Source organism: Triticum aestivum, chromosome 5D, assembly GCF_018294505.1.
Source record: "Triticum aestivum cultivar Chinese Spring chromosome 5D, IWGSC CS RefSeq v2.1, whole genome shotgun sequence".
Lineage (NCBI taxonomy): Eukaryota > Viridiplantae > Streptophyta > Magnoliopsida > Poales > Poaceae > Triticum > Triticum aestivum.
The window spans coordinates 116,928,020-117,000,108 of NC_057808.1; the positions used below are offsets into that span (position 1 = coordinate 116,928,020).

At 44.6% G+C, this 72,089-nt stretch overlaps 1 protein-coding gene, 4 non-coding genes and 1 pseudogene across 5 annotated transcripts; 2 read left to right on the top strand and 4 right to left on the bottom strand.

Annotated features, from left to right (window-relative positions):
- The first annotated feature begins 9,396 nt into the window (after positions 1 to 9,396).
- LOC123119782 (trafficking protein particle complex II-specific subunit 130 homolog) lies at positions 9,397 to 18,979 on the top strand. Its single transcript, XM_044539706.1, has 21 exons — positions 9,397 to 9,645; positions 10,284 to 10,513; positions 10,639 to 10,820; positions 11,062 to 11,245; positions 11,364 to 11,454; positions 12,805 to 12,965; positions 13,360 to 13,449; positions 13,575 to 13,736; positions 13,965 to 14,026; positions 14,115 to 14,205; positions 14,755 to 14,906; positions 15,018 to 15,234; positions 15,466 to 16,011; positions 16,208 to 16,420; positions 16,619 to 17,003; positions 17,086 to 17,176; positions 17,255 to 17,339; positions 17,538 to 17,721; positions 17,950 to 18,230; positions 18,333 to 18,423; positions 18,527 to 18,979. The coding sequence occupies exons 1-21, from the start codon at positions 9,582 to 9,584 to the stop codon at positions 18,700 to 18,702; spliced, it is 3,738 nt and encodes a 1,245-aa protein (XP_044395641.1). The 5' UTR covers positions 9,397 to 9,581; the 3' UTR covers positions 18,703 to 18,979.
- Positions 18,980 to 20,870: 1,891 nt separating this feature from the next.
- On the bottom strand, positions 20,871 to 20,955 carry LOC123126955 (small nucleolar RNA Z159/U59). Its single transcript, XR_006462149.1, has one exon. It is a non-coding gene; the product is annotated as a small nucleolar RNA Z159/U59 (small nucleolar RNA).
- Positions 20,956 to 26,058: 5,103 nt separating this feature from the next.
- LOC123126954 (small nucleolar RNA Z159/U59) lies at positions 26,059 to 26,143 on the top strand. Its single transcript, XR_006462148.1, has one exon. It is a non-coding gene; the product is annotated as a small nucleolar RNA Z159/U59 (small nucleolar RNA).
- An 887-nt stretch (positions 26,144 to 27,030) lies between these two features.
- LOC123126470 (small nucleolar RNA snoR137) lies at positions 27,031 to 27,176 on the bottom strand. Its single transcript, XR_006461713.1, has one exon. It is a non-coding gene; the product is annotated as a small nucleolar RNA snoR137 (small nucleolar RNA).
- Positions 27,177 to 27,252: 76 nt separating this feature from the next.
- Positions 27,253 to 27,348, bottom strand: LOC123126947 (uncharacterized; annotated as a pseudogene).
- A 389-nt stretch (positions 27,349 to 27,737) lies between these two features.
- On the bottom strand, positions 27,738 to 27,819 carry LOC123126945 (small nucleolar RNA Z159/U59). Its single transcript, XR_006462146.1, has one exon. It is a non-coding gene; the product is annotated as a small nucleolar RNA Z159/U59 (small nucleolar RNA).
- Positions 27,820 to 72,089: the final 44,270 nt, after the last annotated feature.

The window sequence follows — 72,089 nt, forward strand, 5'->3', positions numbered from 1 at the left end:
TGGCTTCTTCTCTCTCTTTGATTCTCAATACCATGTTCTCCTCTTGGAGATCTATTCGATGTAATACTTTTTTGTGGTGTGTTTGCCGAGATCCGATGAATTGTGAATTTAGGATCAACTTATCTATGAATATTATTTGAATCTTCTCTGAATTCTTTTATGCATGATTTGATACCTTTGTAATTCTCTTCGAACTATCAGCTTTGTTTGGCCAACTAGATTGGTTTTTCTTGCAATGGGAGAAGTGCTTAGCTTTGGGTTCAATCTTGCGGTGTCCTTTCCCGGTGACAGTAGGGGCAGCAAGGCACGTATTGTATTGTTGCCATCGAGGATAAAAAGATGGGGTTTTCATCATATTGCTTGAGTTAATTCCTCTACATCATGTCATCTTACTTAATGCGTTACTCCGTTCTTTATGAACTCAATACTCTAGATGCATGCTTGATAGCGGTCGATGTGTGAAGTAATAGTAGTAGATGCAAAATCGTTTCGGTCTACTTGACACGGACGTGATGCCTATATTCATGATCATTGCCTTAGATATCGTCATAACTTTGCGCTTTTCTATCAATTGCTCGGCAGTAATTTGTTCACCCACTGTATTATTTGTTTTCTTGAGAGAAGCCTCTAGTGAAACCTATGGCCCCCGGGTGTATTTTCCATCATATAAGTTTCCGATCTACTATTTTGCAATCTTTTACTTTCAGATCTATAAACCAAAAACATTTACTTTATCGTTTGTTTACTTTCATCTATCCCTATCAGATCTCACTTTTGCAAGTAACCGTGAAGGGATTGACAACCCCTTTATCGCGTTGGGTGCAAGTTGTTTGATTGTTTGTGCAGGTATTCGGTGACATGTGCGTTATCTCCTACTGGATTGATACATTGGTTCTCAAACTGAGGGAAATACTTATCTTTACTTTGCTGCATCACCCTTTCCTCTTCAAGGGAAAAACCAACGCAAGCTCAAGAAGTAGCAATAAGCCATGGTGAAGTTAGAATGCAATAGGTATAATGCTAAAATAAAATATGAATGGGTTTGCAACGGTACTTAGAGTGGTGATTTGCTTTGTTATACTAACGGATCCCACGAAGGTTTTGTTGAGTTTTGTGTGATTGAAGTTTTCAAGTTTTGGGTGAGACCACGATGGATGAAGGAATAAGGAGTGAAAAGAGCCTAAGATTGGGGATGCCCCATGGCACCCCAAGTTATTATTCAAGGAGAACCAAGCAACTAAGCTTGGGGATGCCCCGGAAGGCATCCCCTCTTTCTTCTAACGACCATCGGTATTTTACTTGGAGCTATATTTTTATTCGTCGCATATCATGAGTTTTGCTTGGAGCGTCTTGTATTATATGAGTCTTTGCTTATTTTGGTTTTTAGTTTGTCACAAGTATCCTTGCTGAACACACCTATTTGAGAGAGCCAAAATTATGCTATGATTTAATAGAATTGCTCTTTATGCTTCACTTAATTTTTTTCGAGCTATGGAATTGCTCTAGTGCTTCACTTATATCTTTTTGAGCACGGTGTGCTTTAATATTTTTGAAAAAAATGCTCTCATGCTTCACTTAGATTTATTTGAGAGTTAGTAAAATTTTGAAGAAATTCTCACATGCTTCACTTATATTATTTTGAAAGAAGAAAAAAAATTATGCTCATGTTCTTCACTTAAATTTGTTTGAGCTTATCAAAAGCAACATATGAAATTAGTCCCAAAGTGATAGATATTCAAGAGGGATATAATAAAAAAATTATGAAGATCATTGTACTTGATTCTTTATAATAGTTTTGAGATATGATGATAGTGATATGTGAGTCATGTTGGTGAGTAATTATGCTTTAGTAAGAATATTGGTGTTAAGGTTTGTGATTCCCTATGCAAGCACGAAAGTCAATAGTTATGCAATGAAATTACGTCCTACTTGTGGTGCATTATTCGGTGTTAGTTATGCTTAATGCTCGTTTATGTGATTTTTTGTTTCCTGGTTGGTTGCTTCTCAATCTATTTGCTAGCCTCCACTTGTACTAAGTAAAAATACTACGTGTGCATCCAAAATCTTTTAACCCAGTTTTGCCATATGAGTCCACCATGCCTACCTATATGCGGTATTTTCGTGCCGTTCTAAGCAAATTTGTATGTGCCACCTCTAATTTTCAAAATAAATTTTCTTTTTTGTGTGCCTGTACCGCTCATGAAGCGGCAGGGGGTGGCCAATATTTTCCATGCTAGATGTGTTATTCTCAAGATGAGTGTTTATTAACTTGTCATTGCACGAGGGTACGGCGGTAATAGGGATGCTCAGTCCTGAAATGAAAAAAGAAATTTACTTTATATTGTCAAATAATAAATTCCTTGAAAAGTGTTGGTATGGAAGGCACCCATGGATACGGCTAGCCATGGATTATGAAAGAATGGTGAAAAAAGGAATAAACTTTATTTTCTGTTTGCGAACCGCCTATGATATATCTAGCATGGAAAGTGTTGGAAATTACTCGATCGTTTTCGTTGACGGGAAAAGTATGCCTCTCAAATAATTTTATCTCCCAATTTTTGCTTTGAGCTCTGGCACCTCTACAAATCCCTACTTCCCTCTGCGAAGGGCCTATCTATTTACTTAATGCAATTTTTATTTTTACTTGAGTCTCCATCTTCTCTTATAAAGCACCAACTAGGGAGCATTATGATCATACTTGAGCATTGGATGTAGCTAATATGCAAGTATGTTTCATGAATGGATCAATGATTGAGCATGATGGGCTAGGGATAACTTTCTTTAGTGTTGATATGCTTGAGTGTTGAAATCTTCATGTCAAAACTAGACTATTGCTTTGAACCATATAAAAGTCCAAATGTCCATGCTACAGAAGAAAAGAATATGTGATGAACATGTTAGGCAGCATTCCACATCAAAAATTCTGTTTTTATCATTTACCTACGTGAGGACAAGCGGGAATTAAGCTTGGGGATGCTGATACGTCTCCAACGTATCTATAATTTTTGCTTGTTCCATGCTGTTATATTACCATTCTTGCATGTTTTACAATCATTTTATAGCAACTTTATATCTTTTTCTGGGACTAACCTATTGACATAGTGCCCAGTGCCAGTCGCTGGTTTTTGCTTGTTTTTTACTTCGCAGAATATCAGTACCAAACGGAGTCCAAACGCGGTGAAGCTTTTTGGAGAATTTTTTTGGACCAGAAGACACAAGATGGGCCAAAGAAGTACCAAAGGGGAGGCCCGAGGTGGGAACAACCCACCAGGACGTGCCCAGGAGCCCAGGCGCGCCAAGGGGGTTGTGCCCCCTCGGTGACCTCCCGCACCGCCTCTTCGCCCTATAAATACCCAAATATTCTAGAAAGTCTAGGGGAGTCGACGAAACACAATTCCAGCCGCCGCAAGTTCCAAAACCACGAGATGCAATCTAGACACCATCACGGAGGGGTTCATCATCCGCATTGGTGCCTCTCCGATGATGCGTGAGTAGTTCATCACAGACCTACGGGTTTGTAAGCAGTAGTTAGATGGCTTCCTCTCTCTTTTTTGATTCTCAATACAATGGTCTCTTGGAGATCTATTTGATGTAACTCTTTTTGCGGTGTGTTTGTTGCGATCCGATGAACTTTGAGTTTATGACCAGATCTATATCCGTGAATATTATTTGAGTCTTCTTTGATCTCTTATATGCATGATTATTTATATCCTCATACTTTTTTCTTGAAATCTTTGGTTTAGTTAGGCCAACTAGATCGGTTTTTCTTGCTATAGGAAGATGTGCTTTGTGATGGTTCGATCGTGCGGTGTTCTTTCCCAGTGACAGAAGGAGCAGCAAGACACGCATGTATCGTTGCTATTAAGGATAACAAGATGGGGGGTTATTCCTACATGAATAGATCTCGTCTACATCATGTCATCGTTCTTATTGCATTACTTCGTTTCTTCATGAACTTAATACACTAGATGCATGCTGGATAGCGGTCGATGTGTGGAGTAATAGTAGTAGATGCAGGCAGGAGTTGGTATACCAATCTTGGACGTGATGCCTATATATTGATTATTGCCTTGGATATCGTCATAATTATTCGATCTTCTATCAATTTCCCAACAATAATTTGTTTACCCACCGTGTGCTATTTTCTTGAGAGAAGCCACTAATGAAATCTACGACCCCCGGGTCTATTCTTTATCATTTTTGCTTTGAGATCTATTTTTATTTGCTTTTATATTGCTGCACTTTTTTGCTATTTATTTTATTTCGCGTTTTATCGAGATCTATTTATCCAATCAATCATAATTTTATCTTGTCAACTTGACAAATTTCTGGCGCCGTTACCCATAGAGGGATTGACAACCCCTCATAAGCGTCGGGTTGCAAGTATTTGTTCTTTGTATGGAGGTACCATTTATATAGTGTTGCTTGGTTCTCCTACTGGATTGATAACCTTTGTTTCATAACTGAGGGAAATACCTACCGTAGCTGTGCTGCATCATCCCTTCCTTTTTGGAGAAATATTGACGTAGTTTAAGCGACATCACGCGCCTCGTCCGGATCTCCTCCTCAATCTGGAAGCGGCGCTCCGGCGTGAGCAGAGCATACGTCTTCTTCTTTTGCGGGCCATGGCGAAGCCGAACGGCGTGGGAAGTGCAACACCCCGGATGTAAGTTTCCATATTTGTAACTCCAACTCTTGCCATTTTCGGCTATGTGTTATGATATTCCCTCCGTGGTCGGGTTTTGTTTTTTGTTTTGCATTTTGTTCATGTCATGCATTTCATATCATGTCATCATGTGCATCTCATTTGCATACGTGTTCGTCTCATGCATCCGAGCATTTTCCCCGTTGTCTGTTTTGCAATCCGACACTCCCACATGCTCCGGCGCACCCTTCTTGTTTCTTTTCGTGAGCGGGTGTCAAACGTTCTCGGAATGGACCGAGACTTGCCAAGTGGCCTTGGTATACCACCGATAGACCACCTGTCAAGTTTCGTGCCATTTGGAGGTCGTTTGGTGCTCCAACGGTTAACCGGGTAACCGCAAAGTCCTTTTGAGTGTTGCAGCCCAACACCCTCCAAAACAGCCCAATAACTCATCTAAGTCGCTTCCATGCTCTCCGTCATTGGATCACGATCGTGTGGGCGAAAACCGCACTCCATTTAGAGTCTCCTAGCTCCCTCTACCTATAAATATGTGCACCCCTCCTCCAAATCCGGATCCCGAAACCCTAGCCCCGCTCCCTCCGCGCGCCGGACACGTCCGCCCAGCGCCGGACGAACCCGCCGCCGCGCCCGCACCAGTCAGAAGCCGCCACCTGTCGTCGCAGCGCCGTCCCCGCCGCCAGCCCGCCAGGCCCGCCGCGGCCCCCTGAAGCCCGTGCGCCTCCCCGCGCGCTCGCGCCGCCCAAGCGCCGGCGCGCCACCGCCGCCTCGCCCCGTCGCCCACCTCCCGCACCGCCCGTCGTCTCGTTCGCCGGCGAGCCGCCGCCGCCGGCCGCCGCCTCGCCGATCCGCCGTCCCCGAGCCCGCGATGCCCGGCCGCCTCCGCACCCCACGTCGCCGTCCTTCTCCGCCGCCAGTCGGCGCCGGATCCGCCGTCCCCGAGCCCGTCGGCGCCCTTCTCCTCCACTCCGGCCACCGCGCGCGCCGTCCCCGGCGAGATCCCGGCCGCCTCGGTTCGCGTGCCCCAGCAAACCCTAGATCCGGTTGACTTTCCTCCCCCCTCGTTTTTCTGCCGTCTCAAATGCTCACGTTACATGTCCATGTTCATCGCATCATAACTCTCTGCATATAGATCCGTTTCGCGCGTGTAAGATATCGAAATGTTTGCCTCGAGATGCTCTCCATTTTGCTCCATTGCACCATGTTCATTTGAGTCCATCTTGATGCCCAAATCTCCGGTGCAAGAGTGCTAGTTGCTGTTATCTGCTGTTACTTATCAGAATTTGAGGATTTGTTATTTTTGTTGCTATTGATCTGTGCATCTTATGAGCATGAGCTCTACATGTGTTTTGATGTATGCCATGCCATATTTACAGAGGTGTATGCCATGTATTTTTTTGATCTCTGTGGTGACTAGCACAAGCATGCAAACTAGGCTCCGTAATGTTTCTGATTTCAGAGAGTGATTTCTCCAAGTCTGTGACTGCTGTTATTTTGTTGCTATGTATCCATATGTCTACAGAGAGATCCATGCTCCTTTTGGAGATGTACACTAAGGGTGTTTTGTAAATATTGTTGTAGTTGATCCATTCATGTCCTTGTTTGCAATTATAGAGTGCCATAGCATGACTCAATCTTGCTCTACTTTTGCTATAAAATATTTCTGGCAGTTTGTTAACATGATATTCAATTTTGCCAAGCTTGTTGTAGTTGTTTCATACATGATATGTATTTGCTCTTGCCATGGATAGCTTCATAAACATGCCATCTTGCTGTAGATATGCTTGTTTTGTCATGCATTGCTTTGTGGTGAGTGCATCAAGCTCAGAAAGATGCCCTCATAATGTCTGTTTCTGTCATCCTCTGTTTTTCTGCCAAGTCTGAAACCTGTTAACGAAACTTGCTATGTTTACATGGTTGCCATCATATCTTCTGGTCCTTTTTGGATTATGGTCAGTAAGGGACTTTTTTCATATGAATTTAGTAGAATACTGTCATGCCTTGTTTTTCCATGTTAAGTTCCTGTAGCATGTTGATTTCTTGCTCTGAACTTTGCTACCTGATGTTGTTTCAGCCATGTCCAGTAATTTCACTAAGTCTGTGAACCTGATATCTTTTGCACTTTTGCCATGCTTGTTTGAGCCTGTTGTGGTGTGATCTAGCCATAGCTCAGTGTTCATCTTTTGTCAAGCATCTCCTGTAGATTACTGCCATATATTTTGTTGCTATGTTGGAGTGCTGTAGCATTGTTACTTGTTGCATTCTAAGTGTTATCATGCTGTTAATCGCAGATTCGTGTCATTCTTGTTTTGCTTGCCATTTGCAAACCGTGCATCCGTTTTCGGTGATCTTTATATCGATTTCGACCGAAATCATCTCATCTTTCCAGTGGCATGCTTGGTTTGCCAAGTTACTGCCTTGTTCATCATTTTTCTTCCGGAGCACGCATATGCATCGCATACCATATCTTGCATATTATTCATGTTTTGCATCATGTTGCTTGTGCATTTCCCGTGATTGATTGTGGTTCCGTTGCTTGTCTTCTTGTTGTGGGTAGAGCAGGGAGACGAGTTCGTGAACGAGGAACCTGTTGAGTACGCTTACGAGGATCAAGCTTTCGACAACTCTGAGAACCTTGCAGGCAAGATGACCATACCCTCGAAATTACTTCTACCTTTGCTTGCTAGTTGTTCGCTCTATTTGCTATGCTGCGCTACCTACCACTTGCTATATCATGCCTCCCAAATTGCCATGAAACCACCTCTAACCTTTGTCACCCTTCCTAGCAAACCATTGTTTGGCTATGTTACCGCTTTTGCTCAGCCCCTCTTATAGCGTTGCTAGTTGCAGGTGAAGATGAAGATTGCTCCATGTTGGATTATGTTTATGTTGGGATATCACAATATCTCTTATCTTAATTAATGCATCTATATACTTGGTAAAGGGTGGAAGGCTCGGCCTTATGCCTGGTGTTTTGTTCCACTCTTGCCGCCCTAGTTTCCGTCATACCGGTGTTATGTTCCTTGATTTTGCGTTCCTTACGCGGTTGGGTGATTTATGGGACCCCCCTTGACAGTTCGCTTTGAATAAAACTCCTCCAGCAAGGCCCAACCTTGTTTTACCATTTGCCTACCTAAGCCTTTTTCCCTTGGGTTCTGCAGACTCAACGGTCATCTTTATTTTAACCCCCGGGCCAGTTCTCCTTCGAGTGCTGGTCCAGACCGAGCGATGTCCGGCGCCCCCTGGGCAACCAGGGTCTATGCCAACCCGACGTCTGGCTCATCCGGTGTGCCCTGAGAACGAGATATGTGCAGCTCCTATCGGGATTTGTCGGCACATCGGGCGGCTTTGCTGGTTTTGTTTTACCATTGTCGAAATGTCTTTAAATCGGGATTCCGAGACTGATCGGGTCTTCCTGGGAGAAGGAATATCCTTCGTTGACCGTGAGAGCTTATAATGGGCTAAGTTGGGACACCCCTGCAGGGTATTATCTTTCGAAAGCCGTGCCCGCGGTTATGTGGCAGGTGGGAATTTGTTAATATCCGGTTGTAGAGAATTTGACACTTGACCCTAATTAAAACGCACCAACCGCGTGTGTAGCCGTGATAGTCTCTTTTCGGCGGAGTCCGGGAAGTGAACACAGTTCTTGTGTTATGTTGACGTAAGTAGGAGCTCAGGATCACTTCTTGATCATTACTAGTTGACGACCGTTCCGTTGCTTCTCTTCTCGCTCTCACTTGCGTATGTTAGCCACCATACATGCTAGTGCTTGTTGCAGCTCCACCTCATTACCCCATCTTTTCCTATAAGCTTAAATAGTCGTGATCTCGTGGGTGTGAGATTGCTGAGTCCTCGTGACTCACAGATACTTCCAAAACAGTTGCAGGTGCCGAGGATACCAGTGCAGGTGATGCAACCGAGCTCAAGTGGGAGCTCGATGAAGCTCTTGTTCGTTTATATATTTGTTTTCCCGTTGATCAGTAGTGGAGCCCAGTTGGGACGACCGGGGATCTAGCATTTGGGGTTGTCTTCTTTGTATTTGGTTTTGACCATAGTCGGTCTACGTGTGTATCTTGAATGATGTATGAATTTATTACGTATTATGTGAAGTGGCGATTGTAAGCCAACTCTTTATCACATTCTTGTTCATTACATGGGATTATGTGAATATGACCCTTCTTGCGACAAAACCACAATGCGGTTATGCCTCTAAGTCGTGCCTCGACACGTGGGAGATATAGTCGCATCGTGGGTGTTACAGGAAGAGCGGCGGAACGAGAGAGAGGTGGATGGGCTCGGGCTGGCGGTGCGGAGAGGGAAGAGATGAATGTGGCTAGGGTTGGGGGACGCCGACCAGCTTAAATTTGGCCTCATGTGGCGAGTCAAGGCGGTGCCATTCACACCCCGTCGAAGGAGACGTCCATCGGACCGCCATGTTTCCGGGCGATTTTGTGGGGAATAATCGTCAGTCCGACGTGACGGACATGTCCGGCGCGCCTAGGTCTTCTTATATTCACCCTATATTTGAACTGAATATGAAGGATGCTGATCAGAGGCTTTCGGGTCGGTTTTTACCGATCGGGTGGTCAGTCCAGGTGTCCAAAGCGGGTTTGAGATGACCGGGTGTAGATGCTCTGACCGACCAAGTTTGACGAAGTTCGGCCACCGCAACGGCCTCTCCGCCCCGTTAAGCCACTTGCCCGCTTCGCACCCGACCCGACCCAACCCGTTTGAGCGCCTGCCGCCTTGTCGTCTCCACCAAACTCAACTCCCCCACCACTCCCCCTCCCCTCCGCATCTCGCCACTCCCCCGCCTCGTCCCTCTCTCCGGCGACCTCTCCGGCGGCGGAACGGTCGCCGCATGGAGCTGTAGGCCTAGCGCTGAAGCTATCTCCTTGCCCCTGCGCCGGCTGCGGCCATGGCCAACTATCTGGCGCAGTTCCAGACCATCAAGTCCTCCTCGGACCGCATCGTCATCGCCGGTATGCCACCTCCTCTCTTAACCCTACTCCTAACCCCTCGGATCACATACCTACCATCAACCGCGGTCTCCCGCGCGCTGCTGTGACTCGCAGCATAGCGCGATCTGCGCAGCCGGCCCGCGTGATCTCGGGGCCACGCGGGAGGGTTGCGCCCGATCGGGCGGCAATTGGAGATGAAATGGTGATATTTCTAGATAATATAGCTGAAATGGTGGTCTCGGGCTTGCTGTGACATCTTGTTGAGTGATATTCATGGTGGTGTGAGGGCTGGAGGGTTGTGTTTTGCTTCCTGCTGGTCGCATCTCAATTAGTGCCAAGTAAGGTTCGCTGTGCTTAAGCTAATGGGGAATGAGTGTTGTCTCCAATTTCCAATGTGGCCAAACAATCTGCATGGAAACCACATAACTCACCAGCATATTGGCACAAACCTGCTTCATATGAAGTTTTTCTCAAATTGCACGCACCTGTGTAGTGTTGGACTGGCAGATGCCCATTGGTATAGTCCGGAGGTATACAATGAAAGTTGACTAACGCAACTACTTTAGCTCCTCGCCACACATGCTGACAAAATGCGAGATCAAATTTGTGTATTTGTTGTATAAATTCCTTCTCATACAGCAAATAATCTTTTGTAACAGTTGAGGATGTGAGTGACTTGTGGCTCAACGTCAAAGATAGTTTTGAGCAACGCTTGCCAGTCAAGAAAGCCTGTCTCAATAACAAGGCGAGGAACCCCGTTTTAGTGGAAAACCTACCAGCTGAGTTTATACAGACAACTGATTCAAGGCTGCGTAGTCGATTTCCGCAAGAACAATACTTGTTTTGGTTTCGCGAACCATATGCTACTGTTGTTCTTGTTACTTGCGAGGTACTTCTCTCCACATTTTTAAATATCATGTTGCATGCTGCTCTTCCTGATTCTAGTTTTAGATAACATCACTTTTCAAATGGACCATGACCTTTTGCCATTCTTCATATATATGAAATGTACAGGATCTTGATGAGTTCAAGACCATTCTTAAGCCTCGCCTCAAATTAATTGTGCAAAATGATGAGAGAGAATGGTTCATTGTATTTGTGTCGAAGGCCCATCCTAGCAATGATCAAGCAACTAAGATGGCAAAGAAAGTATACGCTAGGCTTGAGGCCGATTTCAACACTAAAAAGAGAGAAAGGTATTTCTTTTGCCACGTCTCCATAGCGGAGTTGGCAACACTCGTATCTGTGTGCTGAATATTTGTATGTATTTGTTGTTTGACTGCAACATGCCGTCACCTGTCATCTTGCATTGAATTTTGTATGAGGATGCCTCCATTTATGAATTCTCAAGGAACTCCTTTTGGGGTTCTCGGTTCAGATGTTACTGCAAATAATACTTAATTCCATGCAAATTTAAAATACCCATCTATGATATAGGTGCTGCAAATTTGATCTTCATGGACCTGATGATGAATTCTGGGACGATTTTGACTCGAAAATGGTGGACTGCATAAGAAACACATTGGATAAAAGGGTCCAGTTCTATGAAGAAGAAAACCGCAGGTTAAGTGAGCAGCGATTCACACCAATATGGAACTTCTGCAACTTTTTTATTCTGAAGGTTAGCAATGGAACCATTTCTAGTGCTTATCAATTGTTGTTACTTATTTCATTCTCAGTGGCACTGTGTTCCTTTACGTTCGTGTGGCTTTCTTGAGCTTACACTCTTATTTGTTCAGGAAAGCTTGGCATTTATGTTTGAGGTGACTAATCTTCATGAAGATTCACTCCGTGAATATGATGAGCTTGAACTATGCTATTCAGAATCAGGTTTTTCTTCAACTTTGATCTGGGGCAGTTATGTTGCATTGAGTTTTGAGCTTCATCTCTAATTAAACTTGCATCATCAAAGGATTTTCTTTCTAATATATCAGGGTTCAGTGTAAGGTGATCAAGACTCAAGAGTCATACGTTTTTTCATGAACTCAGAGTAACTCCATACATCTATTCATAAGGTGTATGCGATTGCTTCGTAGTTTGTAGGGGTAGGACAACGTTAGCCAAGGCTAATGGTGGTGGTTAGCCACTGCTGGTGGCAATACAGAAAAAAATAGCGCAAGGGAGTTATAGGGGTACCGAAGAGAATTTGGGGAAGATGGATTTTTATCATTGCTTGAGAATAAAATGTGCAATGCTAACTGACCTATGTAGCATTGCAGAAGTTCGAGAACTAGGCAGGCATCCTGGCAAGAAAAGTTAGGCCAGAGTCCAGGAGAGAGATTAGGAGCGAATCCAGTTTAGAAGAGTCCAAACAGTCCTTCTCAAACACGAGTTGTATTTTTCGAGTTGTAGTCTGTCATGGTAGAATCTGCCTGCAGTGCAGCAGTGCTCTCCCTTTGCAGGTCTGATTCCGGTTGTGTCCAGCCAGTTGGTTCTTATGCGCCAGTGTCATCTTGTTGCTTTCTCCGATAATGTTGACCCCAATATGAATCTGGAACAGTCCTCATTTCCATACACTAACAATAACTTGTGCTGACAGAAGTGCAACACAAGTTCCTCATTTATGGCACATGTAGTATGGACCGTAGATTAGAAGTAGTTTGCCTTGAGGTTTCTGAAGTATTACTATATAGAGACATTGAACTGAGCTTCTTATAGATGACCAGTGATGATCAGTTAGTTAGACATTGCTTATTAGGACACTGAGGAATAACGAGCCAATGTATGGATGAGCATATGACCAGTGGCTCCATGAGCCAATGCATGAAACCTAAACATCCCCTCTTAACTCCTCCTAGGTATGCGTAAATTACCTAATATGCAAAGTAAAATGAAACAGAGTAGCATGAAGACCAAATATGATTATAATGATTGACATTATTTCCAACCATAAACTTATAGATCTGTTTGTGGAAGCTTGCTTGTTCTTTCTGGAGGTGACTGTGAGTAACTATTTATTTGTCGACTCTTTGGCACGCTTTTCTTTGCTTCAAATACTATAATGGTGATGTCATCAACTAATTCCTTGTCTTCTATGTTAAGAAAAGAAAGAGTGCTACGTTTTGACATAAAGCTTACCCGTGCCGCCAGACTTTTTTGGAATATTAAGTTTCCTGTACATGTATTTTATAAGATAGTTTGCTCATTAGTGTCCATATCATTTTGTTTGCATGCATGCAGTTAATCTCCCAGGGAAACCTCGAGAATTTGGAGGACTGGATACTGGTGATGATCAGGCTGCGCTGCTAAATCCAGGGTTCAAAGCGTTGACCCAGATTGTTCAGGATGACGTGTTCAGGGAATTTGAGTTTAGGCAATACATATTTGCTTGCCAGGCTAAGGTATGTGCATAATGCATTATTCGTTTGTTGAAATAGTTTGTGCAATATTGTACAACTGCTTAGTATTTTATGTAAGTATGGAAGTACCTCGATTTATTGCTTTATTTTGTAGCAACTAGAGTTACACAATGTTTACTATTAGGAGAGGAGCATGAAACAATAATAATTACTTGTAATTTAGCACAAGCAGTCAAGCATGAAAGGACTGACACTTATTTAATTAATTAGGAGAGGAGCATGCTCTTGTTGTGCTCAAATGGATCTTGTCATATAGAACTACAACCCCTGGCGTTTTAATCTATGCTAATTTTTTTTATACAATTCATTATTAATGGTTCTACGACAACTTACAATTAAATATTGCATTATCATTTATTTCATTTCACCTTTTCAGTTATTATTTAAACTGTCTCGACCAGTTGAGGTTGCTGCAAGAGGATATGCTTTTGTTGTCAGCTTTTCCAAGACGCTAGCCTTGCATGAGGTATGTAACCATGGCTTCACTATTTTTCTCCTCGCCAAGAATTAAATATGTTCTAGGAAGACTATCACCCTTTGCGAAATACTACTTGTTTATTAATCCTGAATGTGTTTTCCCTTTTCCTTCAGAATGCACTACCCTTTTGTTTCCGCGAAGTATGGGTGATAACTGCTTGTTTGGGTTTAATTAAATCCACAAGTACACAATATGATGGTGGAGTTGTTGCTATTGATTCAGAGAAGGAGTTCTATCGTCTTCAGGGTGACCTTTATTCTCTCTGTCGTGCTAAGGCAAGTTTTAATAATCATCTGTCTGCAGTTTGTAATGGTTTGAAGTTCAAATGGACACTAGAGAATGCAGTTCCTGTTTTGTGTTTTGTTGGTTTATTAGCTTCTTGCTGCAATCAGATTAAGTGTGCCATCGACTCCTTTTTGCTTATCTTTTGGACTATATTTGCCTAATTCGCTGAAAACATGCAAAACTCTTTGCTTACACATTACTCTTGATGGATATGGCAGTTTATGAGGCTTGCTTATTTGATTGGTTATGGGGTTGAAATAGAAAAAAGTCCAGTCAACAGGTATAAGATCAATGTCACTATTTTATATTCTGAATTCACCCTTCCATCCAGTTTTGCGTTCGAACTAACATGTTTAATGTACCTGCAGTGCCTCATTAAGCATGCTATCTTGGCCAAAGCCAGCTACTTGGCCTTCGATTCCGCCTGATTCGTCGGCAGAAGTAATGGCAAAGGAGAAGGCAAGCATTTTTCAGCTTTGTATCATGCCTTCTTATTAGGTTTCATCTGCATTTTTTGGTTCTTTTGCATCAAAAGTCTATTTCGCTCTTATGTGGTCTAATTGGGCCATACCCATGCGAAGTGACGACATCAACATGTTAGAAATCAGTCACTAAATCTAGTTGCCCCTTCCTCTAATATTGTATGCTCAAAAGGCGAATCTTTCTGTACGAAATGGCATGAAATGAAGCATGGGATATGGAAATAGAAAATGCTATTCCATGCATCCATGTTAGGGATCAATATCATTTTCAGTTTTTTGTTCCTGTGAACATGCAATTTTTCATACACGAAAACTTCAGGTTCATCACTAGTATAATTATGCATTTGGGTGTAGAATAATAAAAAAAGAAACTGGAGATGCCAAATTCTGGAGTCGGAATATGGGAATTCTTTTAAGGCTTTCCCTCGGTCTTGGACAAAGGAAAATGCTTCTAGTGTTTAGCTGCTTATATTGCATATTTAATGCAAACTGTGGCTTAAAGTTGTGAAATATTCTCCTTATGCAGACAATTCTTCAAGCAAAAGCAAGAGAAAAGCTCTTTGACATTCAGAGGAAACCACTGCCATTGGAACCTTCTTCTCTTCTACGTGAAGCTAATAGGCGTAGAGCTTTTCTTTCAGTTGGAAATTTGTCTGAATTATATGATTCAGTTGATGGGTACGGGCAGCCATTTCTCCCATTTATGATGCATTTATATCTGGAGTGGGAATTTCAGCATAAACTGTTGGGTTGTCTTATTCATATATGTGTATATTTTTGTCTGGACAGTTCAGGTTTAGGTGCACATTCAAAACTTTCTCCCAACAAATCTTCTTCTAACTTGATGACAAGAACTATGTCTGGGCCAGCAACCTCTGAGACTTCTCTACCAGTTGATCGGCCTATGAGGTTGTCAGAAATTCATGTTGCTGCTGAGCATGCATTGAAACAGACGATATCTGATCCTGATTTTATGACGTCACTTTCATCACCAGAAGAGTTTGAGGTATTATATTTATTCAGCCACAGCTCGTCATGATAGATTCTTTTCTTACTATCCTGTTATATATATTTTGGAATACCTTAATTGTACTTTGCCATTCTGCTCATTTCCCCCCTTAATCTAATTTAAAATTAGTTTGTTGAACTAATTAATTTTGGAGACACTAATTGAATACCATGTTATTTATATAAATTTTCCCAAAAACTGCAACAGTGTTTGTTTCTGTGTTAACAGAGTAGATATATGGAGCTTACTAAAGGCGCAGCTGACAATTATCACCGCTCTTGGTGGAAAAGACATGGAGTTGTGCTTGATGGAGAGATTGCAGCTATATTTTTTAAGCATGGGAATTATGACCTGGCTGCAAAATCCTATGAGAAAGTGTGTGCTCTCTATTCTGCAGAAGGCTGGGAAGAACTGTTGGCAGATGTTCTTCCTGATCTTGCAGAATGCCAGAAGATTCTTAAAGACGAAGCTGGTTATCTGGCTTCCTGTGTGAAGTTACTGTCTCTTGAGAGTAGCTTGTTTTCATCTAAAGAGCGGCAGGCTTTCCAGTCAGAGGTTGTTCGGCTTGCTCACAGTGAAATGAGGCATCCTGTACCCCTTGATGTTTCATCATTAATTACATTCGCTGGAAATCCTGCTCCGCCACTAGAATTATGTGATGGCGATCCTGGTACACTATCTGTAGCAGTCTGGAGTGGCTTCCCAGATGACATAACACTTGAGTCTCTCAGTTTAAGATTGTCAGCTTTCTCTAGTGCAGATGAAGGTCTTAAGGTACAGTTAATTTGCTGTTACATTATCAATTACTTTCTGGTTTTTCCTTGTGGGATGTAGACTTCTTGTTTAGTCTGATACACTAGTATGTTTCCAATTCAAATCCAGTTTCATCATTGTAGGACAACTTTCAGAAGTAATTGCACATATGTTTTTTTGCAGTCACCTAATCAATGAATGATGCCATGTCGTGCAGGCAATAAGGAGTACAGATGCACGTGTTCTTGTACCAGGTAGAAATATTATCACCTTCGACATTCCTCCTCAAAAGCCAGGTTCCTATGTGTTGGGCGCTCTCACTGGACAGATTGGCAAGCTGTCATTCAGATCACATGGATTTTCTCAAGATGGTCCAGTGGACACTGATGAATTCATGAGCTTTGAGAAGCCAACAAGACCTGTTTTGAAGGTAATGCATTAAAATTAGCTGGAGTATTATGACAAATCAGCCCTGGTGAATCATGTCAACTTGCCATAAGTCAGCTAGCATTATTTTCAAAATTATAAATAGGCACACTTAAAATAACAGGATAAACCTTTCTTATATTTAGTGTGTGCGCGTTCTATCGGGTCTGTCTCACTTTTTGTGTGTGTGCGTTCACTCTAGGTGAGAAAACCGAGGGCTTTGGTTGATATTACTCCTGCTGTATCATCTGCGTTGCTTATGAATGAACTCCAGTGGATCGGGTTGATTGTCAAGCCTATAGACTATTCTTTGAAAGGTGGCATACTGCATATAGATGCCGGTGCTGAACTAAAAATTGAGGAGTCTCAGATGATTGAGATAGAAAGTTACAGAAGCGATGGGGAGCATTCTAGTCCTATTGATGCTTCCAAGGTATTATCAAGGCCCACTGATACTGGAAGGGTTGAGAAGGTTCCTATCGAAAATGGGAAGATAAAACTGCCAGATTGGGCTAGTGACGTGACAACGCTTGTTTGGTTCCCTGTTCGTGCTATCGACGATACAGTTCCAAAGGGAACATCCCCAGGTTCGTATGAAACAGATAACATCAGGTATAGTAGTGTGTTTCAGGCAGTCAGTTGACATTTTTGTTGTCTTTATTTGTTCAGCATCCCCTCAGAAACATAGCATAGTAGATGGGATGAGAATGATTGCTCTCAAGCTTGAATTTGGAGCTTTCCATAATCAAATATTTGAAAGGTACCCTCAAGTATTTGTGCTCTCACTTCGTTATTTAGATATGCCAAGTAAAGAAATACCATTGTGATTGCTTTCCAGGACCATTGCCGTACATTTCACTAATCCATTCCATGTGAGCACACGTGTTGTTGACAAGTGCAATGATGGAACTCTACTTCTGCAGGTACAGTTCTCATGTTTGCACAATTGTTAGCTGATACATTGTCAAAAAAAGGCACATAAAATATGCTCTTCATCTTGTATTAGGTGTCAGCAACAATGCTGGCAGCTCTAATAACATATTTGAACAAATGCATGCATCAATTGGTATTAATTTCTCTTGGATTATTGGATCCCAATTTATGTTTTATTTCGTGTCCAGGTAATATTGCATTCTGAAGTGAAGGCTACTCTGCATGTAAAGGATGTATCATTGGACCTACAAGCTGGATTTGAGCACCTAGGCAAGGGAGATGGACGTCCGACTTCGAGTTTGTTCCCTCTGGTTATTGCTCCTTCTTCCAAAGCTGGAATCTTGTTTGTGATACGTTTAAGTGGCACAAAAGGTATGTCTTCTCTAGGAAGTCCACTTCTCATCTTAAGCTGACTTGCAATGGATGATTGCTCACGTCCTGTTACTCCTTGCTACGACTATGAGTCGTATACTTCATTATGGCAAAGCTAACCACGAAAACTATAGTTTGGTGGCCACAATGAACATCTAAAAATGTCCAACGTAAACTCCATTTTCCAACTTAAACTTGAATCACCCATTTGAACTTTCACATTTTCAGACCTAGATGAGCTGGAACAGGCTGACAGCATGTTGCATATTAAATACGGGATATCCGGTGACCGAGCAACCGGAGCACACTCTCCAGTTCCTGTTAAACCTGATGATTCTGAAGAGCTTCTATTCAAGATTTCACTCAAACTGAAGCGCCCTGTTCTAGATCCATGCCTGGCAGTTGGATTCCTTCCGTTTTCTACCGATTGCCTGAGGGTTGGTCAATTAGTCAACATGAAATGGCGGGTTGAAAGGCTGAAGGACCTGGAGGAAGCATCTCTGTCTGACGTAAGTCTGCAGAACATTCCTTTCTTGCGTCCCAGTAGGCATCACTTTTATGCAGATGCCACTGGAAACTTTCTTCCTAACTGCTCGAATTCTATTTCGCAGGATGAAATACTTTATCAGGTGGACGCTAATCCACAGAACTGGATGGTTGCTGGGAGGAAAAGCGGTCACATTTCATTCTCAGAAGCACAAGGTCAGGATCTAGACACATCTGCGGTTCAGTCCATCTTTATTTAGCACCAATTCACAATTATCGTGTGCACCAATATAACGGTAGGCATCCATTTCACCCACAGGATCAAGGATCGAGATCGCCGTGACATGTGTCCCGCTGGTGTCGGGGTACGTGCACCCGCCCCAGCTAGGCCTGCCCGACGTAGGCGATGCGAATATCAGCTGCAATCCGGCAGGTCCCCACCTGGTGTGCGTGCTTCCTCCCACTCTCAGCACCTCCTACTGCATACCGGCTTGATTCATGAGCCATCCGTGCCATTACGTTAGCTACTTATAGAGGTCACCATTTGAGATACAAGGTGTTCTGTTTTTGCATGGAGGCGGCCACCATTTGAGATACAAGGTGTTCTGTTTTTGCCTGGAGGCTATTCTTTTTTTTTTCTATAGGTTACATGCACGGTGTATATTGATTGACTGGGTGCGAATCCGAATTCTCGTGATGAGCTGGGGGTTTAACCCTCAACATTTGCATTGCCCTGAGTAATGAGTTGGGGGTAAACCCTAACATTTGCGTTTGTGCTGTCTCTCTTTGAAAATGCTAGCGTTACAGCTGCTTGCTTTCTTCTTAGTCGCTGCTAGTACTCACTAGACGGTTTGTTTTCGAGGAAAGTCGAATGAAGCAAGTGGAAGGAGCTCTCGTTTCAGCAAGCAGAAGAAGCTCCTTCGTTAAGCTTTTGATGGCTGACAACACTATGCAATCAGAAAGTTTGCTCGCCAATCCCAAATTGGCCGCTTCCTCCAGTTCTTTTTTTCTGAATTGCGCTTCCTCTTGTTGTTGCAACAACAATCATTGTAAGGAATGGATGGTTAAGACATGCAATTTGTTTTGCGTGAAAGAACCGCTCAATCTATTAAATTTTTCAGCAGTACAAGAACCCATGTGAAAAATGGACATTACAGAAAGGTCTCCAGCTCAACGGAACCACCTGCACAACACCCCCAGGGGCTTCGCAACAACGAGCGTCGCTGCAATGAGGAACGAGTCAAGAGACAAAACTTCACTGCACGCCTTCACCGGCTTCCGGCATTCGTAACTACCGCATCCTCCACGCCATAACCTTATTCCTTAATAATAATTCCGGGGGATCACTCCCCGTGCTTCGGACCTGCGTGGGCACATTTTAAAACCTTGTTATTCTCCTTAACAACCTTTCAAAAAGAAAAATATTCCGTGACTTGGTTGCCCGCACCACGCTGCCGTTGGAGAAACCTAGCATAACTATATCTAGACAACCTATCTACAAAGCCAGAGCGCATATGAGTTCTGATGTTATGCTTAAGGCATGCACGTTTCCATCGTTCCAAGCCATTGAGGCTTGAGCTTTCTTCATTGACCTTGCGCTCGGGCTTAACCCAAATGACTCGTTTGAATGTTGAGGCCTAGCCAATTCTTCATCGTATCTACAAGCCACAAAGACAACTTATGCCTGCAAGTTACAATGTCAAAAATTATCAAGGCACAATTAGCCCTACTGCCAAGCATGGCCAGCTTAGTGCATCTCTCAAACCACCCACAACCGTTCATCAGGTCCACAAAGTGGTTTGGACGTTTGTTTTCGCATAACCCGGACACAAAATGGACGCATTCATCGGGTCCACGAAGCGGTTTGGACGTTTGACATAAAACGGACGCGTTGTGACTACAAGGTGCCACTAAAGGATCTCACTCTGATTTCAACAACGAAAAATGGCAAAGGCCAGCCACGCATACAAGGTCCCATCAACAAAAAATTGGAGATATCATTTCAATATTTCATCCATTTGTAAATTACGTTTGCATGAAATTCATTTATTTTGTTCAATTTTGCTTATTTCGAAATGTAACATGGTTGGATCATGGCCAGCTTCCTTACACATTTCCCTCGGCTGATGAGTAAGGGCTTCCTTGGATCGATTTGCAAAACGATTTGATTGCAATTCTATGGATCTTTTCCAAAGGTCAGGCCTCATGCATAAATTCCTCTGGAATCAGCTCCTTGCCGACCCAACCCTGAGGAATTTTAATGGCCCAATCCTGTGATCCAAATGCGTTCCATAGGAAACAATCCTAAGGATTGATATCCCGTGAGAACCCTGTGAAAATACTTCAGTCCAAAGAAGACCTTTCCCGTGCCACGCCACAAACTGTCAATAAGCATACGGTTGACTGTGAATAATTCTCACTCCCATTTCAACTCTTTAATTTGGTCACAAAATTGTAGTTGTCAAGATTTTAGAACATTTTGTTAGTCAAATTAATTGTTTTCAGAACCATAAGAGGGGTATATTTTGCCCGGGTTTATTGTGTATTGCTCAAAGAGCTGTTTAATGTTAGCCAGAGTTGATGTCACTCTACATACAGAGTAAACTGCTAACAAGCCCTTCATCCATATGAAGCAAATTTGATTAAAACTCAAATCATACAGCCCTTCCTCAGTTCAGGTCTCCAAATCACTTCCACACAGTGCTATGAGATAGAACAGAAGTATATAGTTTGATCATCGCCGGACGAAACTAACTTTGATTGCTCACACAAAGTAAAGTTACCAGTGAAGGAACCAAATTACAGATCAAGCATCAATTTGATAACACTGATTCGCATGAACTGTCAAGCAAGCTTAATTCCGCTATGAGTTGGATCCAGATCACACAGCTGGGAGACAAGAGGTTGTTGGCCGTGGGCTAAAATCGAGGAGGGAGGGATGATGGCGCAGAGGGAGATGTGAGTGGCAGCGGCGGACAGGACATAAGTCACAAAATTTAGGGACCCTAAATTCTGGATTTCTGTCGCATCCAGCACCGCCACCCACCCCTCCATCTGCACCGCCACCCCTCTCCCTCCCCGATTTCATTTCAGCCACCAGCCAATCGGAACGAGATCCTCTGACGTACTTCGATCTACTGCCGAGGGACGTCGTTCGCGTGTCACCGTTCACTAGCCATCCGACGGTAGCAGGTAAAATCAAGGGAAACAGAGCTCACGGTCGGCCCACGAGAATGATCCAGCCCAGTCCAATGGGACGGGAGAGGGAAAACTGCGCCAGACCAGGGAAAAGGGCGCGAGAACAAAGAAACGGCGCCAAACTGACGGGAAAAGGGCGCGTTCCACGAAGGAAACGATCGCCGAAGGGACGAGCTGCTCTGCTCTTCAATCCCGTGAATAGACTGACGGAAAAGGGCGTGTTCCACGAAGGAATCGATCGCTGAAGGGACGAGCTGCTCTGCTCTTCAATCATGTGAGTACGTCTTATTATTCTTTCTCTATCTATCTTGTTGATTAATTTCCCATATCAAATTGCTTTGAAATTGATCAAACTTCCATCATCAGATTGCTTTGAAATAGATCCATCTTCTTATCAGGTTGCTGTGAACGGGATCTAGCTTTCCGTTTTGTCATGAAAAAAATTACTTAGTTGAATTATTAGATTGAGATGGAAGGAGAGGCAAGCACAGTACGCCATGATTCCAATACGTAAGTGATACAACACCCAGTATGTATGTTATTTCTAAGGAGAGATCAGACAAATTTAAGTTGTCCAAATACTATTGCTCCCTTGCTTATTCTATTTGGCCTGAGTCTCAGAATTTTTAACAAGAGTTTACACGAACTGTTTCATGTCCCCAATGACAACTATTCATTCTATGTTCTCTTTTACATTGGTTCTAATATTTGCTCTGCACTTCACATGTCCCTTGCTCATGTTGTTTTTTTCATTGTAGAGCTATACTTCCTGGTTTGGTACCTCTTGTTGGCATGGAATTTAGAAACTCGGATGAGGCTTGGGCATTTTGGCTGACCTACAGTGGCCAGAAAGGTTTTGAGGTCAGAAAAAGGTACCTCATGCAGATTTGTTTGTGCAAACGAGGGACATCGATCGCAAGACAAAAGGGATCATTTAACAAAGTGCCCTAGAGCTGAAACTAGAACGGAATGTCAAGTCTTCATGAATCTAAAAAGGATAGAAAGAAGGGAAATTTAAAAGTGTCTGAGTTGTCTTTGGAACACAATCACACACTACATCTGCCAGAGACCTTGCACTTAATGGTGTCACAAAGGAAAATTTCAGAGGTACAATCTTTTGAAATCGACACAGCAGATGCCGCTGGAATTGGGGGAGTTGGCTAGTCGCCAAGTTGGCGGACCACTCAATCTTAGCTACACCCTTCGTGATCGCAAGAATTATTTGCGGACAAAGCGACAACGAGAGATGGCATATGGCGAAGTAGGTAGCATGCTTAAGTATTTTCAAGACAAAGTTGCAGAAAACCCATCATTCCAATATGCCTTGCAAATGGATTGTGAAGAGCAAATAGCAAATATATTTTGGGCTGATGCTAAAATGATCATGGACTACGCACATTTGGGTGATGTTGTTAGTTTTGACACCACTTTTGGAACAAACAAGGAGAGAAACTGTAGTTTTTGGTGCTGCTCTCATGTATGATGAAACGTTTGATTCCTTCGAGTGGTTGTTTAAAACCTTTCTCAAAGCCCATAATGGACAACATCCTAAAACATTCTATACGGATCAAGATACTGCAATGGGAAATGCAGCTGGGGAGGTGTTTCCAGAAACATGGCATGGATTATGCACTTTTCACATTATGCAAAATGCTATCAAACATCTGCATGAGGAGAAGAACGAAGAGAATAATGAAGAGAAGACTGCAGGGAAGAATGGAGAGCAGAATGAAGATAAGAATGAAGGGAAGAAACAAAAGAAGCATGAAGGGAAGAAAAAAAGAAGAATGAAGGAAAGAAAACAGAGAAGAATGAAGAGCCAAGTATTCTATCAGATTTTAGCGCATGCATGTTTGAGTACGAAGACATGATCGAGTTTGAACAAAAATTTGACCTCATGAGAGAAAAGGTGAGCAAACAAACTTGGTTGGATAGTATATACAAGGTGAAAGAAAAATGGGTTGAATGTTATATGAAGGATGTCTTCACATTAGGAATGAGAAGTACACAATTGAGTGAGAGTTTGAACAATGACTTGAAAATCCATTTCAAATCTGATTTTGATATCATTCGGTTCTTTAAGCATTTTGAAAGGGTGGTGCAAGGAAAAAGGAATAATGAGCTGGACTCAGAATTTGATTCTAGGAAGAAGTTGCCTAAACTATGTATGAGGAGACCACCACCAATGTTGGTGCAAGCTAGCAAGCTATATACACATGTTATATTTGAAGCTTTTCAAGGTGAATTTGAAAGATCCTTGGCAGCTTGCACAAAGGCTTTGGTTGGTAATGATGAATATCTAGTAGGAGTATAGAGTTACCGGTGATCCTTTGAAGGAAACAGCTGTGTGCAGCTGCGGCAATTTGATAGAATTGGGATATTGTGTGCCCATGCTCTTAAGGTTCTTGATTTGATGAATATCAAGTCACTACCACCACAATATGTGCTAAAGCGATGGACGAAGGAAGCAAGGAGTGGAACTATAAAAGATAACATGGGAAGAAACGTAATGGAAAATCCAAATATGGCTGCAATGCTTAGCTACAGATTTGTGTCTCACAAATTCCACAATTTAGCACATCGAGCGACTAACTTTCCAGAAGCAACCACGTTAGTAGACAACACACTTGACATCCTTGGTAAGCAAGTTGAAGAAATAATCAATGGATGCACAAGCACTTCTGGGGATGCACGTATAGTCTCTGCAGATGCTAGTGCACCAAATCCAAATGACTTGTTGAGTACTGCACGCCTAAAGAAAAAGGAGGTTCAAACAAAAACTTCAAAACGCAAAAGAAATTGGTTGGATAAGAAGCACAAGGCTAGGAAAAAGAGACAAAGCAAAGCTACATCACAGGTTGGGGAAGTGGCATGTAATGATGGTGCATATGTTCAATCGGCACATATTTCTATGGTATGTTGCTAAATAATAGTCATGTTTCCAATGAAGTTTCTTTTCCTACAAGATGCAAGAGGTTGGTGAAGGGGCATGTAATGCTGGTGCACAAGTACAAGCACATATCATAGATGATAGTGTTTCTGGGGACAAAGGGGCATATAGTACTGATTACAATATCAATTTTAGCTGCACTCAATTGCTGATGGTAATACTAATCATATAATCTCTTTACAAATCGGGATATAATAATGTGAAAAAGAACTTACGTTTTTACTTAATTTACAGGGACCAATCACAGGTGATGCACTTTGTTCTTGGAATTGGAAGCCATGTGCTAAAGAAGCAAGCAACTGTCAAGTGTTTAGTTTGGGCCGTAATTCACTTTATTTAAGTTTAGTTGATCTCTTTTGTCCGATGCACTAATTTAGTGTTATGAATCAGTGTCTTTTAGTTAATTTATTTAATCTCTTCTCTCCTGCACTATATTACAATGGTTTCATTAATTTGCTGTCAATATTCAATTTAGTCAGTTCAGTTTGATAGCTTAATTGATCTCCTTTGCCACATGCTTACAATAATTCCTATTTCACCAATATGCTCACAATTGCACAACATCATATGCTCTCAAATTTTGTTATCCATTTTTTCAAAATATTAACAGGAGCACTGCTCTTTCTGATAGTAGAAAAGAGAGTCTAAATACAAGCTCGGTACAGGGGCCAACCCCTAGCGGTACAGAACCCAGATCATCAATGAGCATTTTGACAAGCATCAGTGATCTGCTTTCACTTAGAACATTAATACACAGTCTCAGATCAATTTGACTTGTAGTTTCCTCACATAATACAAATTAAGTGACTAAAACTGAAACTCCACTTCAGGCTCTTGCTGCTCAACTACTGCCTGCCTCCTTCAGATTCAGTTTCTAAACTGAACTGAACTGAACTTCAGGCTCTGGCTGGCTCCTGCTGCAGCTACTTGATGCCTCCTCCAGTGTTCCACCGCAGGGTGCGTCGCACTCCAGGCTTGTGTTGGTCAGCCTTCATCTGCGTCTACTTGCGCTCAGCAACGCGGCGCTCACTTGCAGCGGCCGCGAGCCCGACGGCGTGGTGCAGCCATGCGGTGGTGGCGGCCATGGCGTTGCCAGTCGCTCGCCCTCCTAGTGATGCGGACGGCGGCGGCCGCCGCACTCCGGCGCTGGTGCGGCAATGGCTGCGGCGGACGCCCAATCACCCGCGGCGGTGCTAGGTTTAGGCAGGGTCATGACGATGGCGAGCGAACGACGAGGAGTAAAAGGGGTGGGTGTTTTTTCTTGAAGATGGGCCGCATCTGTTCTGGGCTGATGGCTGTTCGCTGCTTCTCGGCTCTGTTTCCCTGGTTTTTACCTGCTACCGTCGGATGGCTAGCGAACGGTAACACAGGAACGACGTCCCTCAGCAGTAGATCGAATGAAATCGAGGAGGGCGAGGGGTGGCGGTGCTAGATGCGACAGATATCCAGAATTTAGGGTCTCTAAATTTTGTGACTTCTGTCCTGTCCGCCGCCGCCACTCACATCTCCCTCTGCGCCGTCATCCCTCCCTCCTCCATGGCCAACAACCTCTTGTCCACCAGCTGTCTGATCTGGATCCAACTCATGGCGGAATTAAGCTTGCTTGACAGTTCATGCGAATCAGTGTTATCAAATTGATGCTTGATCTGTAATTTGGTTCCTTCACTGGTAACTTTACTTTGTGTGAGCAATCAAAGCTAGTTTCGTCCGGTGATGATCAAACTATATACTTCTGTTCTATCTCATAGCACTGTGTGGAAGTGATTTGGAGACCTGAACTGAGGAAGGGCCAACGACCGCCCACCTCCAAGCTGTATGCAGGGGCATCTCCTCGACACAAGCGGCTGGCTGGATGCAGACAAATGGGGTACCGCAGGCGAGCGGGCGACGAGGAGGTCGGGAAAGGAAGGGAAAACAGGAGCGCACGACGAAGAAGAAACAAAAACAGGAGCAGGCGACGAAGAAGAAACAAAAACAGGAGCAGGCGACGAGGATGTTAAAAATGTGCCAGAAGACAATTGCTCGAGTTTAATGTTGGCTGCAGTTACCGTTACTCTACAGGATACAAACTGTTATAATCATACACCCTAGCGCATCATTCAGAGAAGCAAATTTTATAAAAACTCAAATCTTTCAGCGTTTCACAGTTCCGATCTCCAAATCGCTTCCACACCTGCTATGATAGCGCATCAGAAGAACGAAAGTATGTATTTAGTTTGATCAATTTGATGACACAGATTTGCATTTAACAGTCAAGCTGGCTTTATTCCGCCGAAATGGATGCATTGCGTTTCTCCAGATCAGACGGTTGGGAACTGAGGTAGTTGGCTGAGGGCTAAAATTGAAGAGAGAGGGGCGGCGGCGTTGAGGAATGGATAGGAGGTGACGGCAGCGACGGGACAAAAGTCTTACAATAAGACTTTTGCCTCATTGCCGCCACCACCGCATATCCATCCACCAGCTCCGCCACCCCTCCCTCCTCTATTTTCATTTCAGCCACCAGCCAACCACCTCCCACCTCCGAGCCGTATGCAGGGGCAACACCTCAACTCCAGCGGCTGGATGCAGAGAAGACAGGTCACACGGGCGACAAGGAGGTCGGGGAAGGAAGGGGAAATGGGAGGAGATGGAGGCACACGAATCTCAAAAAACTAAGAATATGCATGTTTGCGTTAAGATGTGCCAGAAGACAGGTAACACGACGCGGTTTGATTGAGCGTCATGCTGTTTAATGCTGGCCGGTGTTTCCGTCCGTCTATGCTTCCCTCTACGGGATGACCAAACTGTAATGAACAAGCCATCCTTCCAGTTGTGAAGCAACAAAAACAACAGTTTTTCAATCGCAAAATGCAAGCAGAAAAAATTGAAATGCACAACAAAACTGAAAATAATCAAGCTTTTCCTCAGTTCAGGTCTCCAAATTGCTTCCGCACCGCGCCATGAGATAGCACATCAGAAGAACGAAAGTATTTAGTTTCATCATCATCGGACAGCTTTAAGCATTAGATCTAGCACAAGATAGAACAAAAGAAAGAATCTCCAAAAGAGATGGTCCCTCAGAAACATTTGCATATATGTATCAACAGATTGGTATTTTTCAGACAAGGCTGAAACTTAAAATTTGTCCAGTCATCGGGAGGCCGAAGCAGAGTCCAAAACTTGACCAAATAGCAAAAAACGAAAACCCCAGACGAGCAACAGATCGGGTTGCTTGTTGGCACAGATCCCTCTGGGTGATAATATGGATCTCATCAACGTATGAATCAGGCCACTACTTTAACATCACAGGTCATCACCGGGATCCGCGAACAGGAACTTCCGATCCATAGGAAAGAACGAAAACGAAATATGTACACGAAAAATCAAACAGCAACCAGATGCAGTCTCCTCAGTTCAGGTCTCCAGTTCTTCCACATTGTGAATTTCAGAAGAACGAAAGTATTATTTGGGTCATCACCGGAGAACGCGCAGGGCGAGAAAAAACAAAAGCAAATCGAAGCGCAGCTGAGCGAAATCGAAGTCGGATCGAGAAGGAGGGGCGGAGATGCATATGGGAGGAAGAGAGATACTGGGTCTGGCGGCTGGGTTTGCTGGGTGGTTAGGAAGGAGGATTTGTTTTGTATTTATAGGCTCCCGGTTAGGGTTGGGCCGGTTGGCTGCACCTCCTACGTAATCTGCACCGTCCGATCTTGGTCTCGATCTCGGCGGGGACGGTGTTTCCCGTTGCGAAACCTGGCCACACCGTCTCGTTCTCCACCGCGCCTCTCAGCTGCCGTCAGATGTATCACACGACCGAGCTGGTTAACCTTTTTTTTTAGGGTGGAACTGGTTAACTAATTAACTATGATCAAGTATGACGAATACATGATCAACACTGTAAGATGAAAATGAACACATATAAGAAAATTAGTTTTGCTAAATATTAGTCATATTTTACGCAGGGTGGATTTTGTACTTTTCCTATTTTCATTTATTATTTCATTTTAATGAGTTCGATTATTATTTTTTCCATGGTACTGTCGGAATTGGGGCTCCGGGGACCCAAAAGGTTCAAACTTTGGGGTGCGCTGGTTCCTTCGCTCTACTCTACCTCAAGACGACACTCTCGCGTGCTCGAGCTAAGGAAGAAGAACAGTGGACACGGCGGTTTACCTAGGTTCGGGCCACCTTCCGGTGTAATACCCTACTCCTGCTTGGTTGGGATTGCTTGAGGATGAGAGTGAGTACAAAGGTGGGTTCTGGCTAGCTTGGGCTCGATTCCCCTACTATGGCGGCAGCCTGCCCTCTCTTATACTAGACTTGGTCCTCTTCCCCCGAAAACGCAAGGCGGGAAGGGTTGCCGCAACGGCCAGTTTGAAGAGGGGCAGGACTGCAGCTTATCCTGATAAAAGTAGTCTTCGCCTGCAAAAGCCTCCTGTCGTGACGCGCTGGTGGGCTCGGGGATAACCTCCGTCCTGGCGAGTCTCGGGCCTTGGTCTTCTTGCACCGAACTGGAAACCTTTGGGGATTGCTTCGGGAACCGGCGCGCTGTCCCTGCTCTCTTAACACAAAAGAGGAAAGCCTCTTCATCCGCGCCCGCTGGCACCGCCTCTAGCGCCGCTCGTCGTGGCGAGCGTCAACCACGTGAAGACGTAGGACCACGCGACCCCACTGAGCCATCCTTGACTAGTCCGCCCAGCGAAGGGCCTCGGGGGCAGCCTTGAGAGGCGGCCTCGCAAGGGGGGGGGGCTCGCGAGGCTCCTGATGATGCTCGCTTGTTGGGGAACGTAGCATGCAATTTCAAAAAAATCCTATGCTCACGCAAGATCTATCTAGAAGATGCATAGCAATGAGAGGGGGAGAGTGTGTCCACGTACCCTCGTAGACTGAAAGCGGAAGCGTTAGTTTAACACGGTTGATGTAGTCGAACGTCTTCTCGATCAAACCGATCAAGCACCGAACGTACGACACCTCCGAGTTCTGCACACGTTCAGCTCGATGACATCCCTCGAACTTTTGATCCAGCAAAGTGTCGAGGGAGAGTTCCGTCAGCACGACGGCATGGTGACGGTGATGGTGAAGTTATCCATGCAGGGCTTCGCCTAAGCACTACGTGAATATGACCGGAGGTGTAAACTGGGGAGGGGGGCGCCGCACACGGCTTGGAACAATTGTGTGTCTAAGAGGCGCCCCCACCCCCGTATATAAAAGGAGGGAGAGGGGAGGAGGCCGGCCCTAGGCACGCCCCAAGTGGGAGGAGTCCCACTTGGGCTCCTAGTAGGATTCGCCCCCCCCCCTTCCTTTTATCGGAGGGGGAAAGGGGGAAGGAGAGGGAGAGGGAGAAGGAAAGGGGGGGCACCGCCCCCTCCCCTAGTCCAATTCGGACTCCTCCCTTGGGGGGCGCCACCTCTTGTGGGCTGGCTTGCCTCCCTCCTACGGCCCATATGGCCCATATCTTCCCCGGGGGGTTCCGGTAACCCCCCCGGTACTCCGATATGTACCCGATACATTCCGGAAAACTTCTGGTGTCCGAATACTATCATCCAATATATCAATCTTTACCTCTCGACCATTTTGAGACTCCTCGTCATGTCCGTGATCTCATCCGGGACTCCGAACAACATTCAGTTACCAAATCACACAACTCATAATACAAAACGTCATCGAACGTTAAGCGTGCGGACCCTACGGGTTCGAAAACTATGTAGACATGACCGAGACACCTCTCCAATCAATAACCAATAGCGGAACCTGGACGCTCGTATTAGTTCCCACATATTCTACGAAGAGCTTTATCGTTCGAACCGTTATGACAACATACGTTATTCCCTTTGTCATCGGTATGTTACTTGCCCGAGATACGATCGTCGGTATCTTCATACCAAGTTCAATCTCGTTACCGTTAAGTCTCTTTACTCGTTCCGTAATGCATCATCCCGCAACTAACTCATTAGTCACATTGCTTGCAAGGCTTATTATGATGTGCATTACCGAGAGGGCCCAGAGATACCTCTCCGATACTCGGAGTGACAAATCCTAATCTCGATCTATGCCAACCTAACAAAACACCTTTGGAGATACCTATAGAGCATCTTTATAATCACCCAGTTACGTTGTGACGTTTGATAGCACACAAGGTATTCCTCCGTTATCCGGGAGTTGCATAATCTCATAGTTAAAGGAATATGTATAAGTCATGAAGTAAGAAGTAGCAATAAAACTTAACGATCATTATGCTAAGCAAACGGATGGGTCTTGTCCATCACATCATTCTCCTAATGATGTGATCTCGTTCATCAAATGACAACACATGTCTATGGTCAGAAAACTTAACCATCTTTGATTAACGAGCTAGTCTAGTAGAGGCTTACTAGGGACACTGTGTTTTGTCTATGTATCCACACATGTATCAAGTTTCCGGTTAATACAACTCTAGCATGAATAATAGATATTTATTATGATATAAGGAAATATAAATAACAACTTTATTATTGCCTCTAGGGCATATTTCCTTCAGTCTCCCACTTGCACTAGAGTCAGTAATCTGGATTACAATGTAATGATTCTAACACCCATGGAGTCTTGGTGTTGATCATGTTTTGCTCGTGGAAGAGGCTTAGTCAACGGGTTTGCCACATTCAGATCCGTATGTATTTTGCAAATCTATGTCTCCCTCCTTGACTTGATCACGGATGGAGTTGAAGCGTCTCTTGATGTGTTTGGTTCTTTTGTGAAATCTGCATTCCTTCGCCAAGGCTATTGCTCCAGTATTGTCACAAAAGATTTTCATTGGACCCGATGCACTAGGTATTACACCTAGATCAGATATGAACTCCTTCATCCATACTCCTTCATTCGTTGCTTCTGAAGCAGCTATGTACTCCGCTTCACACGTAGATCCCGCCACGACGCTTTGCTTGGAACTGCACCAACTGACAGCTCCACCATTCAATGTAAATATGTATCCGGTTTGTGACTTAGAGTCATCCGGATTTGTGTCAAAGCTAGCATCGACGTAACCATTTACAACGAGCGCTTTGTCACCTCCATAAACGAGAAACATATCCTTAGTCCTTTTCAGTTACTTTAGGATGTTCTTGACCGATGTCTAGCGATCCACTCCTGGATTACTTTGGTACCTCCCTGCTAGACTTATAGCAAGGCACACATCAGGTATGGTACACATCATAGCATACATGATAGAACCTATGGCTGAAGCATAGGGAATTACTTTCATTTTCTCTCTATCTTCTGCAGTGGTCGGGCATTGAGTCTGACTCAACTTCACACCTTGTAACACGGGCAAGAACCCTTTCTTTGACTGGTCCATTTTGAACTTCTTCAAAACTTTATCAAGGTATATGCCTTGTGAAAGTCCAATTAAGCGTCTTGATCTATCTCTATAGATCTTGATGCCCAATATATAAGCCTCTTCACCGAGGTCTTTCATTGAAAAACTTTTATTCAAGTATCCTTTTATGCTATCCAGAATTCTATATCATTTCCAATCAACAATATGTCATCCACATATAATATTAGAAATGCTATAGATCTCCCACTCACTTTCTTGTAAGTACAGGCTTCTCCAAAAGTCTGTATAAAACCATATGCTTTGATCACCTCATCAAAGCGTATATTCCAACTCCGAGATGCTTGCACCAGTCCATAAATGGATCGCTGGAGCTTGCACACTTTGTCAGCACCTTTAGGATCGACAAAACCTTCTGGTTGCATCATATACAACTCTTCTTTAAGAAATCCATTAAGGAATGCAGTTTTGACATCCATTTGCCAGATTTCATAATCATAAAATGCGGCAATTGCTAACATGATTCAAACAGACTTAACCATCGCTACGGGTGAGAATGTCTCATCGTACTCAACTCCTTGAACTTGTCGAAAACCTTTCGCGACAAGTCGAGCTTTATAGACAGTAACATTACCATCAGCATCAGTCTTCTTCTTGAAGATCCATTTATTCTCTATGGCTTGCCGATCATCGGGCAAGTCCACCAAAGTCCATACTTTGTTCTCATACATGGATCCCATCTCAGATTTCATGCATGGCCTTAAGCCATTTTGCGGGATCTGGGCTCATCATCGCTTCTTCATAGTTCGTAGGTTCGTCATAGTCTAGTAACATGACTTCCAGGATTACCATACCACTCTGGTGTGGAACGTGCTCTGGTTGACCTAGGAAGTTCGGTAGTAACTTGATCTGAAGTTTCATGATCATTATCATTAGCTTCTTCACTAGTTGGTGTAGGCATCACGGGAACGGTTTCTATGATGAGCTACTTTCCAATTCAAGAGAAGGTACAATTACCTCATCAAGTTCTACTTTCCTCCCACTCACTTCTTTCGAGAGAAACTCCTTCTCTAGAAAGGATCCATTCTTAGCAACAAAGATCTTGCCTTCGGATCTGCGATAGAAGATGTACCCAACAGTCTCTTTTGGGTATCCTATGAAGACGCATTTCTTCGATTTGGGTTCGAGCTTATCAGGCTGAAGCTTTTTCACATAAGCATCGCAACCCCAAACTTTAAGAAACAACAGCTTAGGTTTCTTGCCAAACCATAGTTCATACGGTGTCATCTCAACGGATTTAGATGGTGCCCTATTTAAAGTGAATGCGGCTGTCTCTAATGCATAACCCCAAAACGATAGTGGTAAATCGGTAAGAGACATCATAGATCGCACCATATCTAATAAAGTACGGTTACGACGTTCGGACACACCATTATGCTGTGGTGTTCCGGGTGGCGTGAGTTGTGAAACTATTCCACATTGTTTTAAATGAAGGCCAAACTCATAACTCAAATATTCGCCTCCGCGATCAGATTGTAGAAACTTTATTTTCTTGTTACGGTGATTCTCAACCTCACTATGAAATTCTTTGAACTTTTCAAATGTTTCGGACTTGTGTTTCATTAAGTAGATATACCCATATCTGCTCAAATCATCTGTGAAGGTCAGAAAATAACGATACCCGCTGCGAGCTTCAACACTCATTGGACCGCATACATCGGTATGTATTATTTCCAATAGATCAGTAGCTCGCTCCATTGTTCCGAAGAACGGAGTTTTAGTCATCTTGCCCATGAGGCATGGTTCGCAAGCATCAAATGATTCATAATCAAGTGATTCCAAAAGTCCATCTGCATGGAGTTTCTTCATGAGCTTTACACCAATATGACCTAAACGGCAGTGCCAAAAATATTTTGCACTATCATTATCAACTTTGCATCTTTTGGCATCAATATTATGAATATGTGTATCACCACGATCGAGATTCAACAAAAATAGACCACTCTTCAAGGGTGCATGACCATAAAAGATATTACTCATATAAATAGAACAACCATTATTCTTCGATTTAAATGAATAACCATCTCGCATTAAACAAGATCCAGATATAATGTTCATGCTCAGGCACCAAATGACAATTATTCAGGTCTAAAACTAATCCCGAAGGCAGATGTAGAGGTAGCGTGCCAACGGCGATCACATCGACCTTGGAACCATTCCCGACGCGCATCGTCACCTCGTCCTTAGCCAATCTTCGTTTAATTCGTAGTCCCTGTTTCGAGCTACAAATATGAGCAACCGAACTGGTATCAAATACACAGGCACTACTACGAGCATTAGTAAGGTACACATCAATAACATGTATATCAAATATACCTTTGTTCACTTTGCCATCCTTCTTATCCGCCAAATACTTGGGGCAGTTCCGCTTCCAGTGACCAATCCCTTTGCAATAGAATCACTTAGTTTCAGGCTTAGGTCCAGACTTGGGCATCTTCCCGGGAGTGACAACTTGGTTGCCATTCTTCTTGAAGTTCCACTTCTTTCCTTTGCCCTTTTTCTTGAAACTAGTGGTCTTGTTAACCATCAACACTTGAGGCTCCTTCTTGATTTCTACCTCCGGAGCTTTGAGCATTGCGAAGAGCTCGGGAATAGTCTTCTCCATCCCTTGCATATTATAGTTCATCACGAAGCCTTTATAGCTTGGTGGTAGTGATTGAAGAACTCTGTCAATAACACTATCATCTGGAAGATTAACTCCCAGTTGAGTCAAGTGGTTATGATACCCAGACATTCTGAGTATGTGTTCACTAACAGAACTGTTCTCCTCCATCTTGCAGCTATAGAACTTGTTGGAGACTTCATATCTCTCAACTCGGGCATTTGCTTGAAATATTAACTTCAACTCCTGGAACATCTCATATGCTCCATGACGTTCGAAACATCTTTGAAGTCCCGATTCTAAGCCGTAGAGCATGGCACACTGAACTATCGAGTAGTCATCAACACGCGACTGCTAGGCATTCATAATCTCCGCAGTTGCTGGAGGGGGTGGCACACCTAGCGGTGCATCAAAGGACATAATTCTTCTATGCAGCAATGAGGATAATCCTCAAGTTACGGACCCAGTCCGTGTAGTAGCTGCATCATCTTTGAACTTAGCTTTCTCTAGGAACACATTAAAATTCAAGGGAACGGTAGCACGGGCCATTGATCTACAACATATATATACAAAAACTATCAGGACTAAGTTCATGATAAATTAAGTTCAATTAATCATATTACTTAAGAACTCCCACTTAGATAGACATCCCTCGAGTCATCTAAATGATCACGTGATCCAAATCAACTAAACCATGTCCAATCATCACGTGAGATGGAGTAGTTTTCAATGGTGAACATCTCTATGTTGATCATATCTACTATATGATTCACGCTCGACCTTTTGGTCTCCAGTGTTCCGAGGCCATGTCTGTACATGCTAGGCTCGTCAAGTTTAACCCGAGTATTCTGCGTGTGCGAAACTGTCTTGCACCGGTTATATGTGAACGTAGAGCTTATCACACCCGATCATCATGTGGTGTCTCGACACGACGAGCTGTCGCAACGGTGCATACTCAGGGAGAACACTTATACCTTGAAATTTTAGTAAGGGACCATCTTATAATGCTACCGCCATACTAAGCAAAATAAGATGCATAAAAGATAAACATCACATGCAATCAAAATATGTGACATGATATGGCCATCATCATCTTGTGCCTTTGATCTCCATCTCCAAAGCACCGTCATGACACCTTGATCTCCATCGTAGCATCGTGGTCGTCTCGCCAACTATTGCTTCTACAACTATCGCTAACGCAGAGTGATAAAGTAAAGCAATTACATGGCGTGTGCATCTCATACAATAAAGCGACAACCATAAGGCTCCTACCAGTTGCCGATAACTTTTACAAAAAATGATCATCTCATACAACAACGTATATCACATCATGTCTTGACCATATCACATCACAACATGCCCTGCAAAAACAAGTTAGACGTCATCTACTTTGTTGTTGCAAGTTTTACGTGGTTGCTATGGGCTTCTAGTAAGAACCGTTCTTACCTACGCATCAAAACCACAACGGTGTTTCGTCAAGTTTGCTGTTTTAACCTTTAACAAGGACCGGCCATAGTCAAATTCGATTCAACTAAAGTTGGAGAAACAGACACCCGCCAGCCACCTTTATGCAAAACTAGTTGCATGTCTGTTGGTGGAACCGGTCTCATGAATGTGGTCATGTAAGGTTGGTCCGGGCCGCTTCATCCAACAATACCGCCGAATCAAAATAAGACATTGGTGGTAAGCAGTCTGACTATCACCGCCCACAACTCTTTGTGTTCTACTCGTGCATATCATCTACACATAGACCTGGCTATGATGCCACTGTTGGGGAACGTAGCATGCAATTTCAAAAAAATTCCTAGGCTCACGCAAGATCTATCTAGGAGATGCATAGCAACGAGAGGGGGAGAGTGTGTCCACGTACCCTCGTAGACCGAAAGCGGAAGTGTTAGCTTAACGCGGTTGATGTTGTCGAACGTCTTCTCGATCCAACCAATCAAGCACCGAACGTATGGCACCTCCGAGTTCTGCACACGTTCAACTCGATGACATCCCTCGAAATTTTGATCCAGCAAAGTGTCGAGGGAGAGTTCCGTCACCATGACGGTGAGGTGACGGTGATGGTGAAGTTATCCGCACAGGGCTTCGCCTAAGCACTACGTGAATATGACGGGAGGTGTAAACTGGGGAGGGGGGCGCACATGGCTTGGAACAATTGTGTGTCTAATAGGCGCCCCCACCCCCATATATAAAGGAGGGAGAGGGGAGGAGGCCGACCCTAGGCGCGCCCCAAGTGGGAGGAGTCCCACTTGGGCTCCTAGTAGGATTCTCCCCCTTCCTTTTATCGGAGGGGGGAAGGGGGAAGGAGAGGGAGAGGGAGAAGGGAAGGGGGGCGCCGCTCCCTCCCCTATTCCAACTCGGACTCCTCCCTTGGGGTGGGGCGCGCCACCTCTTGTGGGCTAGCTTGCCTCCCTCCATGGCCCATATCTTCCCCCGGGGGGTTCCGGTAACCCCCCCGGTACTCCGATATGTACCCGATACATTCTGGAACACTTCAGGTGTCCGAATACTATTATCCAATATACCAATCTTTACCTCTCGGCCATTTCAAGACTCCTCATCATGTCTGTGATCTCATCCGGGACTCCGAACAACATTCAGTTTCCAAATCACATAACTCATAATACAAATTGTCATCGAACGTTAAGCGTGCGGACCCTATGGGTTCCAGAACTATGTAGACATGACCGAGACACCTCTCTGGTCAATAACAAATAGCAGAACCTGGATGCTCATATTGGTTCCCACATATTCTATGAACATCTTTATCGGTTGAACCGTTATGACAACATACGTTATTCCCTTTGTCATCGGTATGTTACTTGCCCGAGATTCGATCGTCGGTATCTTCATACCTAGTTCAATCTTGTTACCGACAAGTCTCTTTACTCATTCTGCAATGCATCATCCCGCAACTAACTCATTAGTCACATTGCTTGCGAGGCTTATTATGATGTGCATTATCGAGAGGGCCCAGAGATACCTCTCCGATACTCGGAGTGACAAATCCTAATCTCGATCTATGCCAACCCAACAAAACACCTTCGGAGATACCTGTAGAGCATCTTTATTATCACCCAGTTACATTGTGACATTTGATAACACACAAGGTATTCCTCCGGTATCCGGGAGTTGCATAATCTCATAGTCAAAGGAATATGTATAAGTCATGAAGAAAGTAGTAGCAATAAAACTTAACAATCATTATGCTAAGCTAACGGATGGGTCTTGTCCATCACAGCATTCTCCTAATGATGTGACCCCATTCATCAAATGGCAACACATGTCTATGGTTAGGAAACTTAACCATCTTTGATTAAGGAGCTAGTCTAGTAGAGGTTTACTAGGGACACTGTGTTTTGTCAATGTATCCACACATGTATGAAGTTTTCGGTTAATACAATTCTAGCATCAATAATAGATATTTATCATGATATAAGGAAATATAAATAACAACTTTATTATTGCCTCTAGGGCATATTTCCTTCATCGCTGACGTGCGCCTCACGAGCCGGGGGCCCTCGCGAGGGTCTTGCTCGTGAAGTCCGATGATAGGCCACGCTGGGCCCGTGGTATGCGCCGCGTCTTGGGCCGCAGGCAGACGGGCCTGGGTATCCCCAGTCCCACGGGCCCGACAGTAGCCCCCGGGCCCGCGACGTGCATGATTCCGCCTGTTGGGGGGCGAAATGGTGCAGGCCCAACCGCCTGTGGGACAGGCTCGACGCGTGGCGCACGATGGGTCATGGGGCACCCCCACTCCCTAAGGCGCCTCGGTAACCGCCCGGGCTGACCTAAAGCCGGCCCGCGCGGCTACACGGTTACCATTTCCTTCATGTGCGCGCCCGTCCTTCTACACCTCCTTCTTGCGCAAGACTGTCTCTCATTCGCCGGACATCCGCCGCCTTCCGCCCCGTTGTGTCGCCATGGCGCCCGCCGACAGGAGAAGCAGGGCGACGACGACGACGAAGGAACGAGCAACGCTGGAGCCCGACCTGGGCAGGTCCACGGTGCTCAATCTCGAAGGGCTCGATAAAGTCCTCTTGATGACCGCAACCGATTCCAACGAGTGGGGGCGACCAAGATCTGGCTGGCCTCGTGGCCTCTCCCCGAGCTGGATGCCACCACAATCACCATTCACCTTCCCGCGCTCTTCTCCGGCTTACTGCCTCCATTCTCGGATTTCTTCAACGTCGTGCTCTTGCTTTACCAGATTCACGCATTGCACTTCGAGCCGAAATCCATCCTCCTCCTTTCAGCCTCCGCCTTCCTACGCGAGGCTTTCTTAGGCATAGCCTCCTCGGTGGCGCTGCTTCGACATTTCTTCTGCCTTTGGCTAACCGCAGCCAGTGCTCTGGGTGCGTATCGCTCCATGCCGTGGTGCGTGATGTCTACTATGCAACATTTCTTCTTGTAGACGTTGTTGGGCCCCCAAGTGCAGAGTTTTGTAGGATAGTAGCAAATTTCCCTCAAGTGGATGACCTAAGGTTTATCAATCTGTGGGAGGCGTAGGATGAAGATGGTCTCTCTCAAACAACCCTGCAATCGAATAACAAAGAGTCTCTTGTGTCCCCAACACACCCAATACAATGGTAAATTGTATAGGTGCACTAGTTCACCGAAGAGATGGTGATACAAGTGTAGCATGGATAGTAGATATAGGCTTTTGTAATCTGAAAATATAAAAACAGCAAGGTAGCAAGTAACAAAAGTGAGCAAAAACGGTATTGCAATGCTTGAAAACAAGGCCTAGGGTTCATACTTCGGGTACGGCGCACGTCGGCGTCCTAGAGGCAGCTCGGCCTTGACTTCAACTACTAGCCGTGGAGGGCGTTGCGGTTGCGGTGGACGGTGACGTCGGGGTATCGGATCCGGCGTGATGGAGGAGGGTGGCGGTTGATGGGTGGGATGGGGTGGCAGACGGAGGACTCGGGGGTTTTGCGGCTGGTGGAGAGGTAGTCTTGGCGCCCACGGAGTATGAATGGGGAATCAGACGGGGGGGGGGGGCTAAGGGGGAACCAAGTTTCGGTCTGGGACGCGCTTGTTTTTGTTATTTTTTGAACAGATGGGACACGCTTGTTTGAAATTTGGGGAAAGTACAAACTTTGCCCCCCTTTAAATTTCGGACCTACTGCGGGTCGGGGGTAGGATGGTAATCCCAAGTATCCCAAATAGTGGGCGGGAGCGATTTCGGCCGAGCGCATGTATGTTTAGGCGGCCACGGTGTATGAATATTTTTCGGAGGCGGTTGCGTGGCGTCTAGATGAAGTTACAAACCTACCTCGATTTAGACCTTTGGACGTCGGGCCGGTAGGTTTCACGGGTTGGAGTTAGAAAAGTAATTTCCTTCTACCAAACATTGGTCTCACACAGTTTCGGGCGAGTAGAGGCTCCTTTGGCGCTTCGTTCGAAATTTTGAAACAGAAGCATTCACGTTTAGAGTACTCTTGAACTTTGAGGATTGACCTAAATAGAAAACGTTAAATTTGACATTGTATGTTTGAAAACCTCATTAAATCGGGCGCTTCTTTTTGAATTTTTGACACTTGAAAATCCTATAACTACGATTGTTTTGGAATGGAGGAGGTAAATTTGATCTATTTTGTACACGACTATATATGCTATTATGTACAAAAGTAGAGCAAGGATTGGTGCCCCCATAATTTAGGTATGATTGTCAAATGCCATGATCTTGAATTCAAATAATTGAATGGACTTCATGTTGAATTCAAATTTTTTGAACCACCTTAAGTTGAATTCAAATGTATGCTAGTTTATAGCTAGCTATTTATAATGTTCATTGTGTAACTTTTGTATGTATAATGTGCTTTACACACACAACATGAACTATACTCACGTTTATATTCGAATTGCTAAAGCGATGCATTGTCTGGAGTTCAAAACACTGACTCTATGGATCAATTATGCCGAATAATAGCATAGACATGCTCAAATTCGATAAAATATAGATGTCTCTTGGATCAATGACCGTTCCTTATGCGAAATACAAATATCATGATCCCATCCTAATATTTGGATACAATTTATATTTTTAATCAATGTGTACATCACTCTTTTACGTGTAGTTTCACTCTCCATAGGTCCCTCCTCACACACGTGCTAACTTTCTCTCTCACACATACGCGCACACGGTGTATATCCATCGGTGGTCTCTCACACATGCTCACACACTCTCTCCCGAGGTGTCTTTCTCGCACACATGCTCTCCATATCACCGTCCCTCCCTCTCGCAACCATTTACGACTGTTTTCACTAACCTTTATCATAAGCACTCTTCCTCTCACACGCATACACACACACAATCCCCATCGACCCTTTCTCTATACGTAGACTTGCCTATGTGTCTCCCGCACACACATTATCTTTAGGCATGTCTCGCATGCATTGTCTCCACCTCTCTTCCTAATTGCGAATATGATTCCAGCAGATCATTCTGTAGGATGCCCCTTAAAGTTAGGTCGGATGAATGGTAATATCAGAGACAAGGGGTTACCTTAGTCCGAGGACCTAGGGTTACAAATCCTAGCTGGCTTTGTCAGTGGACACAGAGTCCTTCACGACTCTGGTATCTTTGTCTTGTACGACTAGTCCTCCATGGGTCTCCCTGAATGCGTCACAGGATGACCAATGTGGCGCAGGACGGAACCGACCCAAGGGCCTCACCTCAGCCCACCGGACCTCACGCGGAGACACACCCTCTGCCCCTAGGTCTCGTTATCTTCTCACACCCACACATACCAACACAGACACCACACAAAATATTTTCTCCTCGTGCCTCTATCCCCCTTGCGTGTACACACTCAAGGGCATCTCTCGCCGTGACATCCTATTCGTCTCTCTCTCTCTCTAGACCTGTCTCATTTCTCATGCTATCTCTCCCACGTCGCCCCCCCCCCCGCCGGCCCCTCTATCCATGCCTCTCTCAAATACGTACACATACCCTCTCTAGGCCCTCCAAATACGTCACTACACATTCACACATGTTACATCTTATCACGTACCCCATTGGTCTAAAAAGCCCTCTCTTCACGTTTACTTCGCATACAACATTCCTTTTGAATAAAACCACACAAAGTGTGGCCAAAATTTATTTTAGAATTTCTACATATATACAATATTACAAAGTTATATGGAGTATGAAAGGTAATTTGCATTGCATGGTGCACCCAATGATATTTATTCCGCACTATGAATTTTTATATTTTTATACCATATATAAAGTTAGTCATAATAAAGAGAAACGAAGAGCATCTCTCTCTCCAACGCACACACCCCCTCTACGCCCCTTTCATGTACGCACACAAACTATCTCTAGGTCTTCTAAAAGTACGCCCCCAGCACATCCACACATATTTCATCTTTCCCTCGCGATATATACAGTGACGATCATTGTATTTGAAGTGAAAGCACGATACGTACATTGGACTTCAGAATCCACTCATTAAGGTCACCATTTACGTTTTGTGGTTATTATACAATCACGGGCTCACCGTACAACTCTGTATTTGTTCAACACACGACTAGTTGACCAGTTAAACGCTCCACGTGGCACCTCTAGTATTGCATCACATTATCTCACTACCATTGGGCCCACCTGTCAACGTGTATAAGAATGAAAACAAACAAAAAAAATATTGGACGGTGGTTCGAAGTCATGACCGCGTGCACAACGGACAAGGTGGCCTTGTATGGGTATGATAAGCTGGTGTGGTGATTATACACACATGCACGCATGCACACGAACTGCGTGCACGCAACACTCACACGTACATACGCAGCCACACACGCACACATGCATGCATGCATGCACACGCCACACGACCAACACACACGCTCACACTCAAGTGCTCAACCTATATGTGCATGTGCACACATCAGGCCCTAACAGACACATACACAACCAGGTGGTTCCCATGCACATGTTGGTGTCTTGTCGCGCCTACGTAAATTTGTGTTTATCTTACCTTTTTCCTATGCGAACTGACAGGTGGGACCCACAAGGAACGTGGTCAAGTTAACCAGTCAACATAGTGCCACGCAGACTATTTGGCCGGTCAACAGAGTGCAATCCGATACTGAACGGTGAGCAAGTGGCCGTATAATCACCGCAAAATGTATATAGTGATCGTAATGAGCATATTGTGAAGTCCGTGACCGTATTACGCTTTTCGCTTGAAATACACTGACCGCCAGTGTATTTATCTCTTCTCTCACTCTCTCCATGGAGCCGAGTAGGCCAACGTGCCAATGCCTAAATTGGCGCACGCCACCCCATTATTGTTGTACTGGTTTTGTAAGAGCGAACAAGCATTCATGTCTATCGTACAAACTGTAGTTATGAGTTACAAATGCTATAAAGACGAATACAAATATTTTAATCCACTTTATACCCAATTACTCTCTGTAGGCCCTCCAAAAGTACATCTCAACACGTTTTCGCATGTTACATCTAACAACTATGCAATACAGCACTACACCACTCTAACACATTAAATCATATGTGTTTTTAGTTTTACTAGATCTCATATTGTTACTTAATTATTCAGTTTGCATACATTAAAATTGCCTTTGAAATGTATGGCTAGTATCATCTACCGCGCGGGAAAAATCCCGCCCTTGACTGTTTAACCGGGTTTGTGTCGATGGATCATGCGAAACAACAAAACTATAGTAGTACTACAGTACAAGTAACAGTTCACTGGGCCACCGTGTCGTGTACTCCTCCGTCGTAAAAGTGGAGCGCTCGCTTTCATAAATGTTCTACTCCCTTCCGCCGACATGTGGGACATCAAGCAACCGGGTCCACGTGCCATACCGAAATAACAGTGCAGAGCAGCAGGGGTGAAGCACCCGTGTCATGGCACCGGCGTAGTAATGAGCAATGAGGCGTCAAATCACAAAGCTGCACCTTTCCCGCAGTTAAGTAGAAGGGACAAAGTGGGCGTTTTTCACTGTTCTGACCTTCTGAGGAAACTTTAGCACAAAATGAACTCCTCCGAAAACTATTTCACAATCTGACCCTTTTCAGAAACGCCATAGCCCATGGCGTTGCTGCACTATACGAAAACGCCAAACCTGCTCGCGTTCTGGCCTGGTCGAAACGCTATGTGGCAAGGCAGAAATGCTACAGTGTTTGGCGTTGCTGGAAACGGCAAAGGGCTTGGCGTTGCTGCCCATACATCAAACGCCATTGGTAGTGACGTTTCAAGCCTTCCTAGTCATCCTAGTAACATTTGCCACTTATTTATGAAGGAGGCAACGCAAGCTAGTTCGGCGTTTCTAAATAGAGAAGAAACGCCACGGCTTGTTGCGTTACCAAAAGGGTCAGATCATGAAATAATTTTCGAAGGAGTTCATTTTGTGCCAATGTTTGCTTATAAGGTCAAAACCGTGAAAAAGACCGACAAAGTGATTCTAAAAAAGGAAGTTGGAGGGATGAAGCAACCATCATTTCACTCGTTGTTGAATTCGCTTCTCCCTCATCTTCTTCAAGTTAACCACGTGTTGCTTCTGCCATTGTTCTGCCTCATGTGGGACGCGGATCGACTTGGTAAATCACTAACACGTGGGACCGCATGTTAGCAAACCACCGGGCCAACGTCCTCTAAAAATAATAAACCTCCCCTTCCTTCCGCGCGGCAAAATCACCTCCTTTTTACTAATCTTGATATAATTTTTTAGATCAATATAATTGAGATTTGTATACATAGCACACAGGAGCAAAACCAAGTGGTACGGTTAAGGGCATCCACAATGTGTAGCCAAATGTGAAAATAGCTTTTGGCATCGATGGGAACCATTGTGGAGGATGCTGCCAAAGCCAAAAAGAGGGAACCGAAGCTCCCTAATTGATTGATTGAAGGAATAGAAAAAGGCAACCTCTCTCCTCTCTCTCCCGTGCTTGGACGCATGTACCGTATAGAGCACAGAGTCTACTCACAAATCACAAAGCAGTGACGCGTCAAATCACAAAGCACGGATGAAGCAACCAACATTTCACTCTTCGCTGACTCTACTTCTCCATCGTCTTCTTCGAGAAACCACCTTACCGCACTAAGCTGGACGGACGACGCTTTTGTGTAGTAGTAGTAGTAGTACATTTACGCCTCCTTTGGTTCAACGGACTTCCTGGATGCAAAGAGGGCAGTTGTCACGGCTTGTAGGTGGCACTTGCGAACGACTTACCGTGGTCTCCCTCAATGGTGTGCTCCGTCGAACGCACTTCGCCAAAGCCACAACGTTCGAGATATCGTCGACGTCACCACAATCGAGAAGGAAGTCAAATAGTTACTGCCTCCATTTTTTGTATACAAGGCCAGTATCAAAATTACAATTTGCAGAAGGCCACTAACACTAATCGAGGAAAAATTGATGGGGTTTGCCTCATACTAGCAACCAAGGACGTTAATATACCCTTGCATGCATGCGGAAGTGAGAAGGTTGGTTTGCACGGCGCTGCATTAATCAAGCAATGAGGAGTGAGATGGTTAGTTCTTTGGGCGTTGGAGAAAAAATACGCATTAATTGACACGTCAAACGAGGATTTATATCGATCAATCCCATGAAGGAAAACCCCGCCTTTCTTTTTTAACACAAGTAGTACGTACTTGTATCCTGTTTGGGTCTAGGCCTTGCATTGCCATACTTTGCCACACATTTTTGCCAAGCTTGCCTAAAGTTTTTCAAAATGAAAAGGAGGTACACTTGCACACGGCTGTCGCGGTCGCACCGCACCCTAACACAGTCGCTCCTGCACGCCGCAAACCCAACCAAGGGAACGCACCCTCACTGACACGTGCTACCGCATGTGATCAAACCAAACTCAGCCATCCTACTGCTGACACATAATTTTCATTCATACAGTATGTTTATCCAACCGCATGTTGGTGAAGATCTGTGTGGCATGTGCGGTGGTCTGTTCGGGAAGAAGAAGAGTGAGGAAGAAGAAGTGTTAGGAGACGTAGGATATTCATCCAACCGCCTGAAATGGTTGACTGACCCAAATGATGAAAGTCAGGCGACTTGCATAAATATATGTTTTTACAAAGCAAAAGATCCCTAAAGACAACAACATAAAGAAAAACTATCACTGCTCGCGGAACGAGATGGCCTCGTCGTCTTTGGCTGCCGACGCGAACCAGCCGTAGCTGCCGACGTGTGTCTCTGCATCGTGGTTGTCCTCGGCCTCCAGCTACTCATTCACGCGGAGCGTGCGGGTGCTCTACACGAACGCGAGCACCGCCCAGTTCATCACCATGATGACCAGTTCCGCCTGCAGGAGGGCCTCGATGGCAGCGGCATCCGCGTCGAGTTGAGCCTCCGCCGCCCGGTTCAAGTCCAAGACGTCTGGTTTCGCGTGCAGGAGGGCCTCGATGGCAGCGGCATCCACGCGCTCCTCGTCAAATTGAGCCTCCGCCGCCCGGTTCAAGTCCAGGATGTCCGGTTCCGCCTGTAGAAGGGCCTCGATGGCAGAGGCATCCGCGCGCTCCACGTCAAGTTGAACCTCCGCCGCCCGGTTCACATTCACGACACCCGGTTCCGCCTGCAGGAGGGCCTTGATGGCAGTGGCATCCGCGCGCTCCGCGTCGAGTTGAGCCTCCGCCTCCCGGTCCTCCTTTAGGATCACCGGGTTGAACCGCTAGTCCGCCTGCACCATGGGGGACCCGGACGCAGGCACGAAGTCGACGTCCATCGTCTCATACGCATCGGGGGCCTTCTGCGCCGTGACCTCCACCATGAACATTGGATCGGCTTCCTCCTACTCGAAGCTTGGCTCCAGAGAACTCAGGGATTGGCCCGCCGCAAAGCGAGCTTGGGAACGGAGGTCTGTGGCGCCGACCGCCGCCATGATTTCTGCGCGGCGCTCCAGCGTCAGCATCTTGTAGTACGTGATCTTGCGGCGCACCATGGCTTTCAGGCGAACTAGGGGACGGTTGATGCAGGCTAGGGGATCGAAAGGTGGGGGAATGGGCTGGAGAGGAGGTGTGGTTTTGGTGTAGGCCGAGCAGCGAAGGTTCTGGTGTGAATAGTGGTTCCGGTGATGACCAGTCAATCGGTTTTGACTGTGCGGAGCTTGCAAAGCCGGATGACTAGAGCGTGGAGAGTTGTGGGGTGGGATGGGACCAAAGTTTTGGAGTTTCACATGACAGACGTCCAGACCTCCCCACCGTTCTTGTCGACGACGAGGCGGTGACTTCGTAAATCTCAAGATGACTAGCAAGATGCCCATGCATTGCACGGAGCATCAGGATGCTTTTTTTTTACAAAACACCTGTTGTGATTGACCCATGTAGGAGTAATCCCATGTGTAAAAACTAATGATATCTCGAGTATTTCATCGAAAAAATGGTATCTCGAGAATTTCATCGAAAAATGATATCTCGAGAAAGATGAGAGATAAGGTGAGGAGGAGTGGGGCGCGGTGGTGATTGGTGGTCGGACTTAGCGGAGGCATGGGGATGGACGATGCCGGCAGCGGCCACCATGCCAGATTGTTCCAGAGGCTTCCTTTTTTAATTACTCAACAATGAAGTTGTTGGAGATAAGGATGAACAAGAGAGGTGCGGGTATCCTTTTGCAAAATTGCCATAGTTTGCTTTCTATCCGTCAGATATAGATCAGACAGTCTATATTGCAAGATGGCAGGCACACCATCATCACTGAGAGTAGGGATAAGAGTAGAGGAGACATATATATATATAGATATGACGGTTCAGTCTCTCGAAGGTGCTCATAGGGGTAGGGTGTGCGTGCGTGCGTTCATAGGGGTGAGTGTATGCGCGCATGTATGAGCGCTTGCGTCTGTACTGTGTTAAAAAAGGAGTACTCGAAGTATGCAAGTTCATAAGGAACGGACGGTGTACATCACTCTTGTCGCGTTCGCATTGGATCCCGACACGGTGGACCCTGCACGTCGCTCACCGAATGGAACGCGCTTTGTCTTGCGTTTTCGCTCACTTGTGGGACCGCAGTTGAGAGAAAATCGACGTCCCTCCCCCGCCCCCGCCCGCGTCATTTACTACTAGACTAGAAGGGAGAGAGAGAGGTCGGCCGAGTGTTAATGAGGCCATACCGACGCTCGAATTTGGCCAGGAAAACAGGGAAACCGACATGTGGGGCACACATGTCGGGATGACGTGGCGTAGACTAGTCCAATGGAGGAGCTGACCCACGACCTCCTCGCCACCGGCAACCGTTCATGTGGGTTCTGGGGCCCAGCAACGTGGTGCAGCTCCCGCACCGCCTCTGGACACGTCGACCGCGGTGAGTGACATGCTCGGCTTTAGGGTGCCGAGGGTGGCGCTACCGTTGTGGCACGACCAGCAGATCAACACCCGGCTTGTCGAGGATGCACGGGCCGCCAAAGTGCGCGCGCGCCGCGACGCGTCCGCGGAGTGTTCTAGCACGGCCAACTGCATCCCCAGGACCCGAGACCATGCATGGTCGTCTTTCAATGACATGTGGGATCGCATGTGAGCAAAGGGCATGTCCAACGTTGCGACGCCCGCAGCTGACTACCCTGGCACACAAAAAACCCGCGGCCCCCGCGCCATCGCGCGCGTGCGTTCCCAGCCGCGCCAGCTGCCCGCATTCATGTCGTCCGTCCATATGCCACCATTAAGCAGGCTCGCTGCCCGAGGAACCAACTCCGACGACTTATTGACGCACCCGGACGCTTGGCCTCACCAGAATGCGCTACTTAAAGCGGTAACACCCAGCTAAACTCCACACCATAGCGCATCCTCCTACCTGGCACCACATCCACCATGACCACGAGTGGGAATGCTCCGTGGGAGAGCTTGTCTTCGGGGATGAAGCTCGAGGTCGCCGCCCTCGCTCAACTCGCCGCTCACAACACAATACCGGCGTAGCCGGACACTGACGCGACCGCACAAGCGATGGCCACGCTGGCGGCCGATGACGGGAGCACCGTCAGCCACGCGTCCTACTTGCCGCCGTCCAACGTTCGGTGGGGCATGTGGCAGGTGAAGCGACGGACCATCCACATCCATCATCATCGACCTCACGTCCACCGGCACCGCCGAGGTCGGGGACTCCTCCGAGGATGAGTAGGGCATTGGAGGTGGTAGGGCATGGTGTGCCAACTGGCCGGTCCATCTCCCATGTTCTACTCTACCTCGTCGGAGACCGCACCTTCACTTCACGGGTCTTGAACCCCGCCGCCGTTCATGGAGAAGGCAGATGGAGGACACCGTGGCCGATGCGGAAGTACAAAGGAAAGTGGACGTCGGTCGCCGCCGTAGAATAGGTTTAGGGTCGGGTTTCTTTTCTTTTTCTGTCCTATAAAAGTTCGAAATGTAATGAAAATCTGCCGTGTTTGCATGAATCTTGTCCGGTGTATATGAACTTTCACAGTAATAGTAAGATATATTGTATGAAAATATATTGAATGATGATTCATTTTTGTGTGTATAAACTTGGTCTAAGTTCAGAAGGTTTGACCCGATACAAAGCTAACATGCGAAGTAAATAAACACATAGGTAATACATACACAATTTATCTTAGGCACTCCAATAGTACGTCCACTACACATTCACGCATCTCACATCTTTCTCTCGCTTTGTCAGTCAAACCAACTAAGCCTTGTCCTAACAAATAAATTCCTAAAAAAACAACTAAGCCAACCTCCCAGCATATCACGCGGGAAAAGACACGACCACGCCGTTTTAGTTGGGATTACCGGATTACTAGTGTAGTATCGATGGATCGCGCGAAGCACCAAGTTTAAAAGGAAAAGGCGGTACACTCACAACACACCTGTCGCGGTCACATTGCACCCCTCACACGGTCGGTCCTGCACATGGCTCACGCAAACGGAATGCGCTTCGGCTTGCCTCTTCACTAACACGTGGGACCGCATTTGGAGAAACCGACCATGCGCCAAATTCCCCCGCCCACCGCGCGAAAATTCCCCCCAAATCCCAAATTCAACTGCCCTTCGGCCAACTAGCCAATAATATCCCCCAAACCCCCTCCCCTCGGCCCCCTCCACTCCATTTGCTCCGCCAAAGCCGCCCTTCCCGCTGGGCCGATACGTCGGCACCGCGGTTCGCCGAGGAGACGCATGGCGTCACTCTCACTCCCACAGTACACTCTTGTAGACTGCCGTCCTCCAGCCGCGCCGCCACCGCTGGCGAAGTTCTTGTGGTAGTCTATTTCTTATACCATATCTCTATCCCGTGAAAGCATGGCGGCCAGCTTCTCCCACGGTAGACACATTCTAGACTGAGGCCCCGTGCATGTCGAAGTAGCGCTGAATGTTAGCTGATAGACGTTGTTAATCTCACTGTTTGCCGAAATAGTTTACAGTCAATATGCTCTGCTTAAGAAGCTTCCTTGCCCTGTTCCGCACTCAATCTGCTTTGCTGAGATGGCATGCCATGCCTGATTAGTTGCTAAAATATCCTGCCATATATTTATTGTGAAGTAGATTGCCATGGTCTAGTAGCCAATCTATTAGGTGAAATAGCTCGACACCGTTTTATACTCGATCTTTGTTGCTAAGATGGCCTTCGATGGTTGTGTGCTCGGCCTCATTGACTGCTGAAATAGCCTGCCATAATTTAGCACTCAAATCTGTTTGCTAAATTAGCTTTACATATATTTCGTTACTTAGATCCGCTTGTCCAAATATCTTGCCATAGCTTTAGACATCGACCTAGGTATTTTTTCTGGACTATATAAAAAAGCATATATGTTTTTCCTGTAATATCTAGTAGAAGAACTAATTTGTATGTCTAACAGATGGACAGGACTTGGATAACTTCTGCTCGAAGATTCTCCGCTGCATATGTCGAGGGGGTTGAAAACTTCATGAACTTTATCAGAGCTGAGTACGGTGGTCCGAAATTAGATGTGCTTTGCCTGTGTAGCAGTTGTATGAATTCAGTTACAAGACCCTAGTCAACTGTGCAAAATCATCTACACTTGTATGGGATGTCGGTCACATATACTAGGTGGGTTCATCATGGTGAAGCTGTGAACGTCAATGTTACTGGCTATGTGGAAGCAACAGATCACCATCTTGATCTGCCTGATGCTCAGGTGGAAGAGGAGGAGGAGTGGTGGCGGCGGAGCCAGTGAGTTTGACCAACATTGAAACAATGCTACGAAATGCTCGTGCATTTCGTGAACTTTACCCGCAGAAGAAAAATGGTGGGCCCACATGTTGGAACAATGCAATGTGGCGGTCACCCCAGGAAATAAGCTATCAGTATTCTCAGCTATAGTCACCTTTCTTCAGGTGAAGACATCTGAGCGGATGACCAACAAATCATTCGATGCGATGTTGGCTGCTTTCCGCAAATCTTTCCCAAATGCGTCTGAGCTGCCACACACCTACAGTAAAATGAAGAATTTCCTTCGTGCAGTTGGAGTTGGATATGATATGATCAATGTTTGTAAGAATAATTGTGTTCTGTTCCGGAAGGATTATGCCAACTTAAGTGAATGCCGAAAATCAAATCATCAAGATGAAAAGATGGCGATGCTGTGAAGAGGATTCCTCATAATGTTCTGAGACATTTTCCAATTATACCAAGATTGCAGAGGTTGTTCATGATGCTGAAACAAGAGAGGATGTACTGTGGCATTCTAGGAACCAGGAGTACAGAGATCAGAATGTAATGAGCCATCCATCTCATGGTAGTGACTGGAAAAGCTTTAATCAAAAACACCAAAAGTTTGTTGCTGACCTGAGAAACATTAGACTTGGCTTAGCTACAGATGGATTCAACCCATTTGGCCACCAGAGCGCCACGTATGGCATGTGGCCAGTGCTTGTTATCCCTTACAACATGCCACCAAATGTTCTGCACCAAAGAATCAAACTACATGATGGCCTTGCTCATCCCAGGTCCAAAAAGTCCTGGAAAGGATTTTGATTTATTCATGGAGCCTCTTGTGGAGGAACTTCAACAGCTATGGAGGGGTGTTCTCACTCGAGACCTATATAGCAGCCCACCAGCTGATTTCTTTCTGCGTGCTATTATAATTTAGTGCATCCATGATTATCCGGCTTTGGGCACTATGTCAGGGCGAACGACACATGGTTACAATGCAAGTGTTCGCTGTGACAAGAATCCGCTATCATACGCAATACTTAACAAGACCAGTTACATTGGACACCACCGTTTCCTTGCCAAGGACAAGATGTGTCCTACAAAATACCGAAGACATGTGTTCAATGCAAAGCATGAAAATCGTGATGCGCCAAAGAGGCTCACCGGCGATGAGTTGCAAGTGGAATTAGAGAAGGTTAGGCATATTACACCAGGAAACCATCCTGATAATGGTAGCGGGAAAAGGAAGCATGGCAGGCAAGAAGAGAGATTATTTTTCACCCGCAGGTCCACTTTGTGGGACTTGGAGTATTGGAAAGTTTTGGATCATCCGCATAATCTTGATTTGATGCACATTGAGAAAAATATATGTGACAGCATTATCGGCACACTTCTTAATATTGAAGGCAAGACGAAAGATACCTTAAAATCTAGGATTCATTTGACACACCTGGGTATCAGAAAGGATTTGCAGGTGGAAGATGATGGTGCATCACGGGATATGGCACCAGCTGTGTACGTCTTGGACAAGGTAAAAAGAAAAGAATTCTGCAAGGTCCTGTCACATGTGAGATTCCCACATGGATTTTCTTCCAACCCTGAAAGAAGAGTTAGTGCAGATGGAAACAAGGTACAAGGGTTGAAAACTCATGACTGCCATGTCCTACTTCAAAGGGTTTTACCTGTTATCCTTAGAGGATTGGGCCGCCCTGACTTATACAGAGCAGTTGCAGAGTTGGGACAATTCTTCAGGGAACTTTGCAGTAGAAATACCAGGATGATGCTTTGGAGCGTCTTAGAGATAAGATACCAACTATCCTATGCGACCTTGAGAAGATATATCCTCCAGCCTTCTTTGATGTGATGGTGCATTTGGTTGTTCATCTACCTGATGAGGCAGTACTTAGAGGTCCAGTATAGTATGGCTGGATGTACCCTATTGAAAGGTGGCTAGGCACTTTCAAGGGCTATGTTAGGAATAGAGCTAGACCTGAGGGTTCCATTGTAGAGGCCTAAATTGCTAGAGAAGCATTGACATTCTGCTCAAAATACATTGAAACAGCTGATCAGCTTAGCAAAGAGGTGGGTGAAGACAATCCCGAGCTCAGTGTTTTCAATTGTTATGTTCGAGTTACAGGGAAGAGTCGACAAGACGACAAACCTAAAGATTTGGAGAAAATGGTTTGGTATGTGTTGAATAACTGTCCTGAGACTCTACGTTGTATCGAGTAAGTGCTAAGTACTACAGCTTATACGTCGTAATCTACTAAACTTGCAGCACATTCTTATATATTTACATGTTTGACGCGATAACTATGTTGTGCAGCATCTACAAAAAGGAGTTACTGCCGCAAAATCCAAGAAACATAGACAAACTGGTTATGGCAGGATATGCGAAATGGTTCAAGAGCCATGTAAGCTTTTGAATTGCACTGTCAGTTTTTTTAATATATTGAGTACATAAGATGATCAGCTTGTCTATTTTCTAACCATAGGTTAAGAAGATGCGGGAGGATGGCCAGGAAATTAATGATGCCCTTTATGCACTAGCAATGGGTCCTGATACTCGGGTAAGACGTTATGAATCTTGCGTTTTTGGAGATGTGCGCTACAACACCCTTGCACGCGATGAAGGCAGGAAGACACAAAAATAGTGCCATCATGAGCATAGATAAGTATGATGAAGAGATAATTGAAATGTAAGCTAACATAACAGACATTGTTCAGTTGCAGTATATCTCCAGTTTCGAGGTTCATCGGTGTGTGGTTCTGTTGTGCTGTTGTTGGTATAACCTGTTTTCCAGGATCACAAAACCCAGAGCTGATGATTATTTCAAATCCATCAATGTCAAGGCGGCGTACCACACCGACGATCCTTTTATTTTGGCAAATCAAGCAACACACATATTTTTCTTGGAAGACACATATGCATGTAGCGATGACTAGAGAGTATTGCAAAGGTTTGAGCAGAGGAATTCGTTTAATGAAGTTGCACAACAAGATGATGCTTACACTGCTCCTGATGTAGAAGATTCCACAGATGTTCCTAATATCTTTGAGAACCATCATGTCAATAATTCTGGCGAAAAGATTCCCTGTCGGGCTGTGGACATACGAGATTTGATCAATAAGACACCAACGTTCGAGGACATTGAGGATGAAGAAGAAGATGACACTGGGGGGGGGGGATTACGATTCAGACTGATACACATGGTGAAGATGTTGACGCTGCTGCTACGGATGATGATTACATTGCTTTTGTCGTATTTGCGTGTGAGAAGATGACTTTTTATCTACTATGTGAAATTGTGTTTGCTATGACAACTGAAACCTGATGAAGTTGTTGTTAGTATTTTGCTGTGAGAACATCACTTATTATGTATGTTGATTTGTGTTTTGTGATTGTATGACGACTAAAACATGATGACATTGTTGTTTAGTTGCACTCATATTTGGTTGTGCAACTTGTATTTGATGACATAGTTTGCTGTTTGATTGCAATTTTCTCGATGCCTTCGAATGGAAATGAAGCTGACCCGACAGGGCCTCTGCTAATTTATTTATTTATTGGCAAAAGGGCCTCTGCTATTTATTTATTTATGAGCAAAAGGGGATAGCCCCGATTTCCGTTAATAGAAACCATTAAATGTTCACAACACTACGCCCAGCCTGCTAAACAGGTTTCATTCATTACTAGTTTCAGCAAAGTGCTCATGTCATAGCCACTGAATACATCACGAGTGCTACATACACTGCAAATAAAGAGACAATCATCCTATAGAGCACAATGATCTTGCCCATTATCTTCACAAGCTCTTTCATCTCCTCATTGTTGTCAAGGCCGTTCAGTAGTTGTTGCTTGGCCATGATCAGATGAACTACATCTTTAACCTTATGCTCTGCATCTTCCTCTTCTGTCGTTCCTTCAGTTACTTGTCCAATGCCCCGACTTGCTGGTATTGGAATTCCTGAGCTAACCAAATAACCAACGTAGTTCCATTCCCCCACATTAGCAACTTCCCAGAAATACAAAGCACAGGAATCTTCCCTTTTTTGCACGAACCAAATTGGAAGATAATCAATGAAACTATTAAAAAATCAGCAACTAAAAGCAGGCGAACAACACTTAAACATATTATTACCCCATGATTCGGGCATTTGTAGAAGACTCGGCCAGGGTTGAGGATTGTAGTTGAGATGCGACGGATGACTCTGCGTGATTTGCAGCAGTGGCACCACACCAACAACAACGGGTTGCGATGAGCAACTAGCTGCGGTGAGTGTGCCGGCGGGGGTGTGATGAGACCCACAGGGGATGGTACGGGTGGCGACTTGGCACATATCTGGTTGTTGCCTGCTGAAGAGCAGGTGGATGAGCCGTTAGTGGACATGGTTGCTGCGGCCGGAGCTTCTGATGCTAGGCAGAGTAACTAGAGAAGAGGAGAAGCGAACGTTGGATATGTCAGTTTCATTACTTGCAGAGTAGCATAGCACTATATATAGTCATAGTCTAGGTTTGGATTTGAACCAGCTACAGGAGCACGTCTCTCTTTTTTCTAAAACTCAGCAACGTCTCTTTACTGGCACACTAGCTTGTTTTGTACGCCTTCTCAAGTCTTCGATTTTCGGAAATGTTATGTGGCGAACATTCCCTGGGAGGATCACGGTAAACGAACGCATTTTCCTGGCAGTTTTAGTTGCGATGCAAGATCAAACGGTGGCAGTTTCAAGAATGTTATCTGGCGAACGAGCCCATTTTTTCTTTTCTTCCTATAAAAAAAGTATGCTACATGAAGTCGGCTTAGTCAACAAATGATTGTGCCAACCTTGACCGTTGGATTGACATTCAATGTCTATCATGTTTCTCCAGTCTCTTCTTCCTCCAGCTGCCGAAGCCAAACCAGCGCCGGTAGGACCGCCTGCTCCCGCCTCCCACGGCTGGCTGTGCTGCCGCGCACGCATCGCGGCCACATAGCACCCTAAAACTCTGTGCATCTTCCCTAGCTCCTGCTCGTTCCCTTCTGAGGCCTCATCATCGTCATCCGCCTTGGTTCGCTCGCCGCGGTGCCGCCCTTCGGTGTTGTCAACATGGTCAACAACCGAGAAGAATAAGGAGATAACTATACATGGTGAGGATGACAGTAGGGACCCACCAGGATCATGGCAGTAGGCAAGCAAGTGTCTCCTTTATTACAAGAAAAAAAATGGTTCCTCCTGATGGTTTCCTGACATCTGGGTCGCACTGTTGGAAATATGCCCTAGAGGCAATAATAAAATGGTTATTATTATATTTCCTTGTTCATGATAATTGTCTATTGTTCATGCTATAATTGTATTAACTGGAAGCCGTAATACATGTGTGAATACATAGACCACAACATGTCCCTAGTAAGCCTCTAGTTGACTAGCTCGTTGATCAATAGATGGTTATGGTTTCCTGACCATGGACATTGGATGTCATTGATAACGGGATCACATCATTAGGAGAATGATGTGATGGACAAGACCCAATCCTAAGCATAGCACAAGATCGTGTAGTTCGTTTGCTAAGAGCTTTTCTAATGTCAAGTATCATTTCCTTAGACCATGAGATTGTGCAACTCCCGGATACCGTAGGAATGCTTTGGGTGTACCAAACGTCACAATGTAACTGGGTGGCTATAAAGGTACACTTCAGGTATCTCCGAAAGTGTCTGTTGGGTTGGCACGAATCGAGACTGGGATTTGTCACTCCGTATGACGGAGAGGTATCTCTGGGCCCACTCGGTAATGCATCATCATAATGAGCTCAATGTAACTAAGTAGCTAGTCACGGGATCATGCATTACGGAACGAGTAAAGTGACTTGCCGGTAATGAGATTGAACGAGGTATTGGGATACCGACGATCGAATCTCGGGAAAGTAGCATACCGATAGACAAAGGGAATTGTATACGGGATTGATTGAATCCCCGACATTGTGGTTCATCTGATGAGATCATCGTGGAACATGTGGGAGCCAACATGGGTATCCAGATCCCGCTGTTGGTTATTGGCCGGAGAACGTCTCGGTCATGTCTGCATGGTTCCCGAACCCGTAGGGTCTACACACTTAAGGTTCGATGACGCTAGGGTTATAGGGAATAGATATACGTGGTTACCGAATGTTGTTCAGAGTCCCGGATGAGATCCCGGACGTCACGAGGAGTTCTGGAATGGCCCGGAGGTAAAGAATAATATATAGGAAGTGAGGTTTTGGCCACCGGAAGAGTTTCGGGCGTCACCGGTAATGTACCGGGACCACCGGGAGGGGCCACCAGCCCCGGAGGCTTGCATGGGCCAAGAGTGGGAAGGTACCAGCCCCTGAGTGGGCTGGTGCCCTCCCACTAGGGCCCAAGGCGCAGCTTGGAGGGGAAAGGGGGAAACCCTAGGCGCAGATGGGCCTAAGGCCCACCCTAGGGCGCGCCCCCCTCTCTCCCCCTCTTGGCCGCCCCCCTCCATCCCATCTAGGGCTGCCCCCCTAGGGGTGGGAACCCTAGAGGGGGCGCACCCTCCTCCCCTCCTCCTATAAATAGTGGGGTTTTTGGGGTTGCAGAAGACACGAGTCTCCCTCTCTCTTGGCGCAGCCCTACCCCTCTCCCTCCTCGTCTCTCGGAGTGCTTGGCGAAGCCCTGCTGGAGTGCCACGCTCCGCCATCACCACCATGCCATTGTGCTGCTGCTGGACGGAGTCTTACCCAACCTCTCCCTCTCTCCTTGCTGGATCAAGGCACGGGAGACGTCACCGGGCTGCATGTGTGTTGAACGCAGAGGCACCGTTGTTCGGTGCTTAGATCGGATTCGGCCGCGACCTGAATCGCTTCGTGTACGACTCCACCAACCGCGTTCTTGCAACGCTTCCGCATCGCGATCTTCAAGGGTATGAAGATGTACTCCCCTCTCTCTCGTTGCTAGTTACTCCATAGATTGATCTTGGTGATGCGTAGAAAATTTTGAATTTCTGCTACGTTCCCCAACACGCACGCCACTATCAATGTAGTCAATAAGCGAGATAACTGCACAAGGAGCGGCTGACACCCGGGACCCAGCAACTCACTCAGTATTGTTTTTTTGTTTTCGGGACGGAGCAGGGTATCAACTGGGTTGTGTGGGAGCTGTGGCCCGTCTAGGCCAGGCTTTTATTTCGTATGTTTACCACATGACCAGCCCAGTTTTGTTTTTTCTTTCTGAAAATGGCTAGCCCGGCTATTTTATTTTTTGCAGAATAACCAACAGAGGCCTACTTGCTTTTCTACGCCTTGTTGGGCCTGAAATCTTTCAAGACGAGGAGGGATGCATTTGGCTTGCCCAGAAAATGGGCTATAAGTAATAAGAAATGGGTTGTAAAATGAAAAATATAGCAAAGAGGCAATTAGTTCCAAATTACTTTTTTCTTTCCGATTTTGATATTTTACATTTCATTGTTTTTGTGCGGGTAAAATTTCATTGGATTTACATTAAGGTATGCTTATTTTTAAAATTAATTTGAATCTGGCTAGAAATTTTGGGATGTATGCTGTTTGGGGTAGATTTGGAGGCTGAGTTGTGGGTCTACCAGGTTGACGTGTACGAAAGGCTTTGTCAATTAGTCCACACACGATTCTAGTAGTGACCGTTGGATCGTTAATCCAACGGCCGTGCTGCTTCTTCAACCTCTGGTCTTCTTGCTCCAGCCGCCCAAACCAGCGCCGACCGTACTACCTGCTCATGCCACCTGTGGTCGGCTGTGCTGCCGCGTAGGCCTAACCGCCCCACACTACTCCCATCGCTGACCTGGCCATCCCTCTATGCACCCACAGTCCTGTTATTCTCCAATGATGGCAGACGAACCAGTAAACCGTCGTACTCCCCTCCGTGTAGGAAACAACTGCCGAGTCTTCTCTGGCTCCGGGTCATTCCCTTCCCAGGCCTCGCCGTCGTCCATCGCCCTGGTGCTCTCGGCGCGGCATGGTCAACATGGTCAACGAACGGCATCCATCGGAAGAGGACTGTATGTGGAGAGGATGACAGTTGGGTCCATGGCCGCACACAAGGAAGTGCCTCCTTATTACACGCAAAATAATGATTCCTCCACCTGACAGCAGGGACCCACCTAAAGCGCCTCTGTATTTCACGAAAAAAATTCCTCCGGCTGACAGCTCGGACCCACCAGCTATATCTTCGCATGCAAGAAAGTGCCTCCTTATTACGCACACAAAAATGAATACTCCCCCTGCTAGCTGGGACCCACCATATTTGGAGGCTGACTTGTGGGCCTACTAAGTTGGCGCAGACGCGGGATTTGTCAACTTAGTCAATATAACCGATTCTTGCTGCAGTGACCATATGATGTCCATCCAATGGCCGTAGTGTTTCTTCAACCTCTGGTCTTCTTGCTCTAGCCGCCCAAACCATCGCTGGCTGTGTTGCCTGCTCCTGCATCCCGTGGCCGTCTGTGCTACCGTGCAGGCCTCACCGCCCACCCTACTCCCATCGCTTGGCTGGCCATCCCTGTACTCACCCAGACCTCCTGTTATTCTCCGGCGATGGCAGCCTCACACTACAGCTGAACCAGTAGACCCTCGTACTCCCGTCCGCGTGGGAAACAACTACCGAGTCTTCCCCAGTTCCGGGTCATTCCCTTCCTAGGCCTCGCCGTCGTCCCCCGCCTTGGTGCTCTCGGCACGACGTGGTCAACATGGTCAAGCAACGACTTCCATCGGAAGAGGACTGTACGTGGAGAGGCTGACAGCTGGGTCCACGACCGCAGCAAGGAAGTGCCTCCTTATTGCACGCAAAATAATGATTCCTCCACCTGACAGCAGGGACCCACCGGAAGGGCCGCCATATTTTGCGAAAAAACATTTCCCCCGTGATAGTTGGGACCCACCAGCTACATCTTCGCATGCAAGGAAGTGCGTCCACATTATGAGCAAAAAAAAAATAATTCTTCCCCTGACAGCTCGGACCCACCAGCTATATCTTCGCACGCAAGGAAGTGCCTCCTTATCCTCCCTAACAGCTGGGACCCATCGGGTCGAACCGTACGTAGGGTTGTCTGTCTGGTCGTGAACGTTTATGTACATACTGGTCGATCGCTCTCTCTAAAGCGATGAACTGTGGCCGAGTAAGGAGATGCACGTGTCGTAGTAGAGGCGCGGACGTAGCATGTCACGCAGTCCCATCTATATATATCGTGTACACGTACATACAACCACGCTGCAAGAAAGTAAATACAGCTACGTACGTACATATGGGCGGGGTCTTGAACGTGTACACATGCATACTTACGGCCAGGGCTCGTGTACATGGAGAGGCAACAGACGACAGCGACGTCGTCCTGTTCATCGGCAGCTAACCGGCCGGGTCAGAATGGAGGAAACAACATCGTGTTCACCGGGAGCCAAGTGACTGGCGGAACGTGTCATGTTCGCCGACAGCGAAGCCACTGGGTCGGAACGCGTCCTGTTCATCGGGAGCCAACCGGCTTGGACGGAACAACCGGAATGGGGTCTAGCGTACCGCAAAACGGAGGAAAATGGCCTTCTGTTCGACCACGTACAGTCGAAACGGGGTCTTGTTCATCAGGAAGGGTCTGGCATATGATACGTCCATTTTGCATCATGCTTTTATATCAATATTTATTGCATTATGGACTATTATTTCACTTTATGGTACAATACTTATGCCTTTTCTCTCTTATTTTACAAGATTTACATGAAGAGGGAGAATGTCGGCAGCTGGAATTCTGGATCGGAAAGGAGGAAATCTGAGAAACCTATTCTGCACAACTCCAAAAGTCCTGAAAATTTACGAAGAATTTTTTTGGAATATATTAAAAATATTGGGCGAAGGAAATACCAGAGGGGACCCACCAGGAGGCCACAAGCCTGGGGGCGCGCCCTACCCCCGTGGGCGCGCCCCTGTGGTTTGTGGGCCCCCTGTCAGGTCTCCGGTGCCCATCTTCTGCTATATGGAGGGTTTTGACCTGGAAAAAATCAAGAAGAAGAGCATTGGGGACGAAGCGCCGCCGTCTCGAGGCGGAGCTTTGGCAGAACCAATCTAGGGCTCCGATGGAGCTGTTCCGCCGGGCCATCTTCATCACCAACGATCCTCTCATCGAGGTTGAAGATCATATGTTCAGATCCTTAATTATATTCAATACCCCTGTGATTCTGAACATGAATATGCTTTGTGAATAGTTACGTTTGTTCCTGAGGACACGTGAGAAGTCTTGTTATAAGTAATCAAGTGAATTTGGTATTCGTTCGATATTTTGATGAGATGTATGTTGTCTTTCCTCTAGTGGTGTTATGTGAACATCGACTACATGACACTTCATCATTGTTTGGGCCTAGGGGAAGGCATTGGGAAGTAATAAGTAGATGATGGGTTGCTAGAGTGACAAAAGCTTAAACCCTAGTTTATGCGTTGCTTCGTAAGGGGCTGATTTGGATCCATATGTTTCATGCTATGGTTAGATTTATCTTAATTCTTCTTTGTAGTTGCGGATTCTTGAGAGAGGGGTTAATCATAAGTCGGATGCTTGTCGAAGTAAGGATAGCACCCTAGCACCGGTCCACCCACATATCAAATTATCAAAGTAGCGAACGCGAATCATATGAGCATGATGAAAACTAACTTGACAGTAATTCCCATGTGTCCTCGGGAGAGCTTTGCTTGATATAAGTGTTTCTACAGGATTGTCCTTTGCTATAAAAAGGATTGGACCACCTTGCTGCACCTTTGCTACACTTGTTACTTGTTACCTGTTATGAATTATCTTATCACAAAACTATCTGTTACCGATAATTTCAGTGCTTGGAGAGAATATCTTGCTGAAAACCGCTTGTCATTTCCTTCTGCTCCTCGTTGGGTTCGACACTCTTACTTATCCAAAGGACTACGATAGACCCCCTATACTTTTGGGTCATCAAGACTCTTTTCTGGCGCCGTTGCCAGGGAGTGAAGCGCCTTTGGTAAGGAAACATTTATATAGTGTGCTGAAATTTACTATCACTTGCTACTATGGAGAATCATCCTTTGAGGGGCTTGTTCGGGGTATCTTCACCCCGACCGGAAGAGCAAAGAGTTGCTCAACCTACTGAACCTACTGAAAATATTTATTATGAAATTCCTTCGGGTATGATAGAGAAACTGCTAGCTAATCCTTATGTAGGAGATGGAACATTACATCCTGATATGCATCCAATCTATGTGGATGAAGTTTGTGGATTATTTAAGCTTGTAGGTTTGCCCGAGGATGAAGTCAAGAAGAAGGTCTTCCCTTTATCTTTGAAGGAGAAGACATTGACATGGTATAGGCTATGTGATGATATTGGGACTTGGAACTACAACCGATTGAAATTGGAATTTCATCACAAGTTTTATCCTATGCACCTGGTTCATCGTGATCATAATTATAAATATAATTTTTGGCCTCGTGAAGGAGAAAGTATCACTCAAGCCCAGGGGAGGCTTAAGTCAATGTAATATTCATGCCCCAATCATGAGCTCTCAAGAGAAATTATTATTCAGAATTTTTATGCTCGGCTTTCTCGTAATGATCAATCCATGCTCGATACTTCTTGTACTGGTTCTTTTATGAAGAAGACTATTGAATTCAAATGGGATTTATTTGAAAGAATTAAAAACAACTCTAAATATTGGGAACTCGACGAAGGTAAGGAGTCGGGTATAAACCTCAAGTTTGATTGTGTTAAATTTATGGATACCGATGCTTTTCGTGAATTTGGCACTAAATATGGACTTGACTCTGAGATAGTAGCTTCTTTCTGTGAATCATTTGCTACTCATGTTGATCTCCCTAATGAGAAGTGGTTTAAATATCATCCTCCCATTGAAGTGAAAGTAGTAGAACCATTTAAAGTTGTAGAAGGAACTATTACTTATAATGTTGATCCTGTTATTCCTACTGCTTATATTGAGAAACCACCTTTCCCTGTTAGGATAAAGGATCATGCTAAAGCTTCAACTGTGGTTCATAAGAGTCATACTAGAACACCTACACCCCTGAGCAAAATAAAGTTGAATCTAGTATTGCTATGGTTAAAGATCTCTTGGTCGATAATATTGATGGGCATGTTATTTATTTATGTGATGAAGCTGCTAGAACTGCTAGACCCGATACTAAAGATAAACATAGACCTATTGTTAGCACTCCCGTTGTTTCTATTAAAATAGGAGATCATTGTTATCATGGCTGATGTGATTTGGGTGCTAGTGTGAGTGAAATTCCCTTTACTTTATATCAAGAAATTATGAATGACATTGCACCTGCTGAAATAGAAGATATTGATGTCACTATTAAGCTTGGTAATAGAGACACTATATCACCAATTGGGATTGTTAGAGATGTTGAAGTCTTGTGTGGGAAGATAAAATACCCTACTGATTTTCTTGTTCTTGGTTCCCCACAAGATGATTTTTGTCCCAATATATTTGGTAGACCTTTCTTGAACACTATTGATGCTAAGAAAGATTGTGAGAAGGAAACTATTACTGTAAGTTTTGGGGATGCGTCCCATGAGTTTAATTTCTCTAAATTCCGTAGACAACCCCATGATAAATAATTGCCTAGTAAGAATGAAATTATTGGTCTTGCTTCTATTGTTGTGCCCCCTATGGATCCTTTAGAACAATATTTGCTAGACCATGAAAATGACATGTTTATGAATGAAAGGAGGGAACTAGATGTGATTTTCTTTAACAAAATGCCTGTTTTGAAACACAACTTGCCTGTTGAGATTCTTGGGGATCGTCCTCCAGCCAAGGGTGATCCCATGTTTGAGCTTAAACAATTACCTGATACTCTGAATATGCTTATCTTGATGAAAAGAAGATATATCCTGTTATTATTAGTGCTAACCTTTCAGAGTATGAAGAGAAGAAATTATTGAAAACTCTGAAGAAGCACCGTGCTGCTATTGGATATACTCTTTATGATCTTAAGGGCATTAGTACCACTCTATGTCAGCATAAAATTAATATGGAGCCTGATGCCAAACCAGTTGTTGGTCATCAATGGCGGTTAAATCCTAAGATGAAAGAAGTGGTAAGAAATGAAATACTAAAGCTTCTGGAGGCAGGTATAATTTATCCTATTGCTGATGGTAGATGGGTAAGTCCTGTTCATTGTGTCCCTAAGAAGGGAGGTATTACAGTTGTTCCTAATGATAAGAATGAATTGATTCCACAAAGAATTGTTATAGTTTATAGAATGGTTATTGATTTTAGAAAGTTGAATAAAGCTACTAGGAAAGATCATTATCCTCTACCTTTTATTGATAAAATGCTAGAAATACTATCAAAACATACACACTTTTGCTTTCTAGATGGTTATTCTAGCTTCTCTCGAATACCTGTGTCAAAAGAGGATCAAGAAAAGACTACTTTTACTTGCCCTTTCGGTAACTTTTCTTATAGATGTATACCTTTTGGTTTACGCAATGCACCTGCCACCTTTCAAAGATGTATGTCTGCTATATTCTCTGACTTTTGTGAAAAGATTGTTGAGGTTTTCATGGATGATTTCTCCGTTTATGGAACTTCTTTTGATGATTGCTTGAGCAACCTTGATCGAGTTTTGCGGAGATGTGAAGAAACTAATCTTGTCTTGAATTGGGAGAAGTGCCACTTTATGGTTAATGAAGGTATTGTCTTGGGGCATAAAATTTCCGAAAGATGTATTGAAGTTGATAAAGCTAAAGTTGATGCTATTGAAAAAATGTTGTGTCCTAAAGATATCAAAGGTATAAGAAGTTTCCTTGGTCATGCTGGTTTCTATAGGAGGTTTATTAAAGATTTCTCTAAAATTTCTAGACCTCTCACTAATCTTTTGCAAAAAGATGTTCCATTTGTTTTGATGATGATTGTGTAGAAGCATTTGAAATACTTAAGAAAACCTTGATTTCTGCTCCTATTGTTCAGCCACCTGATTGGAACCTACCCTTTGAAATTATGTGTGATGCTAGTGATTATGCTGTTGGTGTTGTTCTAGGGCAAAGAGTTTATAAGAAATTAAATGTTATTAATTATCCTAGCAAAACCCTAGACAGTGCTCAAATAAATTATGCTAGCACTGAAAAAGAATTTTTAGCGGTGGTGTTTGCATGTGATAAGTTTAGATCTTATATTGTTGATTCCAAAGTTACTGTTCACACTGATCATGCTGCTATTAAATACCTTATGGAAAAGAAGATGCTAAACCTAGACTTATTAGATGGATCCTCTTGCTACAAGAATTATATTTGCATATTATTGATAGAAAGGGAGCTGAGAACCCCGTAGTGGACAACTTGTCTAGGTTAGAAAATGTTCTTGATGACCCACTACCTACTGATGATAGCTTTCCTGATGAACAACTAGCTGTCATAAATGCTTCTCATAGTGCTCCTTGGTATGCTGATTATGCTAATTATATCGTTGCTAAATTTATACCACCTAGTTTCACATACCAACAAAAGAAAGTTTTTCTATGATTTAAGACATTACTTCTGGGATGACCCACATCTTTACAAGGAAGGAGTAGATGGTGTTATTAGACGTTGTGTACCTGAGCATGAATAGGAACAGATCCTACGCAAGTGTCATTCCGAGGCTTATGGAGGACACCATGCTGGTGATAGAACTGCACACAAGGTATTACAATCTGGTTTTTATTGGCCTACTCTTTTCAAGGATGCTCATAAGTTTGTCTTGTCTTGTGATGAATGCCAGAGGATTGGTAATATTAGTAGATGTCAGGAAATGCCTATGAATTATTCACTTGTTATTGAACCATTTGATGTTTGGGGATTTGATTATATGGGGCCTTTTCCTTCCTCTAATGGGTATACACATAGTTCAGTTGCTACTACGTTACTAAGTGGGTAGAAGCTATTCCAACTAGTAGTGCTAATCATAAGACTTCTATTGAAATGCTTAAAGAAGTTATTTGCCCAAGGTTTGAAGTCCCTAGATACTTGATGACTGATGGTGGTTCACACTTTATTCATGGTGCTTTCCACAAATTGCTTGCTAAATATGATGTCAACCATAGAATTGCACCTCCTTATCACCCCCAGTATAGTGGTCAAGTGGAATTAAGTAATAGAGAAATAAAGTTGATCTTGCAAAAGACTGTTAATAGATATAGGAAAAATTGGTCTCAGAAACTTGATGATGCATTATGGGCTTATAGAACTGCTTATAAAAACCCTATGGGTATGTCTCCGTATAAAATGGTATATGGAAAAGCATGTCACTTACCTCTTGAACTAGAACATAAAGCTTATTGGGCAATTAAAGAGCTCAACTATGATTTCAAACTTGCCGGTGAAAAGAGGTTATTTGACATTAGCTCACTTGATGGATGGAGAACCCAAGCCTATGAAAATGCCAAGTTGTGTAAAGGAAAAGTTACAAGATGGCATGATAAAAGGATACAAAAGCGTGTATTCAATGTAGGTGACCATGTCTTGCTATACAACTCTCGTTTAAGATTTTTTGCAGGAAAGCTTCTCTCTAAATGGGAAGGTCCTTACATTATCGAGGAGGTCTATCGTTCCGGTGCCATCAAGATCAACAACGCCGAAGGTACCAACTCGAAGGTGGTAAACAGGCAAAGAATCAAACATTATATCTCAGGTACTCCCATAAATGTTGAGACAAATATTATTAATACCATAACGCCGGAGGAGTACATAAGGGAGACTTACCAGAACGTTTCAGACTCCGAAAAGGAATAGCTATGTGGTACGGTAAGTAAACCGACTCCAAAACTTTTCCAATGGCAATTTCACTCTGTTTTGAAATATTTAAAAAATTAGAAAAATAAAAAGTAGTCCGAAAAGTGCACGAGGAGGCGACAAGCCCTGGGTGCCCTCCGGACTCCGTTTTCTTGTAGTACATTTCTTTTGGTCAGTAAAAATTCCTTATATAATCCCCCGAAGGTTTTGACCACCGTACCACAGCAATATCTCCTGTTTTCGTTTTGAGCTGTTTTCTGCCAGAGCTTTCGAGGCCAGGCATCATGTCTTCCACCTCCTCCAACAATGTGGACGACGATGCTTGGTTGATCCAGATGGAACTCATGAGGGTGGAGGCCGAGGAAGTCACGATGGAAGAAGACCAATGGGATTCGCTTGAGGTCCATCCTCCTGCTTCGGAGAGAGGCACCCTGGCTGGCATCTCCACTATTCCCAATCCCCATCAAGCAGTAGGGACTACAAGCAACCATGAAGGCCAACAGAAACAAGAAGGGCTTCCCCCTAGGAGGCCCTTACACAGGTTACATTAGAAAACCTTTCATAATCTGGTTCATAATTATGGAGTGGAGAATACCCCTCACACACACATACCCTCCAATTGGGATATACCCCATCCAAGTGAAAGTGGTGCGGGGAAAAGCTCATGGTGGCCAGAAAACAAGCATCTTTTAGAGGAGATTCAGAATAATGCATTTTGCTTCAACGTGTACTCTGAGAGTTGCAGGATCTGAAGGGTAGTTTAACTAAGCTTCTTTCGGCGTCAACAACTCCATCATCACCACCTCCGAAGAAAGAGATCTAAATACACGGGTATGGGCACTCCCCTTGGCAATTGCCAAGCTTGGGGGAGGTGCCCCGGTATCATATCACCATCACATCTTTACCTGCATCGAATTTCTTAGTTTGATCATTTTGGTTATATTTTGGTTTCGTAGAATAAAGTTTTGGTATGATCTAGTCTTTGAGTTTTGCTTTGTGATCTATCTATGTAATCAAGTCCGAGTTATATATAAAGATTAGTTTCGAGTTGAGGGCTTTGCTTTATTTCTATAATCTTGAGAAAAGGAAAAAAGAAAAAAAGAAGTGAAAAGAGTATATAATGATTTTATGGATAGTGATGACTTCACATATAAGAAGTATGTCGATTGGAACCTGTTGTGAGTTGACAGACATAGTGTTGGTCATTGTTGCAATTAAAAGGAAGTAACAAAGAAAGAGAGGTTCACATATAAATATATTATCTTGGACATCTTTTATGATTGTGAGCACTCATTAAAATATTATATGCTAAGAAGTTGATGTTGGACAAGCAAGACAACTTAATGAGTTATGTTTGCTTAATTCCGAATAGAAGTTACATTGTCATGGACCTCTAACATGTGACGCTTGCTTCCACCTCATACTAGCCAAAACTTCCGCACCAAGTAGAGATACTACTTGTGCATCCAAACAACATTAACCCAATTTTGCCATGAGAGTCCACTATACCTACCTATGGATTGAGTAAGATCCTTCAAGTAAGTTGTCATCGGTGCAAGCAATAAAATTCGCTCTTTAATATGTATGATCTATTATTGTGAGGAAAATAAGCTTTACAGGAACTTGTGATATGGAAGAAATAAAAGCGACAGACTGCATAATAAAGTTCTTTATCACAAGGGGCAATATAAAGTGACGTTCCTTTGCATTAAGATTTTGTGCATCCAACCAAAAAGCGCATGACAACCTCTGCTACCCTCTGCGAAGGGCCTATCTTTTACTTTTCAGTACTTATATTTATGCAAGAGTCATGGTGATCTTCACCACTTCCTATATTTCGCCTTTTTCTCTTGGCAAGCGTCATGTGTTGGGGAAAGATCTAGAAGCATATATCCACTCGGATGTAGGTGATCATGAGTTATTATTGTTGACATTACCCTTGAGGCAAATAGTTGGGAGGCGAAACTATAAGCCCCTATCTTTCTCTGTGTCCAATTGAAGCTTTGATCTCATAAGTACCGCGTGAGTGTTAGCAATTATGAAAGACTAAAAGATGATTGAGTACGTGGATCTGCTAAACAAGCTCTTACATTGACTCTGTCCAATGTTATGCTAAATTGCAATTGCTTCAATGGCTTAGACCATAGTTTGTTGGTTCTCAATAGAGTTCTTCATTCATACTTTATCTTGTGAACAAATTGTCACTTTAGCATAAGAAATTATATGCCATTATATGTTGCTGCTCTAAGGATAATCATGATGCCTTCATGTCCGTATTTTATTTTATCGACACCTCTATCTCTAAACATGTGGACATGATTATCGATTTCGGCTTCGCTTGAGGACAAGCGAGATCTAAGCTTGGGGAAGTTGATACGTCCATTTTGCATCATGCTTTTATATCAATATTTATTTCATTATGGACTGTTATTTCACTTTATGGTACTTATGCCTTTTCTCTCTTATTTTACAAGATTTACATGAAAAGGGAGAATACTGGCAGCTGGAATTCTGGACCGGAAAGGAGCAAATCTGAGAGACCTATTCTGCACAGCTCCAAAAGTCCTAAAAAATTATGAAGAATTATTTTGGAATATATTAAAAATATTGGGCGAAGAAAATACCAGAGGGGACCCACCAGGAGGCCACAAGCCTGGGGGCGCGCCCTACACCCCTGGGCGCGCCCCTGTGGCTTGTGAGCCCCCTGTCAGGTCTCCGATGCCCATCTTCTACTACATGGAGGATTTTGACCTGGAAAAAAAATCAAGAAGAGCTTTGGGGACTAAGCGCCGCCATATCGAGGCGGAGCTTGGGCAGAACCAATCTAGGGCTCCGGCGGAGCTGTTCTACTTGGGAAACTTCCCTCCCGGAGGGGGAAATTGAAGCCATCGTCATCACCAACGATCCTCTCATCGATAGGGGGTCAATCTCCATCAACATCTTCACCAGCACCATCTCCTCTCAAACCCTAGTTCATCTCTTGTATCCGATCTTTGTCTCAAAACCTCAGATTGGTACCTGTGGGTTGCTAGTAGTGTTGATTACTTCTTGTAGTTGATGCTAGTTGGTTTATTCGGTGGAAGATGATATGTTCAGATCCTTAATGCTATTCAATACCCCTCTGATTTTGAACATGAATATGCTTTGTGAGTATTTACGTTTGTTTCTGAGGACATGGGAGAAGTCTTGTTATAAGTAATCATGTGAATTTGGTATTCGTTCGATATTTTGATGAGATGTATGTTGTCTTTCCTCTAGTAGTGTTATGTGAATGTCGACTACATGAAACTTCGCCATTGTTTGGGCCTAGGGGAAGGCATTGGGAAGTAATAAGTAGATGATGGGTTGCTAGAGTGACAGAAGCTTAAACCCTAGTTTATGCGTTGCTTCGTAAGGGGCTGATTTGAATCCATATGTTTCATGCTACGGTTAGATTTATATTAATTCTTCTTTCGTAGTTGCGGATTCTTGCGAGAGGGGTTAATCATAAGTTGGAGGCTTGTCCAAGTAAGGATAGCACCCAAGCACGGTCCACCGACATATCAAATTATCAAAGTAGCGAACGCGAATCATATGAGCATGATGAAAACTAACTTGACAGTAATTCCCATGTGTCCTCGTGAGCGCTTTGCTTGATATAAGAGTTCGTCCATGCTTGTCCTTTGCTATAAAAAGGACTGGGCCACCTTGCTGCACCTTTGCTACACTTGTTACTTGTTACCTATTACGAATTATCTTATCACAAAACTATTTGTTACTGATAATTTCAGTGCTTGCAGAGAATACCTTGCTGAAAACGGCTTGTCATTTCCTTCTGCTCATCGTTGGGTTCAACACTCTTACTTATCCAAAGGACTACTATAGATCCCCTATACTTGTGGGTCATCAACGTACCGCAGAACGAAGGAAACGGCCTTCTGTTTGAGTGCCTACGGTCAAAACAGGGTCATGTTGATCAGGAGGGGTGTGGTGTACCGCAAAATGTGGCAAACAGACTTGTGTTGGAGAGCCTATGGGCGAAACGGGGTCATGTTCATTGGGAGGGGTGTGGCGTACGCAAAACAGGACTCCACGACCTACTGTTCATCCACCGTCTACTACCTTGCTCCAGCCTCCATTGGCTACTGTTCATCCACCGTCGACTTCCTCCAGCCTCCACCTACTACTGTTCATACACCGTCGACTTCCTCCCGCCCCTCCACCAGCTACTGTTCATCCAGCCTCCATCGACTACTGTTCAACCAGCCCTCCACGGGGTCATGTTCATCCACCCCCACACCTCCTCGATCGGGTTCCTGGTCATCCAGCGGCAACGACCTCTACTACAACGGGGTCCTGTTCATCCAACCCCCACCAGGAGCTGTTCATCCAACCCCCAACAATGGTCACTGTTCATCAAGAGGCAGTAGCAGGTTCGATCGACTTCAGTTCGGGTTCAGTTAACAGCAAAGGGATCAATCGCTCGAGTTCAGTAACGTAGCTAGTGCAATTGCTCGGGTTTAGTAAGCGAATGCCTCGCTCGGGTTCAGTTAGAGCCCAATGCCTCACACAAATGCGCGTATGTGTATGAGAGAAATGTGCAATCCCTCCATGAATCGCTCGGCCCCGACCACCCACCGTAATCGGGAACTCCCCGATATTTTCCTCGCCCTCGCTTCTACCACGATTTTTCCGCCATGGACGGCCCAAAGAATGTCATGCAGGTGCGTCCCCGGCACACCCAGGATGAAACGCCCATTTTCTGTCTTGATTTTTTGTCATAGAAGTAGGAGCCCACCACATCTATGATGATACATGCTTTTGTCACAATTATCGTCATAGAAGTGTCATACGCATGACAGGAATTTTTTTCGTTCGGGCCAAAATGTCACGGATGTGTCCTTTTTTGTGTGTAGTGTATGCTTATTGATCTCGGAGACTTGGACACCTTACTTGTGATGCATGATTGTTTGTTTGAGCTTAATGTCTTTGGTTATTCTAGCATCTTATGCCTACATACCATGCCCTACACCCTTGTACTTTCTTATGATAATAATGATGAAAACACTTGTTGGGTATTTCACCACACGAATGTTTGGTTTTGACTTTTCGCTAACCTCATTTATTTTTTTGAGTGTTTGTCATGTTCTTTCGTTTTGGAAGATTCACAAGGCGGTGTCGCCATGAGACATATTGGTTATGTGAAGGCGTCCATGATGTGCAACTCCAACATCTTCATGAACATTCATAAGGTGAACTGCTTCCCTTTGAGCCATCCTCAAATACGCATATTGCATGGGTCATTCTTTCATTGTTGTCTCCTTCTTCTTGTCTACATGATACATCTATTGGATGGAGGACCGACATTGGAGATGGACCCTATGGAACTTCAAGTTGAGGAGTGCTCGAACTTAGTGGATGCACCTACTTTGGAAGCACCACCGGACCACCACTTCTACCACGACATTGAGCCATGGTACAACACCACCCATAACAAATTTGCATCTTATGCATGGTCTGACTCACATTATGATTGCCCTGTTGCATCTTGTATTTCTATGTCATCCACGATATATGAGCTTGTGCACTTTCTTAGCAAATTTGTTGTGATCTTTCTTGATTGCCTTTTCATACATTATGATCACATTGCCCATCATCAATTGCATGATCACATAGTCACATTGAACACCAATTACCATGTTCATGCTTTTGATACACCGTCCCATTATGAGATCATTTTGCACAATGGTTGCATTGATCACATTCACAACACCTTTGTGTGCACAATGAATGAATTTTCTCCCATGAATGCTTTGCATATCATTCTATATCATCCTCATAAGTTTCATGCGCCTTCTCACGAACAATCTTATCGAACAACCTCATGCTTATTTGATGGACACCTTGTGTGCACTAACCACTATATTTTTGAGTGTCGTTTGTGTTTGCTCTT

Coding starts and splice junctions, on each gene's coding strand:
- LOC123119782 (XM_044539706.1), top strand. CDS start 9,582: ATGGCCAACTATCTGGCGCAGTTCCAGACCATCAAGTCCTCCTCGGAC. Junction 15,235..15,465: donor CATCACCAGAAGAGTTTGAG/GTATTATATTTA, acceptor CTGTGTTAACAG/AGTAGATATATGGAGCTTAC. Junction 17,722..17,949: donor ACGTTTAAGTGGCACAAAAG/GTATGTCTTCTC, acceptor TCACATTTTCAG/ACCTAGATGAGCTGGAACAG.